Raw genomic sequence first — 72,089 nt, 5'->3', positions numbered from 1 at the left:
GGGTTTTTAATGGTAGTTTTCTGAGAAATCTTGCCCGAGGGGGCCATAGCTTTTTTTTATTTCTTTATAGGGTGCGTTATGAAGAAAAGTTTGGGAAACTCTGATTAAGATTAAAATTATTTTCAATTATTATTATCAATATAGGACTATTTTTTACCCTTTGAATAAAATAACTATCCTAAGTGATCAAAAACTGTCCTAAATGACCTTAAACTATTCTGATTCATCTTGAGCTTTTTAAAATTCTTAAAAGCATTTTGGATCTGGTACTAACAACTTATACCTGATGTTCACATCTTCTAAATAATAAAAAGAAAAGCGGTATATATATGCTTCTACATTTGATGCTTAAGTGAATAACATTATACAAAAGAACAAAATATCAAAACTGAATCTACTAAATCTAATTCAAGATCTTGAAAAATATGTTTCACTAGACTTTTTTTTCTTCTTAAAACTATATCTTGAGTCAGCCTGACTTAAAAAAACATAATATCTCAAGTTGTTTTTGAGTCATCCTGAGATTTTTAAATATTTCAAAATATCTTGAGTTATTTTGATAGTGTGGTAACCCTGATGTGTTATTGAAATTTATACATATCTAGTACATAAAATTTTATTTAAGACTTAGAATTTAATAACTTCTAGAAAAAATAAAATATATATATCTGTAAAAATTTGAAATAAAAATACTACTACAACTAAATTAACTTTAATCAAAATATAATTTGTTAATTAATAAGTAAGTTGTTTTGTTTGTTAGTAGCAATCACCTTTACTTGGTACAAGGTTACACAAAAGAAAAGCAGTCATTACTTAAAGTAGCATAAAACTTGAAAAAAAATCTTAATTATCAACTAGTATTTATGTTATAAATGCTATATAAAATTTGCCTTTTGGACACCATGATCTATTTTGCAATATTATTTATTATTTGAACACATTTTTGACAGAAGTTTATGCCTGTGACACAACTGCGATTTAAATATAGTTTAAATACCATAAATTTTCAATTTGTTTAAAGATCTACATATAGATCAAAAAGTTCAGAACTCATTGGACAGTCCAAAACCTAAATTGTAAAGACACTAGCCCAATAAACATAAACTGTACAAACAAAAATACAAAAGACACTATGTATTGTTACTGCAGTCAGAGATTACAAAAGTTTCTGCATATAAGTCTGTAATGAAAAGGTTTTGTCAAAAGAGTGGTTTTCAGGGTCTATCAACGGTTTAAAGAAAATCACCACAGCAGAATCAGTTTTTTTTCGACTGATCAGCAGGGGTTAGGGTTGCCACTTTACCTGGAAACTTGGAATTTGACAATTTAGGCTAAATAAACTTAGAAAAAACAGGAATTTGAGAAATTTTGAAAAAAACCTGGAATTTTTGAAGTTTGAGATTTGTTAATTTTTATAAAACATATAAAATTAAAATACTTATAGTTTTTATGACTTATGAATCTGTGCTTCTAGCTAACTTTGTTGTTATGGAAACAATAATACTGTAATATTAACTTTTTGTTGATATTGTTAGTGAGTGGAAGTCATTAGGAAAGAAATAAAAACATTACTTTGTACAGTAGACTGCCGCTTAAGTACGCAAATTGAACCCAACAAAAAAATGCAAACTTAGCACAGGTAGTCCGTAATTTTTGACGACATAGTATAAAATTAAATTTAGTTGTTTCTTTTCTTTCTTACAACTAGCCACTAAATAATTTTTCCAAATAATTAAGTCTTTTTATTTTAAATAACATTTAATATATAATTCTAATTTGCAAAGTATTTTTAATAGATTTTAAAATGATCTATACATTCTAAAAATAGTTTCTATATAATTAATACATAATTAACTGTAGAAAGTCAATGTCAGTAAATGATACAAAAAACGTTTCAGGACTGTTTTTGTAAGAAAGTTTATTTTGGCTTTATAAAATTAGTAACTAGTTTTGTGGTTTTCATCATTCAGTTAACACCAAACTAAAATTAAACGTACAATTTAAGTGCCAAGTCAACTGCCACTGTTCTAACTGGTGGACCCGGGACAACAAGATTGAGGTGAGGGTAGGAGACCATATCAAATGTGTTAACTGTTATTTAATGATGTTTATTGCATTTCAACTCTATTTTGGTGTTAACTGTCTGGTGAAAACCACAAAAAACTAGTTACAGTTTTCAATTAAAATGTTATGCTTGTTAAGTTTAATAAAAACAAGTAGATAACTCTTTAACAGATGTGTGAAGAATGTTTATTAAATAGAGTGCTATTTTGTCAACACTTAAAAAAAATAATCACGGTTATATATTTTATATTATGTCACATTTAAATTAGCCTTTCTATTGCAGATTTTTTAAAATTTTTTGAATAACAATAAATTTTTAATTTTTTTTTTGCCTTTCTAGAAAAGTGCGTACTTAAGGCGGGTTTGCGTACCAAAAAAGTGCGTACTTAAGCAGCAGGCTACTATACTTGTAACAAAATGTTACAATTTTTTTCAGAAAATATGAAGTGAACAAAAAAATTTTCAAATTAAAAAAAATATATATATAGTAAACCAAAAAATGCACATTTGTATGTTATCATTCTTCTATTTTAGCACAATATGAATTTAATATACTTAATATAATAATAAATTATTAATATAAAATTATTCAACTGGAGCAAAATATTAATGTAATGAGAAATAAAATAGCAGGAGAAAGTAAAACTGATGCAAGTATTTATCATGATGGGAGAAATAGTATGTATGAGTATGTTTTTTACATGTTGATCTTATTTTATGGAGTCTTTTCTAAGCTTAAAGATGCTTTTTATCGTTTTAAAAAATTTGAATAACTTTTTGAGATATGACCAGTCAAAGTCGGGCCGCATAACAGGTTCCTTAAGGGAAGAAAAAACTACAACAGCGAAAAAAGACTATTTCATTTAAAATCTATCTCCTCCTACATTTTTCAAGCAATCTTCTTCAAACTTTCACAGTCTAATCTTTATCCAATAACAAAAAAAAGCTACTTTGGAATTTAAAAAAAATTCTGTAAAAATATATTTTTTTGAAAAAAAAATACTTTTTTTTTTAATTTTTGCAATAAAATTTTTATTTTTCCAAATTACTACAATTCTAAAGTAACGTTTTTTCCTATTATTATAAGGAACGTTTCCTGAAAATTTGAAGAAGATTGCTTGAAAAATGAAAGAGGAGATAGATTTTTAGTGAATTTTTAAATTTCCAAGAAAATTGACCCCAAAAAATTTGCGGTCCATACATTTAGGAAAATTTTTACAAAAAATTAAATATCTCAAAAGTTAAATGATATTTTTGAGTTCTATAAAAACTGACTTGTAGTTTGTACTTAAAGCTTTTATATAAAAGCCAAAGTTAATTTTGTAAAAAAAAATGTTGGACCCCCCCTATGGCCTTAATAAAAGATAACACGTTCAAACTAATAAAAAAATTATGTAGACTTTTAGCTATTTTTATTAAACCAACATAAAGGCTTTTGAACAACCATCTTAGAAGAATTTAGTACAGGTTTGAACATAATAAAATAAATTGCAATACTTACAGTAACTCTAAAGTAATTTATTTCTATTGAACAGAAGTTTTTTTAACTAAATTATACCTAACTACTAAAAATTATCAAAAAAATATGTGCTTTCAAAATCCTAGAAGAAATTTAGAAAACATGGAAGAAATTTGGAAAACCTGGAAAAATTGTATAGAAAATGCAAAACTATATAGAAAATTCTTCTGCAGGCCACAAGTATTCAAAAAAATGTAGTAACCAATCAATAAAAACTACATTGATTTCACTAAAAGAGCAATGACAAAACTAGGGGTAGAGAATATTTAGGTGATATTTGCTGGACTTATGAGTCCATATGATTTGGATGTGTTTTTGCTTCAATAAGAAGAATCTGAAAAAAATAAAAAAATCATAAATAAAAAGTATGCTTGCAGCCCAAAAAACTAATTTCAACCTCAAAAATAACATACTTTTCAATTTCTTGACTTAAATAGTAATAAAACTTTTAAATATGCCTTAGACTTATAATTTTTGCCTTAAATGAAAGCTTCTACTTAATGACATATATTTATAGAGATATTAACTGTTTTTCAAGTATTAGGAGGTCATAACCATCCTAAACGTGCAAATTTGTCTGTAAAATGTAGGGGTAGGGAGTACAGCACGTTTTTTTTTTGGTCGTATTGTAAGACAAATAAGTAAATATGATTTGGATGTGTTTTTGCTTAGTTAAAATGAATCTAAAAAAAACTATAATTTTGCAAAAAAAAAAGTTGCTGCACAAAAATCAAAAAATATATTTTTGGGGTTGAAATCAATTTTTTGGGCAACAAATTTTTTATGCAAAGTTATAATTTTTTTTTGATTCTTTTTAACTAAGCAAAAGCACATCCAAATCATATTTACTTGTTTGAACTTTACAATATGAGCAAAAAAATGTGCTGTACTCCATACCCCTACATTTTACAGAGAAATTTTGCACATTTACGGTGATTATGACGTCATAATACATCAAAAGCAGTTGATATGTCTTTAAATGTATGTCAATAAGTATAAGCTTTCATTTAAGACATAAATTATAAGTATAGGACATGTATAAGTAATTTTATAAATTTAAATTATGTTTTGGGCTGCAAGCATACTTTTTTTTTTTGAATTTTTTTTCAGATTCTTCTTAATGAAGCAAAAACACATCCAAATCATATGGACTTGAATGAATATTAAAATATGATCAAAAAAATGTGCTGTACTCCCTACCCCTAATAAAACACTACCAATTTAATAATTACCAATTTTTCTTAACAATTTTTTCTAACACTTCTTTTAGTTGTTAAAAAATGTAGCTTAAAAGTACACTGATAGCAGCAGATTTATGTTTTGCAGACCATAGAATGCCAATCCATGGCTTAAATGTCTAAAAGAATACTTAACAATAAAACAAAAATGAAGCTAAAAAGAATTTTTACTGTTTTGTGAAATTTACTGAATGAATTAACTTTAACTGTTGAGGTGTTTTTTGAAAAGTTTTTGATTGTACATCAACAACTTTTCATAGTTATATGTGTAGTAGCTTTGCCAAAAAAAAGTCTTTATTTTGAAATATATTTTAAATGTTCTACATAGATCAAAACAACTAGAAAAACCAAAATAACTGTTCAGATATTTTATAAAGCTAAGTTTTATTGTAAACCTCTAGAAAAACTTCAAACTTCTGGAGAGTTTTATTTTAAATCTAAAAACATCTACTTACATAAAATTTTTTAACTAAAAAGTGCATGATTGAAGATACAATCTTGCAAACTTTATTTTTCAAAACACCATTTAACATTATATCTTAGAAGTGTTTGAAATTAAAATGTTAATGAAAAAATTATGCTTTTATAACTTATAATAATTTCAAATTGTATAAGATTTTCAAAAGCTTACATGAAAATATGTGTTTAGTCATATTAATGCTTTATTTTAATGTATAGTACAAAACAGTTTGCAAGTGTAATAATTAAAGTTAAAATAAATTATCTAAACTGTATTACAGTAAGCTAAAATAACTATGTAACACTAGGTTAATCCTTTTTATTTCTGCATATCTTTTGGCCATGGGTTTCAACCTTGTAACATTCAACTCAAAGAGTTTTCGAAACCATCATTAGGACGCTATCATCAGGACCCCTACACCATCAGGTCACACAATTTTTATTCTAAAGTTAAATGTTTTCATCATAAATCCTTATTTAAAATCACTAAGAATAACTATAATTGAGTTTTATAAAAACTAAGGCAAGTTTTAACTAGCCCAAGTGTGTGGCATCAAAAGAAAAGATGTGGTCAGTTTTGACCCTAATAGTGCTCAAAGTTTGAAAAAACTAAGTTCCTCTAAGTTTATTTCAATTCAGCAACAAATGTGATTGCAGACTTCTTTGGCTAAAGTAGACTAAAACTAAAACCTTAAAACATACTTTTCAAACTTTAATTCTATCTTGATTCTTGACTTCAGAAACCAGAACAGAACTTTATTAATTATTTTCAAAAAAAAAATTAGTGGAGTTTGTTGAACAAAAAGCGAAAAAAAAAACAAAAATTTTTGCTCAAAAATGTTTTGGTTCAATGACCTGGATAGCAAAAAGACCTCTCGGTCATCGAGTTGCATACCCAAACTTAATCAATATTATAATGAGCTAAAAATGAAAAAAATGAAAAATTTAAACTCTAAAACGAAAAGCTCTATAAAAAGAGACTCTATTAAACTTTACAACATTAAATATTTTTCTTAAGAAAAATAAATAGAAAAAAAAAAAGAATTTTCCAAAAAATTAAAGAATTTTTACACACTCATATATCTAACACTATATACACATAAATATATATCTAACTTTACGTTAAAAGGTTAAGTTTTTATCTGAAATTTCAATTTTAAAATTAATCCAGAACTTTGCAAATAAATTACCCTGTTATATAATTTAAAAAGAAAAAAAATATATATATATTAAGTTATTTCCTTTTTTTATGTGTGTTTAAGAATTTCGACTCTACTACCAACTTATTTTAACCTATCAAAAAGTAAGTAACAGTAAAATATAACTATAACATTGAAGAAAAAATAAATAAAAATAACGTAAAACTGCAATATTCAAACAAAGTAAAATAAAGCTGTATCCATAAAAAAATTGCTTAAACTAGATAAAAAGTATAGAATAAATATATCATTTTAATTAAGTATTTTGTGCTAAAAAGGTTTTTTTTTTCTTTTGATAATCTAAGTTGAAAATAAAAATATTTCACATTTGAATAGCTACATAAACTATTGTAAATTTTTTTTTTCTTTTATAGAATATTAAAGAAGTGATTTTTACAATAACTGAACTTAACTTTTATAAATAAAAACATGAAGATACGTTACAAAAAAAAAAAAAAAAAAAAACAATAATAATTTTAACAACAATGATATTAACAACAACAAATTTCTTTCCACTAAATCAATCAAAAAAAAAAAAAAAAAAAAAAAAACTCTTTTCTTTTTGAAAAACTTGTCTAAGTCTTAACTGAAATAATAGAAAGAAAACAACATTTGTAAACATAAAAAAGAATAATTTTACTTTGCTCAAAAAGAGATTTTTCTTCAATATAAATTTGCTTGAAACAGTTATCTCAGCTTGCTTTTTAAATACTTTATTTTCTGCTAAAATATAAACATCTATAACTATTCTTTTTACATTTTCATGCAATAAAAAATATAAAATAATAAAGTATATATTAAAAAAAGTATCTTAAGGAATAGTCTTAAAAATAACTGGACAGAATATGCTAAAATCTCAACTAAACCAATGTTAATGTAACCAAACAAATCTACTTTCCAACAAAAAATTAAAAAATAAACAAAAAATTGGATATTAAATGAATTACTAAATAGTTAACTTTAACTACAATCTTAGAAATAATTAGATAGAAAATGATAAAATCCAGTCTAAACCAATGTTACTGTGACCAAACAAACCAACTTTCGGACAAAAAAAAAAACTAAAATATAAAAAAATTATAAAAATTTGGATATTAAATGACAAGTACTATTAACTCCTTAAACAAAGTAAATAGGGAGTAGGAATGATCACTAATGACCTTGAGAATTACTATTTAAAAGATAACTTTAAAGTTCATGCTGGAACTTTCCAAAATGACTTATACTTTTTAAACTTAATGGCAACTTAGTCCACAACTTACTACCTTGGAAGGATAGTGATTTATGACCTATTTTGCTGTTGAATCTAGGTAGGAAAAAATTTGTTTCTGAAGACCTGGTATGATAATTATGTACATTTTTTACACTTTTATAGTAATTTTTAAAGTTATCTGGTAACAAATTGTTGTTAAACTTAAACATAAAAAGACCTAATTCATATAAATACAGACTCTCAACATTTAATATTTTTTTCTGAGATTTTAATTCTCTTACACTGTCATCATATTTCTTATAATGTATGCATCTAAGTGCTCTGTTTATGAGAACATTAATATCATTTATACATTTTTTATTTTGCTCTTAATTAAACAATTATTTAAGTACTAAAGTTTTTAGATTTTTATAATGTAAATAAATCACACAATCTATACAAAAACAAATGTGGTAAAATTAAGAAAATTCATTAACTTTAATCGGTGGTTATAAAAATGTAGACAAACGACATGCTTTTTATATTAAAGTCTAAAACTATTTTTAGATAAATATCTAAAATAAAAAATTTTAAACTAAAAATTATAGTCAATAAAAATGGCATTCAAATTATTGTTTTTTAGTTAAGTATTTTTACATTAAACATAGACTTGTTAATAAAAGTACGTAAGTTTATATTTTTTGATCAAGTGTTAAAACAATATTTATTTAAATACAATTCTAGTTTGTGAAGACCCGCCTAAAATAAAAACGGAAAGAAAAAATCAATATTACAGATATCTAACTGTAAATTGACTTTTTTGTAAGCAGTCTTAATTCAAAGTGAAAACTTCTGTTAAAAAAACCATTATTTTTTGGCTTTTATTTACAACCTAGTTTAATACTGAAAAGTTCCGCAGCAGCAGTACTTATAATATTAATTATTTTTTTTTTTTGAAAAGAGTAAGAGCTTATGTCTACATAATTAGTTATAATACACTCTAGCTAGTGTCTATTTTTTGCTTTAAATATAAACAACAAATTTCACTTTAAAAAAATTTTTTTTGAGTACTTTCATAATAAGGCTTATCAAAAATTGTATTTTGTTAAGTTAAACTGAAATAAAATTAAAACAATATTTTGGCCCAGTCAAGCAGAATTTAGGAGTCTTAACGGGTATGATGAAGCGTTTTACTAGGCTTTGTTCTCCTTGCTATCTTGAAGGCGAGTTGAAAACACTTCAAAATATTTTCCTTTCCCATGGTTATCAAGGTAACTTAGTTTCGAAAGTTATAACAAGATCTAGAAATTCAACAGCTTTGAAAATGATTGGCCCTCAAAAGTGTCCAGTGTACTTAAAACTTCCTTACCTTGAACATATTTCTGAGAGGTTTTCTAAGAAAATTTTTGAGTAAATAAACAAGGTTTTCAGCTCTGTTAATTTAAGAGAAATTTTGTATACTGATCGACCTCTAAGTGGAATTTACAGAGATGTTTCTCCCACCCAAGAAAAAAATTAATATCATCTATAAATTTAGTTGTCACTGTGGTAGTGACTACGTGGGAAAAACATCTCAAAGGTTTCACGTAAGAATCGATCAGCATGTTCCAAAAATCTTAAAAAGCTGGTTTGATGGTCATTCGGAAAAACCGACGAAAAAATACTTCTCGGCGATTGGGCAACATTTGTTAGGCAATCCTGAATGTGCTAAAAATTATAAAAAGGAGAATTTTTCAGTTTTAGTGAGAGCAGAGAACTCTTTTCAGCTACATATACTAGAAGCCTTTTAATGCAGTCAATCTTTAAGGCTCAGTTTATGTAAGCATAAAAAGTTCGTATATCGAATTTTCAAACTCTTATATTAAGTAATTTTAAATTAATTAGTTTCTCGTTAATTTTTTTATAGTGTAGTTTTATTTTCATTTTTATCGCTGGTTTATTTTAGTTTGATTTTAATCTAATGTGTTTTATAAGTACAGCAAAGCTCTACATTACAAGCATTTAGTTAGTTTTTACATTAATTACTACGTCATTTTATATTTTAAAACTTTAAACTGCAGTATAATTTTGTTTCAATTTCAATTCAGGTTAATTTAGTAAGGTACAATTTTTGAAAGCTTTACTATAAAAGTACTCAATTAATTAAAAAAAAATTATATGTGTTTTGTTATATTTTTTAAATAAGTTATGCACCAGAAAAAAGCTGTTCAATTAGTTTATTTTATAAAACTTCCTAGATATTTTCTAAAAATATTTATGTTATATTGGCATCAGTCATACTAATTTTTTTTTGTTCACTGAACTTTATTTTTAATATAAACTATCATGAAAATTTGTTTAAAATTCTATTTTGTTCCAACTAATTTCGTAATTAAATGCCTATCTCTTTAAGTGCGTACCTTATCAATGTCGGGTGCAGAACTATTTAAATTTTGACAATTCAGAGTTCAGACTCTTAAAAAATGTTTAAAGAGTCACAACTTGTCAAGCTCCAAAAGTTATCCATGTTTGAAAAAGTATAATATACGTATTTAGGTCTTTTAAATGCCTGTAAGGCATTTAAAAAAAAATAAATTCATATATGACAAAAAAATACTAAATATAAAGATTTTTAGTAGTTATTTAATATCTCAAAAGATATTTAATTTTTTTCAAAAAGAGAAAATAGCTTTTAGATAATAATAAGACACTCATACGTTTTTTTTTTAATTATATTTTACCTTTGAAATATGGTTTCTTAATTTTTTTTAAGAATTTGAACTTTCGGAACTTAAAATGTCATGGAATCGTCGATGTCCCTATTGTACTAAACTTGATAGTAAATTATAAAAGTATGTTTTTCAAAGACATCTGGTTTAAGTTTTAGTTCTTAGATAAGCATAAGACAGTATAAAAGTGTCTTTTAAAGGGAACAACAAGTTTTTCTGAAATTTCAGTCTATCGGACTAATTTTTTTTTCTAGTATTATTTTACGCATTTTACATATTATTCATGCTGATACAATATGATTTCTCAATTTTAAAAGGCTAACTTGTTAAAGAAAGCTTGTTGTGTTGTTTTTTGTCAATGATTCCTGTGAACTTTAGTTTTTTTTTTCTTGGAAACTTAAGAAAATAAAAAAGAGCATAAACCTCTATGTAAAGCTATGTATTTTTTTTAAACAATTTGTAGATTTACTTTTGAAATTAAACATTTTAAAAACAAACTACATATCATATCAAAAAAGTTTTTATTAAACCGTGGACAAAACTAAAAAAACTTTATAATTTGAAAAATATGTATTGACTTATAGCTTTAAAACTAAACTTAAAAAAAAATTCTAAAATAACTGTGTAATGAAATTAAATAATTAAAATCCTATGTTATTGTACGAACAAACTACAGTTTTATTTATGATTTTAAATGAAATTTACAAAGGAATTGTTTTAAAATAGACAAAACAGTAGTATTTCTAAAAGAATAAGTTCTAAGTCTTATGCTAATTAAAACTTTCTGTTTCAAAAGGAAAAAAAAATCAGAATGCACAAACTATTTGTTACAAATAACAAATTAGTTTAAGTTGAGTTTTTTTAATGTAATTATTAATAACTTATGCTTTAATACAAAATTTTTTAAACTTTTAGTTACTAAGAATTTGTTTAAAAAGAACAATAACAGCTGTGTTTAAAAGAAGTAGACACTTCAGTTAAAGATCTTAACTGTAACATTTACTTCAAGCAATAACTTCAACAAACGTATCAATTTGTGAAACTTACTTTTATATATTCATGACTCAATACTTTAAAGTACAAAGGTTTTGTAGCTGATTAAATCTAAGTAGTGATATATATTTTTTATTTTTGTAGGCTACTTAGTACTTAGGCATACTAAATGATAGTTTTGTAAACTTGAAATGAGATAAATTAGCTCCTTGAACTATCAAGTATGTATAATTAAAGTGACATCAAGGTTAAAAATTTAAGAATTGAATCTTAAAGTTACAAAAATTATTGAATCGAGTAAAACTTTTGTTGGTATGAATGTCAGGTTTAAGTGTAATCAAGGTGCAAACTTTCATCGAACAATGCAGAGTACTCTTGTCAAAAAGATGGAACTTGGAATATAGAAATCTTTAATCTTGAATGTTTGGAAAGTAACTTTAAACTAATAACAACATTAATTAATTATTTTTATTGAACGACAAAAAAATACGCTTAAATACTTGGTCCTAGGACCTGGTGCACGAAAAACCTTTCGGTTATTGAGTCACACACCACGGATACCTTTTAACGTCTTGTCCAGGACGACGGACCTAATTAATTATTAAAAGTTCTGAGTAATAGAATAAATTATAAACATAAACTTATAAATGGCTTTTAAGTAGTAGTGTTTTGGAGTAAAAATAAATTGAAGTGTGTAGTAAACAGTAGAGTACAAATTCGAAATCACTCAAACAAAATGAAGCATAGAGAATGTAAGAAAACAATGTAAAAAGATTGGAGGAGACTTAATAACAGTTAACGTGGGACAGAAAGGGATAAAATATCATAAGTTTTTTAAATATGTGATATTTTTTTTAGTAGTTGTTTTATAAGTATAATGATTCAAAAATAATGCATTATATGTGCTTTTGCTTTAAATGTTTTCAAAAGTTAAACTAGCGTTTATGTTTTGCAGTAAAATTCGCGATTTGGTCAAAACTAGCGGAAAGGACCTTAGTTTGGGAATAACTGATGATGAAATTATAAACGATTGGCAATTTGTTACTGACAACGGAAACACTTTGTACGCGTGGTACGAAGGAAAACCAAATAACAATATAACTAAAGGAAAAGATGAATGTTGGGCAATTATTTCGTACAGGTATTTAAAATTGAACGATGTTTATTGCAAAAACACGTACTTCGGTTTGTGCGAGATACCGAAATAAGTGTTTACATAGACAGATTAAATTAAGTAAATAATTTTTTTTTTATGATAAGGTATGACAATTATACTTAAAATTTTACACGGCGATTCAGATTTCGATAGTTCAAGTACTAAAATCTCTCGGTAATTTCGAACTTTATACCTCAATATTTTTTTCGAACTGTTTTAATATCCTAAACTTATTAATTTTAACTTCTACTTTTTTAACTTAATAAAGAAAATTTTTAAGATATGTCTTCTACAGATATGAATCATCTGAATTTAATTTCTAACATAACCCTTTTATAAGATCTTTAATGTAATTTTCACAATATGTTATTGTTTTGTAGCTGTACAATGCATTTACAATGTTAAAGTTTTTTATAATGATTATTTAATGTTTTCTAAAATATCTTTAGAGATATAAACATTATTTAAAATATTTAATAAAAGTTAAAAACGTGTTTATTTTAAGCACTGGTCAGAAAGTTGTTCTTAATACGTTAAATTATTTTTTTTTCTAATAATTCGTTTGTTTCATTGAGAAATACTTGACACAGTTTTTCTAAATGTACATACAGTTACCTTTTTACATTTTAAGTCCAAACTTAAACAAAAAAAATGTTTGTTATTCAAACAAATTTGAAGTTACTATTTTAAAAATTACTTGTCAATTCTAAAATATAACCATTCTTTAATAAATGTAGTTTCTTTAAAAAAAGCTCCATTAAAAAAATTGAACTTGCTAAATTAAAATTGATATTTAAGTATTCAGTAACAAAAAAACATACTTAAATCCATATTCAATTGCAAATAACTTGGAAAGCAGTACCAATTAAAGTCTAATAACTAACTATTTACATAAAACAGCTAAACACTTTTTAACATTAAAAAAAAAATAGTTAAACTTAGCATGAAATGTGTAAAAAAACTACAGATAACAATATCTAATACCAAAAATATTTAACTAAAACATGTGAAACTTTTTCAGAAATCAAAACACTTTTCGATACATAAAAAAGTCAAAGCTTAGTCAGAGTTTACAATATTTTTTTAGATTTTCTTGTTTTTGTTAACGCTCTTAAAATTGATAAAGTTAGTTTTATTACGGTATTTATATGATGACCGTTAAATAAGAAGAGAACAGCTTTTATTTACTTTATTTAACATGTTTTTCCCTTCAAGAACTTTTAGTTTACTTTGTTTTTTTCTGTGAAAACTAAAAGATATAGAAATTAGTTGTTTTCTATTTCAATTAATGTAGCTAGTTCAAACTAAAATTTGATTTATTTACTTTACTGTAAAATGAATAAGTAAAGACTAAGAGGTTTAACATTTAATACTGTTTAATCATGTTACAAAACTAAAAAAAATAAATTCGATCAATCAAAAATTAAATGCTTTATATTACTGTGGCCTTAAACATTTTCAAAAGCTGTGCGTAATGAATTATGTGCATCCTAGACTATAATGTATAAAAAACTACAAAAATTTGCTTTTTATGTTTAGACACTTCTAAATAATAAATAACAAATTAAAGCTGTTAGTTAATGTTATAACTTTTAAAATATATGTCAATTAGCAAATTAGTTTTACCTTACTTAAGTTTTTATCTACCGTTAAGACCACTGACTTATTATACATGTTCCAGAACAATTTGTAATTGATGCAACAATTATAATTACCGTTTTAATTTTTTTTAAATCTTGATTTCTACAAATTTTTGTGTATGTTTCGGCTGCTATTGTTATTCGTAAGGCAATAAGAAAATTTTGAAAACCTGCTTGACATTTTTATTAAAAACACATAAATTTTATTCACTAATAAGAATTGTTTTTTTTGAAGTACTGACAACCCTGCCGGCGGCTGACAAACTCAATCATACAGGAGCTTTAAAACCTTTTTGTACTTAAGAATAATCTTATCTAAAACATAAAACTAGTATTAGTCAGAGTTGCTGTAAACTTTGGGTGGAATTAAGTTTTCATTACATTTTATAACTTAAGATACTAATAAAAGGTCGGCAAGTTGCGGCCCGCTTAGTATAAATCTACTTTTTAGCTAAAAACAAGACCTTTTAAAGTTCAAAAAAAAAAAGTTTTTGTAATATAAACTTAAGTGAGGCTTTTAATCTGATACTTACTCTTGCTTTATTATTGCTTTTTCTATCATATTTTTAGTTTAGAATAGTATTTTTTTTATCGGTTACCAAAGTTATTAAAAAAGTTGCGGCCCGTAAGTAACTTATTTTAAATTGGGCTCGTGATTCAAAAAAGCTGCTGACCCCTGATACAAATCATTATCTCAACTAAGTTTTAGTTCATAATTTCAGGCTAAAATTTTAAATTATCATGATTGTGATTTAATAAACATTAATTACTTCTCGCTAGAAAGCTATAACTTAAATTTCATAAAGTTTTAAAGTAACGTAATAAGATAAAAAGCATTACATCGAGACAAGTAGCAAGTTTTACTTTGAAAAACACTTAACTTAAAAAAAAAAAAAAATTAGTAGTTATAGTTAACAAATTAAACTATAGAACGCAGATAATCTTTTAAAGTTTTTGTTATTAATCAATTACAATCTAACCGTTTGTGATGTGTTAATCTTTGTGCATCGTAAAATAAAGATATTAAGGTTCAATAAAAGAAAACAGGAATTAAATGTCAAACTTTAGTTTGTTTAAAAGGACAAAATATTGTAAAAATTAAAGAAATTTTATTTTATAGTTCGCTAAAAGTTCTATTTCATATAGTTAAAGATTTAAATGAATTTAAAACTTATCATTCATTAAGGTTTGACTTAAATCATAAACATTAAGATCTCTAGTTATTTCATATTAAAGTTCTATTTAAAATACTGCAAAAATAAATTTTAACTCTTATAACTTCATTATTGTATGTACTAAGTATAAATTGTTTGTAGCATTTTATAATTTTGTTTTGGTAAAAGCTTACCTATTAAATAAAAAAAAGTTTATTTAAAAAAGCATATGTATAAAAAAAGTCACAGACCACACCCAAACATATGTGAGTTGGCAATTTTGGTGAAAAGATTGTATTAAGTAATATTTAGGCAAAATGATTAAGTAAAGTTTTGTTTAAGAAAGTCATAATGACTTTAAACCATTGATATGTTAAATGAAAAAAAAAACTTAGACAACTTAAGTAAAAAGCTTTAAAAAAAATGTCAACAGAATTAAACTTTTTTATAATAACCTAACAAGAAAAAAGTTCAAATCGCAAGGTCCATTGTTTAAAATGTGATAGAAGAGTGATTCTGAAATATCTTGCACTAACTGGTTTTGGGAGCATATTAATATGAGGTGTGTTTCCGTTTTGATTTCCATGAAATATCTACAAAATCGTTACTTTAATAACCATATATAAATTATTAATTTCAAACAACTGATTTTTAAAGTACATGTATTAAGCATTTGTAAAAAACTTAACTAAAAATTAAAAAAAATTCTTATGTCATTAGTTTAAGCAAAACGGGATTATTGACCAAATTTCGTATTTATAACAAACTTGTTTTCACTTTGTAGTAAAAAATGTTGCATAGAGCTAGGAATATAAATGATTAAATTTTAGCTAAAGTAAAGTAATTTATAAAAACCAACGTTACTTTTTGGGGCATTTTTACTAGGTTAATTACCATATATATGTATATTAAAAAGTTAAAAGTTTAGAATACTTTTAATGATAATATTCATTTATCATAAAACAAAGTCTCCTTTAAAGCACTTAATTAAAATAAATTTAAGTTAGTAAAGTAGTTGAAACTATTTAAAAAGGTTCTGGAGCTCTTTTAATAAAACTTTTAATAACGTTTAAAAAACTTTTAGTTTGGTTAGCAGAAATCAAAAACTTCAAAAAAGTTTAAACTACATAAAAAGAAACAATTAGAAGTATATGACCGTTTTAAACTTACAACAATTTCTCCATCGTCGTCAACTACATCTTTGAATTCGTCGTCAAAGTTGACTTTATAATGACAAGAATAAGAAGTTGTACGTCCATCATCATGTCTTTCAATTCCTTGCGTTGCAATTTTGTGGATCATATTTTCTGACAGAAGATCTACTTGAATCCATTTTTCTTTAAGAATTGTTTCATTCAATGAAAAATGTATTAAAATATCATTAGTAATTGATAAAAGCAGTGTTTAGTCTAAAAAATTCAAAACAAGACTGATATCATGTTTTATAGTTTATTTGTTTCCAATTTCAAAGACAAAAAACTATTATACATTTTTCAAAGTTAAACAGCTTTTATCGAAGATAATTTAGTTTCGATTGTTTATATTTTGAATAATACCCAAACTGTATGTCGATATTTAACAAACTTTCTTAAAACATAAGCAGCCGTGAAATTAATACTTTTTCAATCGACTTAATACCCATGTATGAAAACCGAAAATCCGAATGAACTAGAAAAATTTATTAACCTGAAACTCGGTGAAAAACAAGCCAAGCTCCAAAGCCAACATTTTGGAACAACCGAGCATTTTGAGGGCCATATCTGCAGTCAGAGTGGTTTGCTAGTAAACAGGGGTCATCGTCGTCGTGTGCATAAGCGCTTGCACTCAGTTGGCTGTCCTCGATAGCGCCGCTGTTCATTCCCAAACCGCATTTTTCAACTGTTAATGTTGGTTTAAGTTCAGCTAAACTTATTCAATGCAGAAAACACCGTAACTGCTTGTTTTTTATAGTTTTGTTTTGTTTTTATCGTAGCTTTTAAGCTGCATAGATTATGAGGGTATGACAAGAAGTTTTTTTTTTCATAACTCGTTTTAATCAGTCGAATCAAAGTGGCTTGTTGTAAAAAATTAAAAGCATATAACATCAATTTTTTTTTTGTTTTAAACATAGCTTAAGAGGAATTTATGTTTATAATATTAAATCTTTGTTTACAAGTTAAAATGCAAATTTTCATTCATATAAAACGACTTAAACATTTTTCAAAGCTAAACTACATAAGTTTTCAAGTTACTTATAACAAATATCAAAAGTATTGATGTTATAAATTCTTACTTGATAAAGATATTTTCAAACCTAAAAAAATAACCAACCTTCTTTCTGTATGGCGGTTTCATTACACACCGGACCGTCTTCCCAATGTCCATCGAGTCCACATTCCAAAGTTCTGCTGCTCGATGAGTCTTTGTCGCAAAACTGCGAATCTTCGCAAACATAGTCAAGCTTCTCCGTGCTCACGTACTTGCTTTCTACCACATCAGGATCTTTTGGTGTAAGACTGTCTTTGTCTAGGCACAAAGAGTATCGCAAGTCTCCAAGACATTCTGTTTCGTTAAGTTTCAGTACACATGAGTTGTCTAAACGGACATGCAAAAATGAGTTAGATACTAGTGTATAAGTAATGTAAAAATAAACATGCATATGTTAAATACATATACAATAAAGGACAATAAACTCAAAAACGAATTGTATTTTATGCCTTGTTCTTAATTGATTGCGTCCCTTTTATTTATTGTATTACTATTTATAATCTGACTATTTATAATCTGACAAAAAAAGTTTTGTTTTATGTACGTTGAAAACCATATGCAAACAAAAAATATACCAGCTTAATTTATCAATAATTTAAGTAGAAACAAAAGTTTATGTTTTCAAACCTTTTACACATTTAGGGGCCTCAGTACTGCTCCATACTCCATTATGGTCACAAGTAATTATATTTGATGAGCCCGGCAACACGACTAAGCCATTTTTACAGGTGTACTCAACTTTAGTACCGGTCAGCATCGTTGCACTGTCCATACTACTAGAGTTGGTGATCCATTCAGTATCATCGTTTTCTGGTAAACTTTCGCATTCTGTTTAGTTACACGTTGATAAGAGCAATTACATATTTTTCGAATTCTGTTTTAAATGTCACTTTTAGTTCCAAAATCATGTAAAATTTGTATTTCTTCTGCTTTAAAGTATGTATATGGTTTAAAAAATAATGGGTAACTTTTATGAGCAACAGAAAAGAAAATTTATAAGCTTATCAAAATAAAAGATATACTTTTCTTAAGTTCAACCATAGCTTTAATATAAGACAAATGTAAGTTTTTAACTTTTTTAATGTATTTAGCGAGAAAGTTTAAAGTCTTTATAACAAAAAATTTTAAAGATAATGAAATAAAACTTTTATTTGTTTTTTTTATTCTACTAAACTATAAAATAAAACTCAGCTTTGATTAACAAGTCTAAAAAAGTCGTGTTTATAAAACTTGCGACATAATAATGACCATAACAAATTTTTTAGTCATCCGTTTATCACAGAAACAGAAATTTTATTGTCGTTTTTGTATGTAACGCTGTACCTCGAATAACCGCTTAAAGGTGGGTCGGGACAAGCTGTGTAGGGTAGAAGGAAAACAGGGTTTTTATTGTAACAATTATGTGTGTAAGTTTAAATCTAAGAACAATAACTACTTGAAAAAATTTATTTTGATTTAAACAATCTATTTAACTTAGCAAAGGTCGTTCTTACTTAAAAAAATATGACTCACGCTTAACACAAGTAGCAAGAGGAGAGTAACTGCCGTTCTCCAAACACTCGGTTGATAATCTATCAGAAAACTCTCCAGCAGCCACGTAAGTATCGTTACAGGTGAAATTGAAAACCGATCCAACTATCGCACGCCTCGTTTCATCTATTCCCACACCGCGCACGCCGTTTTCAATCATAGGGGGAGGTGGACATGCTGCGAAATAAAATGTTACAAATGTGACGTAACAAAAACAGATGTTACTCACATTTGAGGCACGATGGAGTTCTGGACCAACCGCTTTCTGTACAATCAATAGTTTTACCGTAAGGATCTGGAATTCTATCTTCGGCGCACCTGAAAGTTACTACCTGACCTGCCGAATAAGCCTTCGATAACTCTTTTTCATATGTTACAAAGTCTACAAGTTCTGGGGACGAGCAATCTAAAATTAAATACAAGTTAAGGAGCAAAGTAAGTTTGTCATTGAAAACTGTTTGATATAGAAACGGACCAGAAGGAAGACACTGAGCAAGTTCATCAGCACTTCGGCTGTAATTTCCATTACTCAAACATTCTGTTTCTAAATTCGCAGCGTTTGGTCCCGATGCAAAAAACCCATCGTTGCAGGTGTACGTGATAACATCTGAGAGTAACGGACGTTCCGAACCTGACCGGTTTGCATTTAATATCATCGGAGGCTCCAAACAAACTGTAATAAAAAATCACGTAAAAAATACAGCTTAAATTCAAAGCTGTTAGTAGCTACGCAAAATAAATAAAAATGAGCAGATTTTTTTATTGACAATCTACAAACACGTTTCACCTTTTCCACAAACTGCATCTTGAATCCAACCATCAGATCCACACTTTATGACATAGTCATCAATATTAGGAAGAAAACCAGGTTCACAATAAAAATCTACTGTGTCATGTTCGTGGTAGGTTTCGCGCAGTGAAGGGGAATAAGCTCCTTTAGTTATTGCTTTTGGTGTCGTACAATCTGAAAATTAAATAAGTGAAAAGTAATTTAAATAAAAGTAAGTGCAATTTACTATTCGTACCATAGTTAAAAAAATAAATTTGTTTGTTTCTCATAAACACAACTAAAAACTAAAGCTAGCTGACCAATTGAAACGCACTGAAGCAGTTGTTCCGAGTCTAAAGTGTAAGTTCGGTTACTTAAGCAGGTAGTTTGAGTATTATCAGCATTTGGTCCGTAAGCAAAGTAGCCTTCATTGCAAGCGTAGTACGTAGTAGAATCGGGGACGGGACGGGTTTCGCCAAAAAACTTTGCGTTGGTTATCTTTGGAGGTTCCCAACAGACTGTGTTTTTTTTTAATTATTTTAATAAGCTTCATATAGTATTTAAGCATGTTAAAATTTTATCAAAAACGAGTACTATACTTGAAACTACATCTATAAACTAGCATGTTGTTTTACCTAACTTGCAAACTACATTTTGAAGCCATCCGTCTGACCCGCATTCAATAAAACCGCTGGAAGGAATAGGTAAAAAGCCTGAGTCGCAATGAAAATTAACAACCTGACCTTCTTGGTAGCTTTCTGCAAGAGTCTCATTGTATTTTCCATCAGGTATTACCGGTGGAGCGGTGCAATCTAAACAGTTACAAAAGAATTTAATTTTTTATTTAAATTGTTTGGTTTAAGTTTAATGTTCTACATACTAAAACTAAATACAAAAATGTTATGCATTAGACATATGCTTTATAACACTTAATTATCAAAGAAAAAGTAAAAGTATTTTAGTAAACTTTTTATTTTTAGTTTCATCACAAAACCTAGTTAACAAATGTTTAAACAAATAAACCTATAGAATTGCACGTAGCCAGCTCTTCTGTGCCTCTACTATAAGTTCGGTTACTTAAGCACTTTGTTTGTAAATTTTCAGAGTTCGGTCCAGAAGCAAAAAATCCTTCATTGCAAATATAACTTACAATAGTACCGGAAACCGGTTTCGTCTCACCTGCCAAGCTTCTTCCGTTCAGTATAACAGGAGGATCCGAACAAACTATTTGATATTTACTTTAGGTCGATTTAAAAAAACAAACAAATAGATAGTTGTAGAAGTATATTTTCAGTAGAATAAAAAACACAATTTTTAAATTAAAACCAGTAGAACCATGCTTAGCTCAAGAGTACTCGTTTTGTTATACCTGGTCTGCAGTTTGGAGTTCCAACCCACCCGTCTGCTCCGCATTCAACTAAACCGTTTGCAGGCTCGGCGGTGAAATTTAAGTTGCAAGTAAACGAAATCGTTTGACCTTCCGCATAATACTCTGACATCTTTTCATCGAAGTTTCCATTCAACAGCGCACTTAAACTTCTACAGGCTAAAAAAAATGGTAAGTAAGCTAAAAGGCTAGTTGAAACTAACTTAAATAAAAAGGTCAAACTGTTCTAATATAATTGACCGACCGATGGGAACACATTTAGCCAGCTGATCCTTGTTTAAAGAGTAGCTTCGGTCTTCCGTGCACTCAGTTTGTAAGTTTTCGGAGTTTGGGCCAAAAGCAAAATACCCTTCGTTACAGGTGTAGGTTATAAAAGTATTTGGAAGCGGACTTTTTGAACCGGAGTGTCTTCCATTCACCATAACCGGTGGTGGCCGGCAAACTGTATCGAAAGCAGTAGTTGAAAAAAGCAAAATTATATATGAAATGAAAAACGGATAAGTAGACATAATAAAATATTATATATACAATAATAATAAAAAAATCACCTAATTTACAACTAGGATCTTCGAGCCAACCGTTCAGCCCACATTTAAGAACACCGTCAGACGGAAAAGGAGAAAAACCCGGATCGCAATGAAAACCGTTGATAGTTTGACCTTCGTAATAATTTTCAACCACAGTTTCATTAAATATTACGTTGGATAGACGGGGAAACATTTTACAACCTATGAAATTAAACAAAAAGTTCAATTAAACTTAAGTTTACACATCATTTCAGCAGTTTGTCAAGTAAAATTTTTTTTAAATAAAAAATATTTGTTTTTAAATTTTAAATTAGTATTTTTTCTACGTTCAACTAGTTTATGGCATTTACGACTTTGTTTACTTAACCGAGATCTTCAGCCGAATATTAATTTAAAAGATATCTTATATCATTGTTTAATAATTTTTCATAACAATATAAAATTGATAAGTTTAGTTGAAATTCTAACTAATGAGATAGCAAGAAGCTAGATCTTTTGAGTACTTTGTGTATGTTTGATTTTCCAAGCATTCTGTTTCGAAAACATCATGATTTTTTCCATAGGAAAAGAATCCTTCCTTGCATGCATAGCGAACTACTGATCCAATAGGAGGGCTTGTAGGTCCATAAAAAGTTCCGTTAGCCATTTCTGGTGGTGGTCCGCAAGCTGTGTAGATTTTATCATAGTTTTTGAAGCTTACTTGCTTTAACTAGAAGCAGCAATAAAATAATTTCAGCAGTTGTTTAAACTACATTCAACAGCAGCATTTTTTAAAGTATACTGTATTAAACTAAATAAGTGATTGCAGTACAAAATAAACGTACTGTTAAAAATATTAATTTCTTTAATTTACCTCTAGCATCAACTTGTTAAGGTTTCTTACATAGTTTTTAAATGCAAGTAACCAAACCTTTTACACACGAAACAGGTACACTTTCGAGGTCTGGGCTCAAGTTGTTGTCGATGCACTTTCTTACTAGGACATCTGTCACTGCACCAAAACCATCAGCACAAGTTGCCCTCCACTCTGCGTCATTCTCAACTCGGTCTAGTCTTTTTTGATGTTTAAAATAAGGGACCGGGCAGCCTAAAGAAAAATTACACTTAAATTAGTCAGGGAAAAAACAACTTTCAGCCAATCGTTATCCAAAAAAATTAATGTTTTAATTGAAATTAATAAAAGGTTTGTAGTTACTTTTGAAATAGAAAAGTTTTATGTTATTAACAAAAATGGGTAGGTGTCAAATATGCACGGAGGGACACTTTTGCACAAAGAAACTTTTGTACAAAGATACTTTTGCATGGACTAATTTTTTTTTTAATTTACCTTACTTTTTTATTAATTTTAATGATGTACTTATATTATTTTTACTATCAACATTACCCCTAATCCTTACTCTCGGTCGGTAACTTTTTTTGTTCTTTTTTGATTTCTTTATTAATTTATTTATTTTTATATTTTCTTGTTTTTTTTTTTCATTAAAAATTTTTATTAGTTGTTTTTTATTTTGACTTTTCTGTTACCCCTAACCAATACATAACTTTTTTTAAACTAATTTAGTTTTTATTATATTTTTTCTTGTTTATTTTTTATAGTTTTTATTTGTTTTTTTAAACTTCCACTATTAACCCTAATCCATACCCTCGGTCGGTAACTTTTTTTTTTAATTTATATTATGTTTTTTTTTTGTTGTTTTTTAACAGTTTTATTTATTTTTTTATTCTTGTGCAAAAGTGACCCTTCGTGCATACTTGACCCGTTCCCAATAGAAACACCTTTATTTAAAATTCAAATTTTTCACTACCAAAGCTTAAAGTACGAAAAAATTTCTACTTTTTGAACTTAGAGGTGTCTAAGAATTTATAAAAACTTCAAACATCATTTACTGTATTAGAGCTCTAAATAAAAATAAAAATTTAGTTCTTTTATAGTCTTAAACTTTTGTTTAAAATTTATTTAAGCTCAAACAAGCTGTTAAGATAAGGAATTTTCAGTTTTTAAATATGTTTGAAGCGTCTTTATTAAAGTGTGTCTTTTATAATTCCATATTGCTATGTTAATATAGTTAAAAACCTTGTAAAGTAACATAAACTGTGAATTTTATTTGCTTACAAATAATTTGCATTTGTTTAATATTCTTTCCAAGAAACTTACTGTAGAAGTTTTACTTCTAGCTTTTTAAAAAATAAAACTTGCTTCTAATATTGAAACTCAAAATATAGGTTACATGACAATTCAAATACCGACAATTCAAACTACGACAACTCAAATTCTTAAAAAAATGTTTAGTGGGCCATATCTCTAAATGTATTAAGTATTTTTTCAAATTAAAAAAGTGGTTATAAATCTATTATACAAATTTATGACATTGAAAAATAAACTGAAAATAAAAACTATTAAATTAGAAATTTAAAATTTACTAAAAATAAGTATATTTAATAAATTATTTTAGCCATATCTCTACAAATATTCAAAACTTTGAAAATAAAAAAATGGTGAGTAGATATCAATAATACCTACATACGTTTTATTCACTTTTATTAAATGAATTTTATTTTATAAGTTGTGACCATTTACGAAAAATTTTAAGAATTTGAACTGTCAGAATATGAATTTTCAGAATTTGAATAGTCGTGCACCCCAAAGTCTAATACGTAGAGCTAAAAACATTTGTTAGAGAACCAAATTCAAAAATTCAACCTAAAAAATTTCAATTAGTTATGCATAATTGTACTCTCTTAAAAACACCAACGTACTATATTTCAGAAAAAACTACAAGTCTCATGATTTTCCAAAAACCTGTTATGCACTCCGCTGGACTCGTTTCAAAGTCAGGTACTAAAGTCGAATTTATGCATCTTCTTTCAGCATCTTTGGTGTGTACAACATACCCTTGTTTGCATGCTAACGTTAGTTTATCGTTATCTGCTATTGAAGCATTTGGTGCAGCACTATTTTCAAAATAGGGCACTTCGCAGGCTAAAAAAACATTCTATTGTTATATCATGAGTTTTCTAATTCTATGTATTTATTAAAGTGTGCAAAACACAAGTATAATTATAGATGCATAGAAAAGTATTTGTCAACATTGAATACTAAAGTAGAGCTTGAAAATATTTCTTATGTCAAATTTTTTAATTTCTTTTTTTTTTAATTTATAGTCTTTGATAACAATGTAAAAGAAAATGATATTGAACAAAATATTACAATATTCATAGTTATCCTACATAAAACTACGGTTAAAATAAAACATTGCATAAAAATACGTTAACTATTTTTTAAAGTTTTAGCATGCATAAATGAAAACTTTGTTTTACAGAGAAAGTTTTTAAACAAACTTTAGTTATAAATGCAGCTTATTTTTTTACTTTTTTGTCAGTTTTTAACAGATTTAAAAATTCTATAGAGTCACAAAAAACTACATAAAACTCTTACTTCAAACTAATTATGCTTTTTAATAAAAGGTGTAGACTTTTTACAGCTTTACAAAGTTAAATACGTGTTATAGTTCGTTTAAACTTATAGGAATAACTTATTAAAAATATTATAAATGGTTATAAATCACTTACCATCCCCCTTTAGTGCTAAAAGTATAGGAGGAACAGATGATCCAGTAATCACGAGCAAGCTCAGTAAAAGAATCACTGGCCATTTACAAATTAAATTTTTGAATTTTTTTCCAAACTTTACTTCAGCATAGTCTTTGCTACCACCGTAGCTACTACTGTAGCTGCTATAACTTAAAGAGCTCTTAGAGCCCTTTGAGCTCTTTGACTTCTCACTGACTTTTGACTTTGACTCCAAGAGAGAATTTTCTTTCATTTGACTTTCTAAAGTTGATAAGTACTTCATAGCTTAATAAAATTCAAAACTTAATTGCTTACTTATTACGTAATAATTCGCAAACTTTATTGTACAGTTAAGATTGACATTTATAATTATACTACCTGAGGTCTTAAAAATGATGAAATGACATAAGTTTTAAACTCAAAAAATGGGGCTTGAAAGTTTTACAAACTTATATTGAGTTAAAATTGCGTATAACTGATAAGGCTTAAGAAAAAATATATGTATATCACTTAAACTTACTAAATAAATTGGTTTTTAACTATAGTACTTGTGGCTCTTTCAACACTTTTAAGTTTATCTTGGAAAAACATTGAAGCAAAAGCTCTTGTATACGTTTTTCAGGCAAAAATATGATTTCTGTACTGAACAGCTTTTTATAGCTAGTTTATAATTTAAACTGTGTTTACAGAGAAGTTGTCTGCAGAATCACTAATAATCTCCAGCTAATTCAAATATTAGAAGTATAAACAGATTGAAAGTTTAACTAGATGGGCTTTTTTGTTACTTTTTGTGGTATCTAATATGGTAATAATATAATTGGTAAAAATTTCTGATTTAAGTAACTTAAGTAAAAGTAAAACTTTCGCTATAATTTATTTCATAGTTAAAGTTTATTATATACGAAAAACTGTACTTCAAAAAAAAAACGACAAAGCTTTTATTTCAAACTCATTATAATTGATTGAAGTACTTTCAAAATCGTCGTCAGCGAATAATTAAAATATAAAAATCACAAGTAACAGTTGATATACCAGGAGGAAGATTTGAGAATCCTTAAACATTATAGTTCTGTTACTGTTCATAGTTAAAGAAAATACAACCAAAACAGAGAAGTAAAAATACATAAGCTAAATTAATCTGTAACTATAATATTTTATTACATACCAAACTGAGCTTTTAAGTTAAAAAGTTTTAGTCTACAAAGCATTTACAAAAAATTTAAAAGTTAAGGAGTATGACAAAAAGATCTCATAACTATTTGAAAGTTTTCCATTAAGTTATATAAGCTAAATGATAAACAGAACATTTTACATTAAATTTGCAGTTTATATATACATTTTAAAATTTTAAAATTTTTATTTGTAATGATAATACTGTTAAAATATTTTTTAGTGAAAAAATTTGTTTCAAATTATATAAAAATTTAAATTTATAAAACCATTTTTTAGTAAAATACATTCCATAATTTTGTTTAGCTTTTAAAGTATCTGATTTTTTTTCTTAAACTATTTATAAACTTATAAACTTTATTAACTCAACGAGATTATCAAAGTCAACTGTTGTAATGTAAGCGTTAATGGCGCTTACTAATAGTCAAAAGTGCAATAACTTAATAATTTTTAATACCGGAAAGTTTACGTTCTACTTTATTTCTTTTAGAATCAGGAATATTCAAGTTTATTACAGTTCTAGAAGTATAGTCTTTAAAAAGAAATATAGCAGTTAATTTAATTGAATGTAGTTTTTGATATAAATTTTGAAGTTTGTTGTTGTTAATATTATTCATTACTATTTTTTTCTTATTAAAAGGATAAATTTTACAGTACTTATCTTTATATTTTCATAAATAAAAGTTAAGTTCAGTTATGGTAGAATTCACTTCTTTAAAACTATTAAGAAATTATAGAATAGTATATTTGTCTATTCAAATATAAAATTATTAAGTAATAAATAAGTACACTTTTACCAGAAATACTGATAAAATTTTACGTAAAAATATGTCAGCGTATTACATTTTACCTCTTAAAGAAGTTGTAACCTATCGTTTAAGTAATCACATGTTTGCCATTAGTATTGTTTATCTCCTTTTATAAGGTTATTTAAAGTTATGTATGTATTTTTTTAGTTCTTATGTTACTAGATAAGTTTTAAAATACATTTTTAAACAAAAAATTCAGTTAATTTTCGTTTAGTTATTTTTGGTACATTTCTTTTTATTGATTGTTTTATTACTAAATATTAAAATAATAAAAAGAATAATGTGTAATAGCTCGTAAGAAACTTTATAAGCATGTGGTGTACGACTCGATAATCGAAAGGTTCCTTTGTACACCAGGTCCTTAGACCAAACTTTTTAAACGCTTTTTTATCGTTCAATAAACAATATATAATAGGTTAATACAATTTAGGTAATATAAAAATATGATACTACATAAAAATGCATTTGCTTTAAAATGTTTAACATTTTTATTTCAAAACTAACTTCATTTTACAATAGACGATAACCAAGTTTATTATTGATAGGTATGCTTAATCTTAATAAAACTTAAGCTAGTCGACAAGCATAACAAAAGTAATTTAAAAATTTGCTTAGTCAATTACTTTTCTAAGCTTTAGTGCACTACATTACTAATTATGAATTCACATAACTATTTTATTAGTGAAAATAAGTTATTTTAAGTTTAAGATGAAATATGCCAGCTCCAATTGTAAAACTATTGTTTAAGATTAATAAATTAACTGAACTTATGTTATATTGTCATTTTTTAATACTTTTCAAGGACAGCTAAAAATGTAACTATTTGTAATAGTAAAAAAATCTAATTTATTATAGTAGTACATAATATGTTTTATATTAAGCTTGAACGCAAACTTTAAAATCACTGGTTTAAAACGTTATTAAATTTATTTTCTTATTAAAAATAACATTTTAATTGCTTTATAATTTATTTAAACGGTTATGTCGAAATTATTTAAAGAAGTAATATTATTTTATATACAGACAAAACATGATTGGAAAAGTTCAGTACAGTAAAAAAGCACGAAGAAAACTGTATTTAGTTTACAATATTGAAAAATTTTTATTTATGCTTAGTGTACAACTGTTTTCTAAAGTTTACCAGCATGTTTATTAAGAGAGCTGTTTTAAAACTATTAACCTGGTTAAAAATGACTTGAAAGCTTTTAGAATGAGAAAATGACTATTTTAATTTAAGTTTAGTGCTATTTGTATAATTTTTTCAAAGCGTTAACCTAAAATACTAAGTACTAAAGTTAATTTAAGTGTATTAAGCTTTTGATAGTTATTACACTTAAAAGTAGACTTACATATAACATAATATATGATTTCTAAATGGATAAAACTTAAAAGCTTAACTTATCACAAAAACTATGCAAAAAGTTATTTTACAATAAAAAAATTAAACATAATATCCTAACTATTTACTTACGTGATTTGTTGTTTAAAGATACAAAATTTAATTACCAACGATAGTCAATAGTTTTCCGCTTGAAATTTTATGAGTTGAGATCAGGGCTTTCCAAACTTATTTTTATAAACGCCCCCAATGGCGGAAGTTTAAAAACTAATCGCCCGAATTTATTAGTGCACCTTAACTAGTTATTTACCTACTTAACTTTTCACCGCCTTACTTATTAACGCCCCCTGACAGTCAAAATCGCCCCTAAAGACTCTAAAATAATGATCACTTTTGAAAACCCCATTTTAGATACATTTATTATTAAAGACTAAGTTTTAAAGAAAGAGACGACTGTGAAATTTATCAGGTGTTTTTAATTTGTTCTTTTAGTGCAGCAAAAAATTATGATGCAAAAGAAAAAAATGAGAAGCTGTTTTATTAGATTATAAATTCTTTAATTATTTTGCTAAGAAGAAAAATTTAATCAGTAACTTTTGTAAACGTTTCTTTAACTGAACATTTTGCAATTTGAGGTATGTAAAAAAATAATTTTTTTTTATTTTTCTGGTATAAACATTTTGTTTAGTATACAAATAAAAAAACGCTCAAAAATTTGGCTCAAGGACTGGAGTACGAAAAAACCTTTCAGTTACCGAGTCATACACCAGGATACAGTTTAATGTCATGTCCAGGACAATACATACATATGTATTCCAAAAAGAAGCTAGTCAAGATATTAAATTTAAAAATAACGCTTTTATTTAAAAAATATGTATCGTGCTTAAAATTTATTAAATCTACTGTAAGCAGTTTAAAAACACTTCGAAATCTTTTACAAATTTAACCAGATGAAAAATAACTAATTAAAATATTTAGTTTAGCTTATTTAGTTTTTAGGTTTTTTGTAGTACATGTTAATCTTACAGTTTAATCTTAAAAAAATAGTAGTTACTAGATACATATATATGTTGTAACTTATACAATAGTTTTTTTATTTAAACTTACTAAATCAAAAAGTATACTCTACAAAGTACAAAGTAACAAACCAGTTCACGCTTTTTCAGGAACTTGATAAATAAAAGGTAATTAGTCAAAAACTAAAACATAGTTTGCACGTTTTTTTTCAATTTAAAAAAAAACTTTACAATTACAACATGGCAAGGTAGACAATGATGATTTATGGTTTGAAAATTAATTGACACCGTTTCAATCGTGTTTTTTCTTCCTTAACACTTCAAAAAGTACTGAAAAAGAAAGTATATATATTTTGACAGTTCTCATGAAAAATACTTATCGTCATCAGATTAGCAGTTATGTTGAGCGACATCAGAAAAGCGTTTCAGATTTAAAAAAAAAAATTTTAATTAAATTTTTGTTTCCCTCAGCGTCAAAATGCGCAAACCTTGCCCACGGACAAAGTTATGACTAACATACAAATAACTCGAAGTGTTAAATTTTAAAATCTCTGTGGTCTGCCCTCTGTCCTCGAGATAGTTGAAAAATATAGTACATGCACAACACACTCGTTAAACGTGATGCGTGCGATTTGAAATTATATTAACAGTATGAACTTCCTGTCTTTTTCAACGACAAAAATAAACCTTATTTATTTTTAGAAAAGTATAGAGGGTATTAACGAGGCAAATTAAACAGGTGGTAAAAGTTTGCAGTCGTTTTGACCTACTGTTTTGTATTTTGAAAAAAGTAAAGACAGCTGTAAACAAGTAAAATAAACTGCAAAGTGTAAAATACTTTTAGAGCCAAACTAAGTTGTTATTAACATTTAGGAGTTATAAATAGAGTATAACGCAATAGTTTTCAGCTTTAATATCGGCTTTACATTTGACTTGGCCAATTGAGTATATTTTTGATACATGGGTTTGGTAAACTTAAAATTTTCAAAGAATTAGTATTTTGTTTAAAAATATCAATGGTTAAGTCTCTTTGTATGTTTTTTAATTGATTTGTATATTAGAACAAGCATTTTTAAATACCTTTTAAAAACAAAAAAGCGAACTTTTTGGTTAAAGTTTAGCCTAAAAATATCAGATTTGTTGAAAAATCTTTTCATGTAGCATTCAACAAATATCATTTCAAAAAATAGCTATGGTCTTTATAAGAAATAAGAATAGTTATACTTAACGTCTAAAAACATTATACGTTAATAATCAATGACTAAAACATAAATATGTTAAACTTTATAAAAAAAATTGTACAAGCGTCAATTATTCAGTAAAAAGTATTTTAAGCTTACTGACAGCCTCCAGCTTATTTAAATTGTCATCAATGTCAAGTTCAATCAAATTGTCACTAAGATCAATTTCAATTAAACTTTCTTTAAACTAAAATTCAGTTTGATTTTGTTTAAATGATACTGCTGCATTTGGTATTAACTTTTCTTTATTTAAAACAATTTATAAAAAATAATAAAAAAAGAATAATTAAAAGAAGTTATTTTTAATCTAAATACGTTAGCTAAAATAAAAATTTTTGACAGCTCTCACAAGTAGTTACTTTTACTGTTTTTGTTATACTTTTTGTCAACAAAGTTTTGACTTTCCTACAAAAACTAGATAGCTAATCTAAAAAATAACGTAGTAATGAATGATAATATAATATATTTGAAGTTACACTTAAAAATTAAATGCAAGCATGAAATGTTTAAATAAACATTCAAAAAGTCTCTATTTTAAGAGCTGCTAAAAATTAAGAAGTCATTTTTTTTTTCTTTTATTATAGTATTATGAGTAATGACGATTATTGAAAACATTAAAAGAACTTAACACTTTGCTTATTTTCTTTTTATTTAAACACAAATCACTCATTTTTTAAAAGTTCGGAAGTTTTTTGATTAATTTCAACAATTGTCAGAATAAGGTTGCTAAATAAGGTTGCTTTTTGTACTGTTGATAATTAAACAAAATAAATCAACAATAAATTATTAAGTGTTGCAATTAAATATTATGCGTGTATTATAGTTATTCAGATCGTTGTTTTATTGTAAGATTCAAATAATGTATATTATAATAAAACGTAAGTCTGTATAGATTTAATTTTATTCTGACCACTAAATACTAGAAAAGAAAATATCTTATACAACTTGAAAAACAAAATGATACCTTTTTAGTAAAAAAGACTACTCTGTCAATTTTTTTTATCTCCCTTAAAATACGAATAAAGACGTTTAAGAGGATTTTTCTAAATAATAACTAAAGTTTTATAATTTAAAACAATAATTGAAGAGATTATTTTAAACTAAGGTATGTATAGCAGAAATTTGTTGGAAGTTTATCTAAAATTAATAGTAAGTAAAACAATCTTTTTATATAAGTTTTTAACTTTGAATTTTTTTTTATTGAAATAAGTAGTTTTTAATTGTATGACAAATTTTTGTTTTTCGGTTGTTTGTACTTTTTCTATAATTTTTTTAATGAAGCAGCATGTTGTTTTAAATTTAAGCTAAGGTAAGTTCCTTTTATTACCTTTTTAAAATAGTTTCTTAAACAACAATGTTAAGTTTGCTATTGGAATATAAACTATAAATACTTTTGCAATTGAGGTTATCGAGTCGCACACTACGGATACCTTTTAAAGTCTTGTCTAGGACATGTTTTCTTGTTATCTGTGTTGGTAAATGTAATTGTCAATTTGTAACTATTATTTTACTTTGTTTGCTTTGGAATTCTCAGAGTTATAACGAGTACTTTAATAAAACTAAAATATATATAGAACAAGGCTACTACTACAACAACTTTATAGTTTAATTAGAAGAAAGAAAAAATACAGACTGTTTTGTTTTTTTATAAAAAATCATAACAATATAGTTTTAAATTTACTACGAAATTTAAGTTAACATTAATTAAAAACAGCATTGTAGCTTATATTGGAATTTTTAAGACCTTTAGACATAAAAGCTGTTCTTATAAAATTAAAATTAAATACTTAAAAATATATTAAATAAGTTTTGATTACTCTATAGAATTTCTACGCTTTAAAGTATAAGTGGGCAACTTTTTCAGTCGATGGACCTGAGTTACGTGAAAAAAATATTTTGCTAGCCCGACTTGTTAAATATTTTGAATTTTTTGAAAAAAATAATACGAAAACTGTTAAAAAAAATTTAAAGGTAAGACTTCAATAAAATAATCACTTATTAGCACTACTGTGCAATAAAAACAGAATTTAGTGCACATTTTGATTTGATTCTTATTAAAATAAATTTTAATTTTATAGTATGTTTTAAAAATACATCGTGGCCCAAAGATTTCTGTTAGCGGACCGTACGTTTCTACTCAGTATGTTTACAAGAAAATTTACTTCAATTTATTTTCAACTATTTGAAAAATATTAAAATAAATTTGTAAATTATTATTTGTTTAGTAACGACCCGGATAATTATTTTTAAGTACTATGAAAAAAAAAAGATTTTAAAGATAACTGTAGATATAAAAGCACCGTAAACGTATTTTAAAAATTGATATTTTTTATTAGATAGGATTACAAAAATAATTAATATAAGTTGTTTAATAGCAATGTTATGATATGTATTTATAGACTTTAGTTATTGAAAGTACTTAAAGTTATTATATTTTAGTACTTACCGTTGGGATTATTATTTTATTTTTTTGATGAATTATATCTTATAAGTACTAAAAATTTCTTAAATTTAGTATTAAAAGTAAAGTTTGTGAAGATAGAAAATTATAACTTCAGTATAAAATAAATGTAAAACTTATTTAGTACAAGATGTATGGCCAAGTTTATTGACCAGTCTAGAAGTAGTAAAATCAATCAAGTTAAGTTTACTGCTATTAAAAATTATGCCTTAGAATTTAGTAAATGAGCTTTTTGTAAAAATTTTTTTAAATAAAGTATTTTTTGTTAAATGTACATTGATGTTAGTCCACGAAGTTAATAACTTTGCAACAGTTATTATAAAAGGATTAAAACAAACTTTAGTTGTAAAAATTTAAAGTAACATAAATTAATTCAAATAGCTTTAAGTTGTACCAATTTTGAGTAACATTGATAACATTTTTGTCTAAATTTGTATTAAATTATTAAAAAAAAAATTAAATCCTAGATTGTTGTACTTAGTGTAAAACATATCTATGTCAGACCAAGCTTTCAAACAGTTCAGCACTCTGTATGTTGGTGATTTGTGCAAAGATGTTACAGAAGAACAACTTCAAGGCATGTTTTCTACGCATGGAAGAGTTCACTCTGTGCGTATTATTAAGCAGAGCCTCTTGAAGCTTTTCAATTACGCATTTGTTAACTTTTTTGATTCTCATGATGGTAAGTTGTGTAAAAATTAAAACAATTTTTAAGTCTACCTAGGTTTGCTATTCAGCACATTATCATATAGTAATGTCTCTAATACCAATAAAACAGTTTTGATTTACAATAGTTTTACATCTACTTTATGTTAGCTTTTATTATAGTAGAAATTGGTTTTCATCTTAAAATAAAACTAATAGTTATGTTGTAAATTTAGTTATGAATTTAGAAAGTTTTTAAAAAGCTTCTTAAATGTTGCAGCTCTATTAGCAAAAAACAGAATGAATAGTCAAGTGGTAAATGGAAGTCCTATTAGAGTGTCGTGGCAACAGTACAATTTAAGTTTATTGAAATCTGGATGCGCAAACATTTGTGTTTCTAACTTATGCAGTTGGATAGATCCTGAAATTTTGTTTGACATGTTTTCAAAGTTCGGCAAAATCATGTCTTGCAAAGTAATTATTCATAACTTTTACATACAAAAGTACCTGTTTTAAATTGGGTTCAAACGTTTTAGACAAGATAACCATTTTTATGTAGTATAATCAGACTAAAGACTTTCTAAAACATATTGTGTTTGTTAAAAACAGTTAAAATATTTAAAATCTGAATACTAAATTTGCTAATGTTTCATCATTTATAATTAAAATTGTAGGTTGCTTACATGACATTGAGCCCACAATCGGCTCCGGTATCTCGATGTTACGGTTATGTTCAGTACGAGAGCGAGTGGTCAGCTGAAGCAGCTATTGCACATATAAACGGGAAGGAGTTTTGGAAGAAAAAGGTTGTATTAGTTGTTAATGTGCCTTACAAGAAGGAAATATTAAGAATTCTATCAAACATACTACGTGGTAATCTAAACAGTAAAAATTATAGATAATAAATATTTGCTGGAAATACGTTTTTTTTAATGTTATCTCAGAAGTTAAAATATTAAAATTAATCAACTGTTTTTTCAATGGTAACTAAGATAAACTAGTAAGACCTGGATTCATATATTACTATCAAATTAATTAAAACAAAACAGTTGCATGTTGCGAAATGTCTTTCTGCAGCCGAACCTCAACTCCCCAGAAGCAGTTGTTACAAGCATTACAATGAAGCTGCAAAATCCAACATGACCAATGTTCACGTTAACAGCAAAAGCTATCCGATGATGGATTCATGTTTGCAACCAGTGTGTTGCTATCAGTGTGTGGACAAATTTAAAGTTAGTTTAAACATTTTAAATAATTTCATGCTTAAAGCGTACAATAACTCAAATAAAAACCTTTTTTAAATAATAATTTACGTTACAGGAGCTCTTCTTAAAATCGATTGTAGAAAATAGAAAAAAAAAATGTTTTGTTTCAGTATTCTGATTGAATTAAATAATTTTATTGCAGGCTGTTGGAAAGGGAATGGTTGGAGTTACCAGGTCAGATCCGGGTTCAATCCCTAACAATATTTTCTACTGAATGTTATTTATAAACAGTTGAATTGCATACGTTTTATGTTCTGTACTAAAGGTTTTAGTTATGTATAGTTTATCACTTTAGTTGCGTTAAGTCTTTACATCGTTCAATAAACTTAAATTATAAAAAATTATTATTTTTTTTAGATTAGTTTTGTAGTTAATTGGTTTAAGATTGTTTATGACATTAACTTACATGAATAACAAAATTCTGTAATGGTAGAGGTTTGAAATTAGAAATGGATGTTTTATATCGATTGAATAACCTTAACCTCTTTATATTAAAGTTGATGAAATTATAATACAGTGATATAAACTGGATAAATGCAAAAAACAATTTTTATTAGTTTCAAAAGATGTCTGTTATATATTCTTCAAAAAAATTTTTGACAAACTTTAAATAATGACTTTTTAACACAATTTTCAAGTTACTATGCAGATAAAAAGGTTAAATATTTTTTAGAAACTTAATAACTTTACATTTTAATATTTTATTTTATTACAAGAACATTTTAGTTTCAAGAAAAGATTTTATGTTGGTTTAAAATTTATACCGATTATTAAGTCAATTATTATATAGTTAAAAAAATAAAGTTAATTACAGTGTTTTAGTTTAGAAATACAAATTGATTTTATGTATAAAAATTATAATTAGTAGAATTAATTAAAACTTTTTCAATTTAGATTTGATGTCTGTTTATATTCTACCTATTTTAATTCATTTTTGGTAGTTATTATATTGAACTAATCTATAAGAGTTCTTAAATGTTTCTTTATTAAAGAAATTTATGTAAACTATTTCTTAACTTAGTTACAAATATATATATTTTTGTATTAAATTAAACCATCTTAATTTTACAGCTTAATTTTTTTACCAAAACCAAACTTTCTTCCACACTAGTTAGTCTACATCAATTCACTGTTCATTTAAACAAGATGAAAAGATAGTTTGTACGTAATAATACTTATATGAACCCTTTAATAAAATAGACAATTACTTGTAGTATTATTAGAAACAAACGATTTTTTTTCAAGAGGACCCCATTAAAAAATTAAAGCTATGACCTCTGGCCTTCTCTTTCAAAAAACTAATGTTAAATATGCCTAAGACGTTTTTTGTGCTCTTTATCATCAACTCCAGAGTATCTAGTATATGCTTCAATTTATGGCCTTGTCCCTAAACTTTTTAAATTGCCCATTTTTGGAAGCCCTGTTCTATTACAAGTTTTAAAGCTACCCTTTAATACGCCTTAAAACCTTTTTTATACTCTTCACCAACAATTTCAGAAAATGTAGGGCAAGTTTTTAATTGTCACCTCATTACCCCCTAAGGCCCTTTTACTACTCACGGCCTCTTCTTGGACCCTTTGCAGCTTATGATCACCTAAATTTATAAAATAGCCCCTTTTTAGGAAACTGACTTGGTTTGTTATTGACAGTTAAGAAACAAGGAAGTAGCTAGTTTAATGCGCGCAATTGCTAAGTCTGCTAAATTTGAAGTTATTTCTAAACTTATGTTTATATAGAACTTAACTACATTTTATTTTTTTCTATTACATGTAAATTATTAAAAGTAATAAGTAAATGATTTTAAACATTTTAGTTTTACTAATGACTGATACACTGGTTTGTAAACTGTTATTTTTAAATATTATAAATGATTACTTCAAATTAAGTTTTAACAATTTAACTAAATGAACTTAACTTAAGTACGTTTACAGCTGTGACATAGACGAATAAAAAATTGTTACTTTATCAAATTAAAGCAGTTTCAGTAGCAATAAGCGAAATATTTTAGTTTTAGAAGTTGTTAGAACTATTTTTTAGTATACCATTTTTTTTATTAAAAATGATTGTCTAAAAATCACTTATTTCTTGTTAAACATGTTATAATTAAGCATACCGACCACTGAAATAAACTTACTCACAAAAAACTCAGTGTATGATCAATTTTTTTATAACTAAACAGAAAACAAAAGAAAAAACATAAAAATCAGCAAAAAATGTTTTTAGTTTTCAACTTAAAGAAGTACAAAACACAGTGTTAACCAACGTCTCCCTTTCCACCTGAAAATGTTCACAACAACTTCTGCGTTCTTACATTGGGGGTTTCCCTTATTTTTTTCTGTCATGAAATCAATCAAACACAGGTCTTTGTTGCCAGGACCGTGAAACAGGGTTGAAATATAAGAAAATTTGATATCAAGATTAAAATGAAAATTTTTAAACAACAAAAAGGTCCATGAATAAAAACTTTTTATAAAGACAGTAGAAAAAATATTTTTTTAATCACAATCATTATTTTGATCAAAAAGAAAAACTTGCTTATAGTATTAACTATTTTTTTATAATCAAACATTAATCACCATTAAAAGCAAATGAAGCTGTACAACATAGAGTTAAAAACACAGCCGTTGAAGGTGTTTAAGTACAATAATGTTATGCTTACTTAAACATTACAATTGCTGTAAGAATTTTATAAATAAAGAAGCGCATCATATGGATTTATAATGAAACAATAATTTGGAGCTTATTTACTTGAAGTTACTGGCATCTTAGTAAAAATTCCGGCATAGCGGGATATCAAGTTCAGGAAATCCTTTCAAAATTGTAGGAAGCTACAATTGTATTGAGTCAGGAGTTGAATCTTTGCAGAACTGATCAATTGTTCTCTAGTTATCTTCCCACCCGTAGATCCTATGGAAAATCCTCACTGAAGAGCAGATCTGGAGTATCTGAATATATACTTGAAGTTTAAAAAAATTAAAATAGTTTTTAATCGACATAGCTAAAAAAAAGGCTTTTTTACAGGTATAAAAACTATAAAACTTTGTAATCTTTTTTATGTTGTGTTAAATTACGTTGAAAAGAATGAGTCTTTATATTGATAAACTTTTGAAAGCTAAACAACTTAATTGTAGATTCCTTGTTTGTTTTAAGTAACAATATTTAAGCAAAAGTTTAAATTATACTAGAAAGACTATAAGTCTAATGACTACCTTCTTAAGTTGCTGATGTGGGATCTGAAGTGTAAATTTGGACTTTGCAGTTAGCCAAGAAAGTTTCATCCTCCGGTTGACCCAATCCCAAAGTGTTCAGACTTTTTACGACGTTTATCTATTAAAATTTGCAGGCATAAGTTAACTAAGCAAACAAAAGTAAAAAAAAAATCATTACAACATAGAACCAGCACTTGAAACAAGTTTAAAAATTTTACAATTTAATTTCTCAGAAACATTTAAAATAACTAAAAATTGTAATATACACTATCACGGATTAGACTAATTTAGATGTATTTTTTTTGAAAATAACTACTATTTAGATGTGTAGAAACAGTTTTTTTTAAAAGACTATGAATTTATACAATGAATGTTTTTCTTAATACGTATATTTTTTATTGAGCAACAAAAACAAAAGCGCTCAAAATAATGGCCCTAGGACCTAGTGCACGAAGCAACCTTTCGGTTATCGAGTCGTACACCTTGTTGGATACCTTTTAACGTTATGTCTAGGAATACTTAAAAAAAATCATTATCAAAATGTATCTAAACTAACAAGAAATTTTTGGAAAATAGGAAATATAAGAAGCTTACAGGTCCTTTTTGATTTCTAAGCAACAAATTATTCTAAGTTAATTTCTTAAGTTACTACAAGATCTGTAAACCTATGTATAGTTGAATACAATCATTTGACTTCAATAAATCAACTTTAGTTAAATAGCATACAAACTGTAATAGTAGAACACGGTAATGTTAAAACTTCCTAGTTGAAACTTAAAGATCTTTTGTTATAAAAATAAATTATCTCCTTGTTTTAAACGTTAAATGTAACAAACTTTGACAATAACATTGTTTTATAAAAACAATTTATTTAAATTAAATGATGTTTTAGTTTTAATCCAATTTAGTTAAAAAAATGTTCAGTATTTTGCTTTAGTTAGTTATAAATAGAGTTATATAGCAGTTTAATATCTTAAAATTTCAGCTGTAGCAGTTGTTTAAGCGACTTTATTTTTCTGTCATAATGATCTTACCGTACTATTCTGAAGCGTTAGAAAATATGAGTATTATTTGGCAAGTAAACTTAAGTACAGTTTGATTTGCCTATTTGCTAAATCAGCAAAAAAAGTTTTTTTTTCATTTTATTTTTAATTTAATTATTTAAACTCTGTTTTTTGATTAACTTTTAGTATTTTGGGGTAAGGTGTGGTAGGAAAAAGGGTATAAATTAAAAAAATAAAAATGCCTTAAAAAAATTCGAAATTTAATCAAATTTGAAAATCAGACTGAACTATAAGTATACTTTCTGTATTTTACTAACTACTATAATTATGTTAAACATCAATCATAAATTTTTTTTTAATATAATTTATAATTTATATAAAAATCTAGTTTTATCTAATTTTTACTATGTGAGTCAAATGTTTTTATATTAAGTAACCTTTTATAAAAAAAATAATTACTCAACTTAACAACAGTTTCTATTAAGTAAACTATACTTAACTTGTAACTACCAAATTAGTAAAACTTAAGTTTTTTAAAAATTGTATATAGTACAAAGTTTTTGCGCACGAGGTATACAAAATTATACTATACAAGTAAATTTTAATAAGGTTATTAAGGAAATATAAGTAAAAACAAAAGTAAAATACCAAATTTAAAAATTACAACTCTTGAGAAAGACGCCTATCCGTATAAGCTTTTAGACTAATTTTAAATGTTTTTTATATGATAACTCATCGACAAATAATTTTGAAGTCGAAAAATGAATTTTTAAGACGTCACTTTATAAGAAAGTATCAAATGTTAATTACTGATTAGCAAACTTACAGACCTTAAAGAAGACGCCAATGACATTTTTCAGGACTAGATTTGACTCTATACAAAAGAGTTCTATGACTAAAGGTTAATAGACATTTTTTTAATATTATTATTTGAAACAAGCAAGTTATTTGAATACAAACCTTTAGAAGGACGTCAATACTATCTTTTAGAATCAAGTTTGACACCTTCGAAGATAACTTTCCGACAAAGGATTTCGCTAAATTCTTAGTCCTAGCAAATTGTATAAATTCATGATTTTTCAGTGTTTTGATATTTACTTAAAAAGTCCCTATTAAAAAACAAAAAAAAAAGCTTAGTACCTCATGCAAACAGTTTGTATTAGTAAAAGTAAATAGTTGACTTGAAGTAGAAAGAAGAATAAAATATGATTGATGAAGAGTTTTTGTGGGGTGAGATGGAAGAACAAGTTGAAACTCCTTTAACTAGGCAAATGTTAGATCTAAAAATTCCGAAAGCTTATGTAGTTAGTTTGAATTTAAATTTTTTTCATGTTTGATTTTGATTGTTATTTAAGTATTTTATTACAGGTAAGTTTTTGTACTTATCTTTTCAATTCATTTCAGTTTTGTTAATATATTAGAATGAAAATAGTTTTAAGAATTAATATTATTACTTTCCTTTGACTTTTGATTATTTAAGCTGGCGTAAATAAATTTAAGGCAGTAAAATAGGGTTGCAAAATATTTTGGCTCTTTTAAATTTTTTACAAAATCAGAGAAAAGTTTGATTATTTTTTATGATACCAAGATTAGTTTAAAGATTTGTCAAATTTTTAGTTTAGCTTCAATGAGGCTAAGACTTTTTTTTTCAAATCCAGATTTACCACACACACTATTAAGATAACACAGGCTGATTTGAACTTTTTTTTTAAATTAAGTAGTTTTATTATGTTTTTATGAATCACAGGCTAGTTTTTTTAAAGTACCAACATAAAATTCTAATTTTAACAAGCATATTTTAAAATCAACAAGATTATATGCGGTAAAGTACTTTCATTACATGTTAATTATTTTTGATCTTTAACTTGACTAGTAGCTGATTTTTTATACCATTAAAATAAAACTAGCTTTTGAGATATAAGAGTACAAAGTTGGAGAGTTTAAGTAGGTTCATTATAAAAGACCAAATTTAAAAGGCAAAAAAATCAATAAAATACATGTTATCATATAGTTTTTGTGTAAATGTCCTCAAACTTTTAAAGTCTAATATAACAATAATTATATTGTGGAGACTTTTAGTTTTTGCTATGAGTACCCATTTGCTTAAAAAATTATAGTAATACATTTGTTTTTTTTTACTTTTGGTTGTAATGTGTTTTTATTTTATTTTATATCTTAAAATGTTGCAATAGGTATATTTTTGAAATGCTAGAATTACTTATATAAGACTTAAAATTAATTGCTTGGAAAGTAAATGAGAAATAGGTTTTAGGAAATTTTTAAACCTTTAGAAAATTAGCCATGAAAAATGTATTTTCCATACCTTTAAATTGGAAACTTTTTATCAAACTAGCTTTATCTCATATGTTAGATAACATGTGACTCAATAACCATATGTTAGATAATGTCGATAGAAATCATATGTTTTTATGTTTTATAAAAAATATCTTTGCCAAAAGGTTGTTTGAAATTATTTATACAAAATTTAACATTTGCTCTTATTGAAGGGTAAAATTTTATACTATGAGGACATACTTTTCAGAAAAAAAAAGTTTGAGATAAAGTCAGTTGTGTGAAAAGTTTCTGATGCATATGTATAGAGCAGAAATTTCTAGTAGCTGATTTTGTCTTATATGTGAAAAAATTGCTTAAATCTATTTTCTCCTTAGTTTTCAACCAATAAACCAGAATTTTTTTTGAAACATTCCATACATTAATCAGGGTTGCCACACAATCAATGTACACAGGATAATCAGGATAACTCAGGATGTTTTGAAGTTTTTTAAAATATCAAGACGGCTCAGGACAGCTCAGGATAACTCAGGATATTCTGGATATTTAAATTTTATTTCTAAATTCAGCCTGCATCAGAATAGTTTGTTTTTTAATAAAAAACAGAGGATGGTTTAAGGTTTTTAACAATCTCAAGACAAATCTTTTCTAGATTTTAAATAAGATTTAGTTGATTTAGTTTTAATATTTTGCTGTTTTATAACCAGTTTAATATAGAGCTTCTTTTTTATTATGAAAAATTATTTGTTTTTAGATTTGAAATAACTTTAGATGACTCAAGACAGTTTATGGTCACTCAAGATATTTTTTTTAACTCAAAGAGTGGCTGCACTGATTAATAAAAAAACATCTTACTTTAAGGATTTTAAAAAGATTGAAAACACAAAGTGTTATGACCAAAAAAAATCAATCCTACTTTATTAAGTTGCAATTAATTTGAGAAAATTTCAAAATAATTGCCAGGGTTGCTAAAAATAGTATGGAATTTAACAATTTAGGTAAACAAAGCCTGGGAAATTAGGTATTTAAGAAATTAAAAATAAATAAAAAAAACCTTGAATTTTGAACTAAGTTCACTAAAAAACATAAAAAACCAGGAATTTTAAACAGTTTTTCCATGAAAAATAATAAAATTCAGATAGGATACCAAAATTCTATCATACTCATTTTTTTGTTTTATTTTTAATATCAATTATTTTAAAATACCTACAAAGTAGCTCTACAGTATTTTTGAATATTATGTCCTATTTAATGCAGTTTTTGCTTTAGATACTTTTAAACTGAAAATGATCTAAAAACTTGTACTTTCAAAAACCTGGAAGAAATTCAGAAAATCTGGTAAATTTTTTAAAATAAATATTGGCAATCCTGGACTGTTTGAAAACTTTTGGAGAAGATATACTTTTAATGAAGTAGTCTTTTTTTTGCCTTTATACCTTAAACCTTCAATAAGCAACCTATTGAACGCTCTGACTTATTACCCTTATATCTCAAAAACTATTTTGAGTTTTACAAAATGATAAAGCGCAACTGTCAGCTAGGTTAGAAATCTTTGAAATAAATCAACATTTAAAAAAATTGTGTATTACCCACTCTTTGGCCTTAGTTTGAGTTTTAAAATAAATGCTAATTTTAATGTTTGTAAAAAACCTCTGAAGTTTCATATGAGTTTAGTGTTCTATAATTTTAATTTTTTAATGAAATAGTATTTTTTTTGGTTTTTTACCTTTAACATACAATAACCAACCTATTGAAATTTTCATTGTTAACTATATCTCTTTTTTAAACTGAAAAAAATATAATCGTTTTAGTAAGTTTTCAGCTTTCTTTACTATTAGCTGTACAGTTTTATCTCATCAAAATAATTATCACATTGTATAGTAATACACATAGAGTTATATTAAAAAAAGATACTGACTTTTTTTTTACTTCCTTTTTTATTTAAATTTGATAAGTTTTTAGTTTTTAAATCCAAATTAGTAGTTTAACTTAAATCTAGAATATTTAGTACTTAAGTAAACAATATTTCCAGTTTCCAGAAAACACTTCTGAACCAAGATGTTTGTCATATGTTCCTAGCAAACTAGTTGAAGTGGAGAAATGCCCCTACACAGAACATTCAATTTATTTGCAGAATTTCATCAATGATGTTAGATTTTTTGGTTTTTTATTTGAATCTGTTTGTTTCAATTGAAAAGTCCATATTATAGAACTGTTTTTAGTTTTTTTTACAAATAGCAATTTCTATTCAACTTTGATTTAGAAAATTTATGGAAGATAAGGACGGACATGTCATAAAATTTCAAACTGTTTAGTTAATCATGTAAAGTTTAATAAAATGTTATTATGCAAAACTTTAAATAAGTTGATTTGTTTTACTGCATATAGCAAACTAATTTTTAAAAGTTGAAATATTGAAATTTTTCTTTTATTGTTGAATATCTTCAAATAAAAACTCATTTGAAATGATATCCTTTTTAAATTATCTTTTTGATATTTTCAGTTCAAAGTTTAAATGGGAACAAAACTTTAAGGCCAAGGAGGAAAGTCAATTTTTTAATACATTAGCTCTTAAATGAATGTTTTAAGAATGAAGTTTAGTTTGGTTCTTATAATATAATAATGTTATTTAACTATTGAGGTAAATAAAGTTTTCTGAAAATTATCCAATACAAACAGTTTTAAGATCTTAATTTTTTCATTGTTAATGTTCTCAGAAAACTAATGATTTTTTTTCTTTTTTAAATAACAAACAATCTGAACAGAGATTTTTTTAGATATTACAAAATAAATTACAGCTTAAAAAAAAATATGTTTTTTTTTTTTAACTTTATTTTTTATCCTTTAAGCTGTAATTTCTTTTGTAATATGTAAAAAAAATCTTTCTGTGCAGATTGTTTGTTATTTGAAAAATAAAAATTTAATTAAGTAAAAATTAAAAAGTCAAATTTTTCTGTTTTTTTTTAGAAAAAAAAGGATATACTTTTATTATTATTAATTATTTCATTATAATTATTATTTTTTATTATATTAGAAAACAGTTTTTAAAAAGTTAAAGGAGAATAAATTTTTTTAATGAAATAGTCTTTTTTGCCTTCTCAGTCTACATCTCCTTTAAAGAAACTGTAAAACTCTTAAATTGCTTATATTTTTAAACCTACTTTGTATTCTATAGATTTGTAAAATGCTTAATTATAGATATTATAGGGTTGCCACGGGTCGGGCAGATTTTTTTTGGGTCAGAATGACCAAAAGCCAGTTTTTTAGGTTAAAATGGCAAAAAGTCAGTTTTTTTAGGTCAAAATGGAGTTTGACAATTTTAAATAACAAAATTCCTTTATATTCAAAGCCTTAAAATGGTAAAAAATTAAGAAGAAATCCTTTAAAGTCAAACTAAAATTACAAAATTTTCCTAGAAATTTACTTACAAAATTATTAAATTCCAAAGCCTTCTTGGAAATGGTAACATTATATGGTAAAATTTTAAATAGAAAATTAAATAAAAGAATCATTTATAAAGTCAGAATAAAATTGCAAAATTTTCCAAAAAACATGTTAAACTATTATCCTAAATGAACAAGTAGTTGTTGTATGTAATCTTTTTAGTATTGATGATTTGTGGCAAGGAAACTTCCATAGTGAAACTTTGATATATACATGAAAGTCTATTTTGCAAAAATTTAGAACCAGACTGTTTTTTGTTTAAGTAAGTTATTAAGATCTTTATAATTAAGCACTTAATATAGTATATTATGTAACAAGTTTATGTGTATGGTTTACCTATTTATATAATTTTTTCAGAGTTATTTAAATTTCAAAAATAAATAAAAGCAGATTATGTTAAATATTTTTGTATTTTAAAGATTTCATATCAAATGATAGGAGGAAGTATTTAATAAAACAGATGTATGGTTTACTTAATTATAGTTATTATTTAATTTGTAAAGTAAGTAAAGGTAGAAGAGTATTTATTTAACTTTCATTTAAAAGGTTTATTATAAATTATATGAGAAAATATTTAATTTATAGACATTAAAAGGTATTCAAGTGGTGTGCAACTTGTTAACTGAAAGGTTTTTTTATGCACCAGGTTCAAGGCTAAATATTTTGAGCACTTTTTTGTCGCTCAATAAACTATATATAACAGAACATGGCTAAGTTTACTTATTTGTAATATTTTGTAAAGTTACTTAAAGTTTTTAAAATAAATAAGAGTAGATTTCTTTGTTACAAATTTTTAAAATCAAAGGTTTTGTATTTAATGATAAGAGGAAATATTTTATATAATATAAATAGTTTACTTTTTTATCTTTTTTTTTACAGTTACTTAACTCTGTAAAACTAATCATAGTAAATTATTTTCTAATTGGAGTAATTTTATTTATATTAAATGGTACTAGGTAGTATTTTATATGACATATATGCAATAAATTTAAGTTCTTAAAATATTTTTTTGAATTACTTTAGTTTGTACAATTAGTAAGAGTAGATTTTTAGTAATAATTTTTCTTAAGATTTCATAGGAAGTATTAAAAAGGTAATATTTTATATAATAGAACTTACTTATAACAGAACAGAAACACTTACGCTTGTTTATAAATTATAGTTACTATTTCATTACATGTATTGTTTTTTTTTATTTTCGTTTGTGTTTGTAAGGTTTATTTAAATATTTATGTACAATTGTGACTAATTTTTTAGTACACATCATGATCTAATATTTTTTTAAGTTTTAATGAAGTTAATTACATATGTTTAAATTTTAATACCATTTTTCGTTTTGCAGAATTAGTTATGATTTAGTTTGAATATTTTAATTAAAAATTCTTTGCTAGTAGTTTACTTCACATTGGTGACATTTATTATTTTCAAAGAGGCAAGCAGTGAGAAAAAAGTATACCTAGTTCAGTGCAAAAATTTTTATAATTAAGTTTATATTAATTACCTTTACTTTCCAATAACTTATTATTACAGTTAAATTTCGCTGAATTACACGTTCTTAACACAGCAGCTACTCAATAGAAAATTTGTAGCTAAGAATTACTAGTCTAAATAAATAAGAAACTTGACAGAAAGTTTTAATTTGGTTCAAAAATGTGTACTGAATAAGAAGTGTGTACGAAAATACATACTTATTATAGTGTGTATACTCTTAAGGCGTGTTTAGCAAGAAGTGTGTACTTAAAACTCGTACCTACGAGGAAGGTAAAAGTTAGACTAAATTCTTCAAAAAATTTGTCAAAATCTTTAAAAGTCAGGCTAAGTTTACAAAATATTGCGTGGCAACCCTGATATTACCAAAAGGTACTTATCCTTAATATGGCTTCAGTATGTTACTTCAGCCATTACTATTTTTTCTAACGAAAAAGACACACACAATAATGAATGTTAACAAATTTTAAATTATTTATTTTACTCACAGTTCTGTGTTGTTTAAACTAACAAAAATGTATTACTTACTATTACATTGACTTCAGCCATAGTTCCAACCATAAGTTGCCATTGGTAAATAGAGTATTGTAATAAGTTTTTATTTATCATTATAAGTTCTAACAATATCTAAATAAAATTTTCCTATATCAGATATCAGCAGCTTTTAAAACTAAGAAGGAAACTTTCTTGATAAAAGTTGTTTGCTGGCTGCACAGTATAAAAAAAAGTTTATCTGCTGGCTGCAGTTATTTTATTGTAGTAAATAAAAAACATTATTATTTACTAATTTTTAAGCCTTTAGTTTTGTTTAAGACTTTAGCACAACAACACAACTGTTTTTGTCTATTTAGAAAACTTTTTTTTTAGCTGAAAAGTTAATTGTTGGTTTCAGATTTTTCTTTTGCTGGTCACATTTGGCCAGCAGGCTGCACTTTGCTTACTTTATCTTAATGTTCCTAGACATTAAAATATATTATTATCCATAAATCATATTTTTTTACATAATTGACTTTAATTCCAAAGTTCGTTTAACTTATACGTATGATAAATATATATATATATTTAATCTAATTAATTAAGATTTAATTATAGACAGAAAATTGTGATAAAAGAAGAAAAAGTAATAAGGATTTAAATTTGAAATCTTCACTAGATCAGTGTGGCTTAAAATTGATATCGAAAGAAAGTGAAAAACCAGTAGTTAAACCTAAAAAAATAAAAAAGTAAGTATCAGTAATAAAGTTTTGTAAAAGTTAGCAAAATTTTTTAAGTTAAACTGTTCTATTATTACCACTTTATTTTTACTTTATTTATTAACCATCCTAAAAACTTACAAGCTATTAACTTAAAGTTTTTTTTTCACTTAAAAATATATTTCTCCTAGTTCACTTGTAGCATAGAACAACTAGGTTTACATGTGAAATATATTTTTTTATTAGTAAGTAGTTAGATTCGTATTTTTAACTCAAGTATGTTTGACATAACAAAAAAATAATGAAAAATGAAGACTGCTATGAAGAATTAAGTTTTATCTATACAGTTAGCATTAAATAAAAAGTGTTGTATTCCTTAAACTATTTTTTTTCTTGTTTAAATGTTTAGCAGAATTAAACTTACTAGTTTAAACATTTTTCCATATTAGTTTTTCTTAAAAATATTAAGTTCTAAAATAGTTGATCTCTAAAAGAATGCACGCTTTTATTACTTTTATTTCTAGATTAAAAATTAAATGTTAACATTTTGTTGTTAAGGTTGATTTTATTGTTTTATAAAATGCTTTGATGTTTCGTAGATGATGTTGATGTTGATCAAAATAATTTTAAGAAAACTTAGCATTAGAGTGACAAATAAATGTACATATAAATATGTTATACCAAAACTTTAAAAAATAAATATTAATTTATACCTGAAAAAACTTATGTTTTTACTAAAATAATAAGAAAAAACAGTAAATAGTTGAAAAAAGTAATTTGTTTTAAATGACAAAAATTTATTTCACAAAACTTCTGTTTATGGATTAAACACTCTAGCAAGGGAGCGTTATAATGTTACAAAGGAGTAGGGCAACATAAACTACCTTAATTATAGTCTTTTCTAAAATGTTTTATTTTAGCTTTTCTGTAGTTTTATTTTAACTGCTTGGTTTAGTTTAAATAAAGATATTTTTTAAGTTTAAGTTTTCCGCACAACTTTTAAAACATCATGCTTGCCATAGCTAAACTAAAATTAAAAAAAAAAAAATGCCAAAGTAAACACTAAAACAAAACAACAAATCAGAAAAAAATAGAGGTTTTACTTTTCTCAATTGAAGATTTTTTTAATATTAAATAATTACCAACAAAAACTTAAACATAAATGTACTTATACATATATTTTATATATATATATAAATAGTTATCGTTTTAAAGTAAACTAGTTATATTTCTTAATTTTAATAATTTGAAGTAGAAAATGTGCAAAAAAATTTTATTTTAAAAGTAAACTTAAACCCACAAAAGTAAACTTTAAATTTATGGTAAAGGAAATTCAATGGTATGTATTAACCAACAGCTATAATACAGGGTTGCCAAAAACCTGGAATTTGACAATTCAGGCAAGAAAAAATCTAGAATTTGAAAAGTTTTGAAAATAAAAACCTAAAGTTCCGAACAAAAATCACTAAAAAACCTGGAAAAACATAGAGTTCTAATATTTTTTTACATGTAAAATCATAAATTTTGATTATGTATGAAAAATATATCACAATTATAAAATTTTATTTAAAATAGTGTTCTATTATTTAAAAGACAAAAAGTAGCATGATACACTATACTTAAATTTTTAAATTTCATTTCGTAGGTTAAAAATATTTTTTGTTTAATATATGGTTTTTAGTTTCAAATTTATTTGACATCAGTTATTTGTAACTTTTAAAGCTTTTATGTTTCTAACTTAACAAAAAGTATCAAATAAATATGTAAAACAGTTTATTTTATTGCTAATAAAATGTGGTTATAAAACTTGATAACATGTCTATTCAAGTTCTTAAAAAACTTTAAAAATGTTTAAAGGGCCTAAACTCAAAAATTAATATAACTTTTTGGTACTGTCAATTTTAAACAAAGACTTAAGACACAACTTATCCAAAAACTTGCACATTTTTTATTTTATTTACTGTTTATATGTTTTATTTTTGTACGTATGCATATCTTATAATTTATTTCAGAATGTATCATGTAATTATAAATAGTTAATCTATCTCTATTTAACTTTGCTTATTTTTTCTTATTTTACTAATTGTGCAGTTTTTGTTATAACTTAAAACTGTTTACTTGCTCTAATTTTATTTTTAAAATTAATTGCTAACATTAGTGATTGAAAAGGTTTAGCCGAAATATATCTTACACTTGTTTTCTCAATAAAATATGAGTTGTGTCTCAAGATTTTGTTTAAAATAAGTAATATATATTTGTAAAAAAAAATGGGTATGTAATTATAAATAATTAACTACGATTTCAAAAAAAAAAGAAAAAAATTGTTTAATGAGAACTTAGAAAGTTACTAATAAATACTATATTTTAAAACTTATTGTAGCCATATATCCAAAAATATTTAAAAGTCCTGCATAATAAAAAAGTCTTTTGTAGATATTAATTGGACCTACGTACGCATTTGTTGTTATTTTAAAATATGTATTACTTTTTGAGTTGTGGCCTTTTTTTTTTTTTTTTTGAATTTTCGGAATTTACAATCCCAAAAACTTCAATCTAATATAAGTTTTTTAAGTCAAAATGTGTAAAGGTATTTTCACAGAAAAGTTAAAATATTTCTTATTTTAAAGTTATTCAGTTACTTAGTGGTTTAATAGAAACTTAAAAGTATTTTTAGAAAATTTAAAATAAAAACGATTTTAATTTTCCAAAATGTTTGAAAGGATCTTTTGCTATAGCTGATATTGAATTTTTTTGAAAGATACCATAAAACATACTTAAAAATCATAATATTTCTGAACAATAAAGTAGTTTTTTTTTAATTAAAAATAGTTTAAATAAAAAAGTTATTCAACATTTACTGATGATAGTTTAACTAGATTCATATAGATAGATAAATACTTTTCAACTTGTTATCAAAACTGTCTTTTATAAATTCAAAAAAATTAAAATTAACAATAAGTTTTAAAGATATATAAAGTTGTGGTAAAATTCATAATTATTTGTTAATTCAGTCCGTCACAATTGTACAATATGGATGACCCGAACGCAGTTGACAATTTGCTGAAGAAAGCTGTTGTGGACAACTGCCTCGCATTGGGTTTCGAAACTGCCGACGAAAGCGGCCTCGACATTCTCACGGATGTTCTGAAAACGCATTTGACGGATTTGAGCCGCTGTTTGAAGTTGATTGTTGACAATGAAGCTTTATCTGGTCTGTTTTTATTTAAATTTAATTTCAAATATGTTTATAAATAATTTGAAATTGTTTTTGGTGAGCTAGAGTTAGAATAATACTATGTTTTATTAATTTTATAGGTAAAAGTAATTAGTCAGGGTTGCCACTTTACCTGGAATCCTGGAAAACCTATATTTAGACGATTTATGCAAAAATAACCTGGAAAAACCTTGAATTTTGATCAAAAAACCTGTAATTTTTATAATTTTAGTATTTCAGTAGTAAAGTTTCGATTGGACACAAAAAATTATTATATAAATAAGATTTTTTTGTCATCATCAAAAAATATCTTTATTTAAAAACACATTTAAAATAACTTTACAGTATTGTTTCAATGTTTTTATACTATTTAACACAGTTTCTTTTATAGATTTTGACTTAAAACTAAAAAATGTCCCAAAAATGTGTACTTTTAAAAACCTGGAACAAATTTGGAAAACCTGGAAAAAATTACAAAAAAAACGAGTGGCAACCCTGTTTAAGTGCGCCAACTTGATATTCAAACTATGAGAATGTTTCAAATTTTTGTATGAAAATTTAAGAGTTTTAATTCTTTTTAAGGGAATTTTAATTAACTATTTTAAAGTTACAATAAAAGTGTTTTTGATATTTTTTATACTACATTAAGTACAATATTGGGTTAAAAATGTTTTTTATTTGGTATTTTAAAATATTAAGTACTTTTCAGTTTCTTACTTATAGTTTTGTACGTAGACTTATTTATTTGTAAAGTTTATCAGCTAAACCTTTAGATGAGGAAACTATTCATAACTCTACTAACTTAATTATTTTTTGCAACATAAATTAATACTAAATATAAACAACGCTTCTACTTATTCAAGTTAAAAATAAAACTTTTTTTACTAGACCAGGGTTTTCCTAAATTATTTCCTAAGTCCCCCTTTAAAAAAATTAAAAAAGCTATGGTCCCCTCCGATAAGATTTCTCAAAAAAAAAACCTTTGATACGCCTAAGAACTTTTTTTTTTGATTTTTATCATCAACTCCACGATATCTAGTTAAGCTTATAACTATGGCATGGTTGCTCCCCCTTTTACAGTTTATGGTCCCCTAACTTTCTAAAGTTTACCCAAAATATCTAGTATAAGTTTCAGAACCACCCTTAAATACACCTATTGGCTTTTTTCTCTTCACTATCAACTCCAGATTATCTAGTGTAAGTTTTAAACTATGGCCTCATTGTTCCCCTATGGCAATTTTACTACTCACGCTCCCCTTTTGACCCCTTTGCAGCTTATGGCCCCCTAAATTTCTGAAATTGTCCACAAGAGGGCCATATTGCCCACTTTGTGAAACCCTGTTCTAGACAAAGCTTGTATAAATTAACATTTTGTTCTTGTTATTTACAAGTTTTTATGTGTCTAAAAAGAGCACTTATGCATAGATTGAATTTTCTGAACAATTAAGATTATATATTTTACTTATGTTCAACAGGATCAACAGGATTTTATGACAGCATTGATCAGTTGTTGCATGACAACGGCATAAGTGGCTTGCAGCACATCAATGAGTTTTACAAAACTAGAGTCGTTGGTCTCCACAGCTTTCTTTTGAATAAAGCTTTAAAAAAAGAAAAGCAACAAAAAAGTGAGCTTTCTAAAATGGTTTTTTTTTTAAGATAATTTGAACTTTATTTATATAGAATACTTAAAAAAATAATCGAAAAACAGTTTTGAAAAAAGTAATTTTTAGCTTTTGTCGTGCATTTTTTGTTTCTTAATATATACATATATCAGGGTTGTCAAAAAAACCTGGAATCCTGGAAAAAACTTGGAATTTCAAAATGTAGGTAAAAAAACTGAAGTTTTAAAGAACTTTTAAGTGTAAATCAATGGAATTTCGATTATATGCAAAAAATCATCATATAGAGATAAATAATTAATTTTTTTTGTTAAAATCGCTTTAAAATAGGTTTACAGTTTCTTTTCAATGATGACTATTAAGGCATTTTTTTTCTTACAATTAATTTTATGCAAAAATGGACCAAAAAACTTGTGCTTTAAAGAATCTGGAAGATATTTAAAAACAAAACTTTAGCAACCCTTACATATAAAATATATATGTAACATATTTACAAAAGATATGTATGTTTTTTTAAGTTTAATATAGTTTAATTCCATATTCATCGACTTTTAGCTTAGTATACTTTTGTAGTTGAAATTTGAACGCTGAGTCAAAATAAACGATTTTGCTTATTAGTTTTAGACTGTATTTGATGACATATTACATACAAGTCTTGTATATTTAAGTACTTGAAGCGTAATCAGAATTTACTTTGGTCAAACGTAGTAAAGTTTTTTTTATTACCGTGTAAATTGAAACTCAAGATATTTTCAAGTTTTGCATCCAAAACGTTATTTCGAATAGTTTCATTTAAATATGAATTTTGTTTTGATTGCTCAAAATATTAACATTTTCATTGTAAAATACTCAAAAAAATGCATTCTTTTTGTTATCAACTACTTTTCTTAAACGCTAGTATACACTATTTAATAAATTTAAGTTGAATTTGTTTTTTTTAACCAGTTTGAATTTTCTTAGTTCATTTTTTTTCATTTAGACGGAATAGAATCATCAAGCATAAAATCTGATGATGTGTATAACCCTAGCGATATCAACAGCTCAAAGTGAGTTTTTTATTATACTTTAATTGTTTAACTATATATTATGTTTTGCTTAAATGATTTCATAAAAAAAAAATATATAATAAAATTAAAGTGCAGTTCACAGTTATTCTAAATCTTGAAATCTGACACTATTTTTTGTCTTAGTTTGTAAAAATTTAGTTTGATACTCTATTTTAAACACTACAGTCGTGTAAATTAATAAAAACTTCACAGCCAAAGTACACACAAAGTTCCTAGCAACCAACAAGCCGTCCATGGTAGGCAGCCGAAACGAAACCACTATCAGTTCATAAACACGTTCCACCACGTTTCAGAACCCAGTCCTAAAAAATCCAAATCTGAACAAGACAGTTATAATTATTGAGCATGGTTTGATTGATATTAACACACTCTTAAAAAATTTGATGTTTAGTTTTAGAAATATTATGTTTTAGGATCATAACGTTACTGTTTAATTTCTACTGAGTTGTAGTTTCTATTTTTTATAATATTTTTTACTTAAAATTTTTTTTGTTTATTATACGCTATAAATACTTTTAAAAGGTTTATAATTGAAGGTTTTTAGAACAACTAGCTTTCCAATCCAAAGTCTATTTTGATTTGGTTTTTAATAATAAAAAAATTGTTGTTGTTTAGTGATATAGACTTGATTTGTTATTGCACTTTTTACAGTATTTTGTCAAGTTTTCGCAAAAATCCTTTTTTAATAGAGACATAAGAATTTTATTTATCGTATAATATCTTGTTTTTATTTAGAAGACAAATTTAATTACTAGTATGTTGTTGGAAATTGTTTTCAATGATTAAAAGTGTAAATATATAAGTGGAATTAACTAGTAATATAACTAGCTATAAAGTTAAAATTAAGGTTTATAATGTTAATTAGATTTATAATAAATGTTAAGATTTACTCATTGTTCACCATAAAGACAAGTAAACTTGTTTATTTAAAACTTATCTTTGTTGAGGGTAAGTGTCAAATTTGCACCAGCGTACAAAATTGCACGAGTGGACGAAATTGCACGAGTGCACAAAATTGCATGAGGGAACTAAATTGCACGAAGACACCTTTGCACGAGCAGATAATTTTTCGCGGAGACACTTTTGCACGAGTTGAATTTTTTATTTTTATTTATTTTTCTTCAATTTAATTTTTTTATTTTACTATCACTGTTACCCTTATACCTTACCCTCGGTCAATAACTTTTTTATTTTATTTTTAATTAGTATATTTTTATTTATTCATTTTTCTTGTTTTTTTTAGGGTTGCCACAAGATCAGGAAAAGTCCGGAGAAAATGGGATTAAAAAAAAAAGTCAGGATATTTGACAAAGTTTAATAAAAGTCAGATTTTGTCGGTTTAAATTTACTAAATTCCTAAAATTTTAAAGCCTTCAGATGGTAAAAGATTAATTAAAAATCCTTTAAAGTCACCTAAAATTGCAAAATTTTTGCAAGAAATTTACATAACTATTTAGTTTTCAATACCTTCATCTGGTATAAATAAATAAAATGTCCTTTATAAAACTGAAATTAACATATTGAACAACTACCCTACTTGAACAAGCAATTTTTGTAATCTTTTTAGTATTGGTGATCAGTAGCAAGGACACTTCCATAGTGGAACTATGATATATACACAAAATGTTATCTAGCATAATTTTAGAATCCAAGTGTTTTTTGTTTAAGTAAATAATTGAGTTTTTTATAATTAAGCAGTTAGTTTAGTGTTTTATGTAATAAGTTGTATACTTTATCTCTTTATAGTTTTTCAAAGTTGTTAAAGTTTGTAAAATAAGTTATAAGAGAGAGGGGACCAGATAAAAGAAACCATATCTTCATTAGATGAATAGGTTAAAGTGCTAATAAAGAAACGGAGAAAATAAATTTTAGTACAGAGCTTCTGAACCTTTTTCTAGTGGCTGAACCCTTTTCTAAAGTTCAACTTTTCCGCGGAACCCCTAATTTTAATTTCACATAAAATGTTTTATTAAATATATGTTCTTTTTTAAATTTCGAAAGGCTTCGCGGAACCCTAGGGTTCCGCGGAACCCCATTTCAGAAGCACTGTTTTAGTACATATAGTAAAAAAACTGTGTTTGATTAAGTTCTTTATTGTTTTAATTTTAAAAGTTCGTTGTTGTTTTAAGGATTTAGTTGTGAAAGTTTGTTAGTGATTTAAGGTTTTTATTATAGAAGTTCCTTATATGTCGTATTGTTTATTTAGATACATTTATGTTAGGAAATGCTAAAAAATTGTGTCTTTTTTCAGACAAGCTGTGTTTATAAGGTAATACAGTAACCTCTCGCTTATTTACGCACATTGTGTCCACAGAAAAATGCGCAAAGATACGAGAGGTACCAAATATACTTACTCTAATGGCTGTTTTTTGATATTGCTTCTAGGTAAAAGCAGATGGGGACTTTCTAACTCTAACAATTGGTTACTTTATTTATAAATATGAAAACAAAAGATAAAACTAGACATTAAAAAAAAAAGATTTAAATTTATATAAAATAATATTACTTGTAGAAAAATGTTACTTATGTTAACAATAAGTAGATTTTGTATATTCTATTTAGCAAATTCAATTGATAATTAAGCACTTGTTTACAATTAAGAAGTGGTGTGTTGTCTATATATAAACTTGTTTCTATAGCCTTTTACAAAAATATGCTTTTGGTGCTGTAATTGATTTCTTCTTTTGAACAAAAATATATGCAGGGTTGCCACTCTTTGAGCCAAAAAATCTTCCCTGAGTGACCAAAAATTTCCCTGAGTAACCTTAAAATTCCCTGAGTTTCCCTGAGTATTTTTCAAATCTTAAAAAAAAAAATTTCTCTTCTAACACAAATTATTAATACCTCATTCTCATTTTCTTCTTTAATAATAAAAGGAAGGTTGTATGTGTATGCTTCTGCATTAAATTTATGAAAAAAAACTGTTTTCAAAAACTCAATTTTAAAATGTTTAAACCAATTAAAAATTAAAAACTAAATTTTTGCACAACTTTGTGTAAACTTGTTAGTTAACTTTCTACATAAAAGAATAAAGTTTAATTTGTTTGACATTTTAATTGACAAAATTTAATTATACTACAGTAATAATTTCACATGAAGAACTCACTTAAATGCATACATAATAACTTCATTATTTTACTTAAGTAAATATAAATTTAAAACTTAAAAAAACTACAATGTTAATACTAAGAATATTGAAGAGCTAGCCGCAAGGCTAAAAAAATTCTAAATAACCACTTAAATAATAAAAATTACTACTTTTGAACAAAATATTGAAACTGGATTAACTAAACCTCATTCTAGATCTAGAAAAAAATTTCCCTGATATTTTCAAAAACTTCCCTGAAATTTAGAGAACAAATCAAAACTTCCCTGAGTTTCCCAGAGTTAAAAGAAAAATGCCAAAATTCCCTGAGTTTCCCTGAGTTTCCCTGAGATTTTCTACAGTTTGAAAATTCCCTGAGATTCCCTGAGAGTGTGGCAACCCTGTATATGAAAATTTTTTAATAAAAATTATATATGTTACTACAACTTTTTCATAATTTACTCTCTTATTGTTAACAAAATTTCTGATAAACTGAAGTATAAATGCTTATCAATTAGTCAAGGAACATAAGTTTACAAAGTCTAAAGATATAGAGAAGTGAGTTAGCATTTAAAAACATATTTTAAATTAAAAGTATACACTAAACCTAATTTGTGCATCATTAAGAAAAAAAAAAAATTTAGAATTCTAAAATGCGTAACTAAACTAGAGTGCGTAACGTCACGAGTGCGTAAAGATACGAGTGGTTACTGTAATACAAGTATTTTGATCATAGATCTGTACTGTAATACAAGTATTTTGATCATAGATCTGTTTATTGCAAATACATCAATCGTACACAGATGGTTCAAGTGATGTAATGGAAGTTTTATGATTGAATTCAGCAAAAAATAACTGTTGTTTTAACCTGTATTGAAATTAGATTGAAAGCTTCGTATAATTTCGAGTGTTAGATTATGTATTTAAGAAAAAGTTTAAATTAAGAGTTTATTTTAGAAAAGTCAGGAAAATTTTAGTAAAAAGTCAGGAATTTTTTCTCAGCTTAATCTGTGGCAACCCTGTTTTTTTTCTGTTATTTATATATATTTTTTTTTACTCTCGTGCAAAATTTACTCTCCGTGCAAATTTGACCCTTGGTGCAAAAGTATCTTCATGCAATTTTGTCTTCTAGCAATTTAGTTACTCGTGCAATTTTGACCCGTTCCCTTTTGGTAAATAGTACACGCCAAACAATATTTGTTTTAAGAAATAATTACTTCTCTAGGTTTTTAGAAACTGAGATCACAGTAACTCACTAAACAAAAAGTTCTGTGCACCTATCTATAGAAAAACTATCAAAAAATATTTTTCAAATGATTTATACATACAACACGATTATTTAGTAATTTTATAACTATATAATTATTTTTATCTAATAAAAGAAGGAAACTGTATGAATTATTAATATTATATACTCCAGTGAACTTGTTTCGCCAGGATCTTTTGTTGACAAACGCTTTAATTTATATTTTGAATAGTTATAACTAAATATAAATTTTCAGTGCATAATGATATAATTCCTATGCACGTTTATAAGTTTCAGAAATAGTAGTTTAAATACTACTTAATTAAAATCAAGCTTAATTGTACATGAAAAGTTAAACTAATGTAGTAACAGGTCAGATTAACTAAATATATAAGGTATTGAGTTGGTAAACTTATTTTTTGGTACTACTCATCATAATTAAATTCATTACTAGATGTTACTTTATACAAACTGTCTGTTTCATTTTTATAAAGTAGCATCTGTTAATTATAGAATAGTAATTAAATAAGATACAATTTAATTGTGATGAGCAGCACCAATAAATTAAGTGTACTAACATCCATACCGTATATTGCGTGCTTTAAAAATGAAAACAATCTTTCAAAAAACAGTTTAATAAAACAAAGGTAGATAAAAACAAGCTACATACCATTTCTAAAGAAAATAGACTATACACCATTCTTAAAGATACTAAACTACACACTATTTTTAATGACAATACAAAAATGACAAAACACAACATTAACGACAGTACCCCACATGAACTCAAAGCAATTAAATTCAACAAGCCTTAAAAGATAATTGTAAAAAAATTGGTATAGGGGCTAATATTAGACAAAAGGCCTTGGAATTTAATTTAAGTCTTAAAGACATAAGGGGTCAGTAAAATCAATATAGTTTCAAAAGCAATCCCAAACATAAAAGTACTACACCCATAGCAGATTCAGAGCACAAAACTAAACAAAAGCTACAAAACTAGTTACATAAAAAGAAAACACTGGTAGTCTTCAATAAAAAAATTTAGCAGATTGAATTTGATATGTTAGAAGTTCCTAGTCCCAAGTTATGAAGTCCCTATGCAGCAGGATTTTCCAGAACATGTTGGGGAAATACCTAATAATAATATAGAGTAAATAAAAAACCCGGGTGCGCATCAGAAACTTTAAATAATCTTATTTTCCACATACAAATAGATATTAGTAGAGGGTTCATGGTCAATAGTAGAATTTTAAAACTTAAATCTGTTATAAAGAAAGATATAGATGGTAACCAAAGAGATAAAATAACTTATCTTTAGGATATGAATCGCAGTCTTGAAATATTTGACCAACAAGTAAGGTTCCAGGTTCTTATTTTAGTCTGGCCACATAAGGACTTAACAAATTTCTATACATCAGTTAACTATGAAAAGAGAGACCATCAAAGTCTAATAGATTATCTTTCAAACAGAGATGGCCACCTAGGAAGAGCTTTTTGCCTAAACCTGAATTTTATTCTTTAAATGGAAAAACCTTATAACTAGAAGTAAAAAAATGGTAAGCTGAAATGAGAGACAGTGAGACCCTATAATATTTTGGTAAATATACCTTGCTCCTGACCACTTGAAGGAGAAAATGAGAGAAATTCTTAGCTTAGTTATCAATAATTTTAAACACCGCTGCAGAAATACTTGTTATGTAGATCAACAGCTCACAGGAGAAGAAGTAAGAAACATGAGTTGTTATGGTTTCAGATTAACAAAAAAATGCCTAAATCAAGGTACTTTTTTAACAACAAAGGACATGTTGATCAAAATGGTGAGTACAACAGCTATACTAAATATGACAACCATCAAGTAAATGATGGTCAGGGTCAAGACCAAAATGCTTCTGTACATGTTGATAATGATAAAGCAGTAAAGCACTATTCCTTTACAACTACTTAAACTCCATCTGTTAAGAAGGTCAAAAAGTCACAGAGGCCAATCAAAAAGCTTCTGTCAACAGGAAAAATTCAGCATCCGGAATAACTGGTCGAGTGGTGTGTGGTTAAATGTTTGTAAGGGATATGGTTTTATTCATCATGACGATAAGAGCATTGAAGTTTTTATTCACCACCCTGATATTATTAAAAATAACCCTAAAAGTTTGATTAGGACACTTGCACAAGGTGAGGTTGTTCAGTTTGATGTACTAATAAGTGTAAAAATTATGTCACAGGAAATTATGGAAAAATTATGTCACGCGAACGTGACAGGTCCAATGGGTAGATCAGTTCAGGGTCCAAATATACCCAATACAGGTGGATAAGCTATAACTAGAGGCTAAACAGGCGGCAGAAGCCTCAACAAAACACTTGTTTGGTCAACGATTATTCAAATTAAGAAACAATCAACAGCAGAATATGACAAGCAAAAATTTTCATAACCATTTCCGATAACAATTAAATTTTGAATAACTTATATTTTAAAATCAATGTTAGTATGTATCAGTGTTGTTAATCAAATTAAAGTTTTATCATCAAAAAAATGCAAGCTTTATATTTAAATGATTATCATTACGTTTATTTTTATAGTAAATATTTTAAAAATAAACTAAAACATGGCTCTTAAAGAGTTTTTAGTTGTACCCAGTGTTTTTTCAAATTGTAAATATCTAATATAGGGCCCACGTATGCCGTTTTTTTAATACCTGAATGTTTACTTGATAAATACCCATAAAAAGCTTAAAAGTGCTTATTTTTAAATCTACTTATTCTGAAGAAAATAGATTAAAAAATTGGTTGTTACCAATTACACTTAATAAATAAAGTAGTCGTTAAACAAAAAAAATCAATTTATGTTCTTTATTTTTTAATGTTTTTTCTTTCATGGTTAATTTTCTATTAATCTTTAAAACAAAAACTCTTAAAACACCCTCAAAACTTTAGTTGTGATTTAATTTTATTTAATTTTCAAAATTCCAAGAATCTTGCCTTTTTTACCACTAACTTAAGAAAAAATAAATAGTAATTTTTTTACTTTTTTCCAAATGCTGGTAGTAGATTGTGTAAAAATTAAACAAAGCAAAAACTTGCATTTCAAAATAAAGTGAACCGCACGAACATCAAAAACAGTCCATGTGACATTATGCGATTTATTTCTATACTACTAATGTTCATTAGTATATAATTAAAAAAAAAAAACTAGACAAAACTTCATATCCAGGCAGCTGTTATTGAAAAGTTTCAAATGATATTTTGTCAACATTTTTATTCAATCATTTATAATATTATTGTCAATGTAAAATAACTTTTGTTTATCAATATCTTGGTCACTTAAACTGAAAGACACGTAAGAAAGAGACGAAAAAGAAAAAATAACATAAAAAATACAAATTGTAAAAAATCACAGAAAACAACTTAATTATACGCTAGGATCATACTGTGTACTGTACAGGGCTTTTGACTCTGAAAGTGAATTTTGTATTTAGATAAAATATTTATTTTCGTTGATAAATGCAACAAGTTTTAGTAGTCAAGTAAAAAAGACTTTAAAAAAAAAATATTTGTTTTTATTTAGTAGTTATTTAGTAGTTTAAAAAACATTAAATTGCTTAATAAAAAGCTATTCAAATTCTAAAAACAGCATAAAAATGAAAGAAATCTTAGTTATTGTACCTTTAATATACACACTTAGCAATCAGTTATAAAAACAACGTACAAGGGTTGGTTTAGAATAAAAACAATCTAAAAAAACTTTTTTTTTTATAATTTGCTGTAAAAAACCGAAAACTCACATTAACTTTTAAAAAATTATTAAAAAAATTTATACAAAGCAAAGAAAAAACTAATCTACAGTTAAATGATTACTTATTATGGTAAAAAATCACTTGATTAAGGTAAGTAGACGTGTCTTTTTAAAATTCTACAATACCTTACACGTAGTCGAGAGATTTTCTCCCGCGGCTTTTCTGCCTCAATATTCTGTCACGCCCTTCCATAAACTCACTGCTATCCGTTTCTCTTCCGCGACTCTGCTCTCTAGTTTTTCTGTCGCGCCGTTTCATATATTTGATGTCGCTGCTGTCATCCATTTTTTTTTCGCGGTCGTTTTTCCTGCTTTTTCCTGGCTCTTGCGACGAGTTGAACGATGAGCTGCTAGATGTCGCTAGAGGCACCATTCGTATGTCGTTGGTTCTTCTGTTCGGGGCTTCTTCGGTGAATGCTGGGCTGTAGGTTGTAATATATTAGTTTTTTTAAATACAACTGTTGTAAGCACTAGAGAAAAGCACTTACTTGTCTCGACCGTCGACTAAAACCTCCTGTAATTCGTTGTCAATTTCCGTATCTAGTCTGTATTTTTTTGAAATAATATAAACCTTTTACAAAAAAACTATTTCATTATTTTCAAATAATTATTCTCATATTATCTAGTTTGTCAGTTCATTTTGAAAATAGTTAGCATGTAAATAAAAATAATTGAAACGTAATTTTTAAACTGTTTTATAATGAAAATATCAATGCTAACTTCAAAGTGTAACTTTAAAAACATAGTGTACACTTTTTTATTGTAAGCAGTATAAGTTATAATTATTTTATAAAAAAATTTTTTTTTTGGCAATTTGGAAAAATAGTCTTTTGTTTTTTTTTTACACAAACTGTATTTTTTTTTTATCCTAAAATTTTTATTAACACAGCTAGAATGATACGTTCATCAAACAAAAATATTTAAATTATCTTTTAAGACGTATAGAAAATTAAATGGAAAATGTTTTGTAATTTCAGTTCTAAAAAATACTTCTTGTATCGTAATTTTTTGTCAATTAACAATAAAATGTCTTTAATGCATTAAAATAGCTATTACACTTAGTATATATATTAATACTTTGAAAATTAAAATTAAAATTTTATTTCTAAATAGTAGATTTAAAAATCTCCAACTCAGTTAATTGTTTTTTAATAAAGATTCAGTCTAATTAACTACGAAAAAATACTAATTTTTTGTTATAAGTTATACTCACTTTTCTCGTTTCGTTTTCATTTGAGCTTTAAATATTTTATATATAATTAGGAAGATCTCAACGACCGTGATGAGCAAACAAGCTAAAGACAATATGTTCATATACCTGAGAAGGTACGTCTTTTCCTGTAATAAATGATTTAAATATGTTTCATGACACCATGATTTATATCATTTTTAACTATTGAGATTAGTTCATTACTAAAAATCAATTTATTTAGTTACTTATTAGTTTTTTTTAATATGTTTTAAATATTTTTCATACTTTTAGCTTCAGTTAATACTGAGCCACAAACGCTTTTACTTGATGTAATATTTTTTAACATTTGCAATAAATTAAGAAGCTTATACCTAACGTTAACTAATCATGACCGGTTAAGGAACAGGCTAGAAAAATAAAAAAAAGATTAACAAAAAAGTAAAAAACAAAGTGCAAACTTAGGCACGCTTACAGCAAGTTATCAATAAAATTGTACTTTTGTTAGACATTTTTTTTGTACCTACACGTGTATAACTCTTGAAAAAGCTCATACTTGTAAATGAGAAAACATTTAAAGCTCACCGTGGGTCTCGACACGTAGCACATCACTTTCATGGTGTGGGAGTCTTCATCGTAGTCTCCGTAGCAAGCATCTACGAGAGATTTACTTTCAACGTTGGAGCAGTGGAAAACTCCCGGAACTTTCATCCACAAGAAGTTGATCAGCGCGCTCGATGTCGATACTTCCGTAACTATTTTGTTGTTCTTTGCAAAAAACATAGATTTAGATGTTTTACAGGTAGCTTCCATAGTTTTTAAATACATATATACTGTTGATATTTCCGGCTTAAAACTTATAAAAAGTTATTTATATTAATATATTTTTCAAGTTGAAAAAACTGCTAAATTTGTTTAATAGATAGCATTTGAAAACTTATTAAAAATTATATTTTAAACTGTAAACGATTTTATTTTTCTTGAATTTAAAAAAAGTTAAGTAATTAACTTTGAAACTGAATTTTATCTAAGATTTAAAATAAGAAATATTCTAAACAGTAAACTCATGTTATCTATTCTTATGTGTTAAAATAAAAAAACTTTTCTTAATTTTTTTTTTCGTGAAAGTAACTTAATTATGTACTTAAAATTATAGCTTTTTAAAGCATGTTTAGCAAATTATGTTGGATTGTTAAAATTTTCTTTATAAATAGTATTTATTCAAGACTTTTTATTATAACAGAGTCAAAATCAGTTTTTCCGAGTTGATATCTTGTATTTTCTTTATAATTTCTTTAACAACTTTATTTTACATAGATAATCCAAAATGTTTTCATGAAAATGATATAGTTATTATATTTTCAACTAAAAATGCAAAAAACGTACAGTTTTCAAATTACATGGTTCAAACATACTTAAAAGCTCTATTTCTAATGTATTTACTAAAATTGATATAATGTGAATAAACTTGATAAAAAAAAAAATTTGTATTAAACGGTTTAAAAAATGTTTAAGTAAAACCTACTTGTATGTGAAAAAGACCCATTCCATACATAATTCCAAGAATTTCAAAAGCTAGTCTAAAACCCAAACAGATTATATATGCAATATAAATTTTCAGCGTAAGAGGAATCTGTTAAGAGTTTAATTTGTATTCAAATAACTGCCTTTTAATACAAAAAACTAACGGAAAAACATAAAAACTAATTTGATTTTGTTTAATCAATTGATTCTGGTAAATTCAATTAAGATGCTTTTGTTTCAAAAAAATTAACTTTTTGCATATTATTTACTCAGAGAAAATATTAAACAAAAGTTTTTATAAAAGTTTTTATAAAAGTTAGCTTTCAAGTTGTAGTTTCTTTAACGATACAAATAACGCTCAAAATATTTGGTCTTTGGACCTGATGCACGAAAAAACCTTTCGGTTATAGAGTCGCACACCACGGATACCTTTTAACGCATTTTCCAGGACAGGTTTAACAAAACTAATTAAGAATATTTGTGGAACTTTCACTAACAGATTCAATTTTATCTCCAGTGACCAATTCTCTTTCTTTCACAACTGTTCCTACCTTAGTTTTTCTTTTTCTTAGCTTACGTAGAGCTCTTTTCATCTATATAATTTTATAAACTTTGATAAAGTCTAATTTTAAGTCTTTTCATCTATATAATAATGATCTTTAAACCTGAATAGCTTAAAAATGTCATCATTTTCTTATTTTATAAACTTTTATATTTTATTTACTCATTATCAAATTTATTAAACGAAATAAAAAATCAATTGAAAATAAATATACTAGTGTAAACCAAATATAGCATTTCGTAGACAAAATAATTTCAACAACTGACAACCTATTTAAAAGTATTAAATTGCTTTAATTAAATACTTTACAATCAAACATTAACGTTTAAGTATTCTAATGGTTATGTTGTAACCTAAAATCAATCAATAATCAAAAGCAAATAACTCACTACTATTGATTTTTCACCTTGTTTAATGTTATCTATTGCTGCCTCAGCTTTTTTGACTTTTGTATACTCTCCCGATACGTAGAGACAATAAAAGTGGAAAAAAACAGTAGGTTTGATTACAGCAAGCAACTGTAATTTAAGTTTAATGTAAAAAATGACTGTTGATATTTGTTAAGTTATTAATTATAAATCAAAAGTATTCTAGCAACAAAATTATATTCAATAAAATTTAAGCTAAGATAATTAGAATAAACAATAAACTTTTTTAAAGTTTAGTTCTCAATAACTTTTGTATGTTTCTTGAACTAGTCCTTCTAACCTTTTTAATGATGTACTCGTTCTATTTAAAGAGCTTCAATTAAAAATTTAAAGAAAAGTTTAGTTATTGAGTTGTCTTTACTTCGATGTTAATTTTGTACTAAGTACAAACACTAACGTGAAAAGCCCAGTATCTTATGTGTGAAATCGGAGCAAAATCGTTGTAGCACTGGTTTTCGCATCCAGCCCCAGTATCAGTGATACACTGGAACATGCTCTGCTCGTCATTGTATACTGTGACGTCATAATTACTTAATTTTTGCTATTTATTTCAACTAAGTTTCCAGTAATAAAAAATTTTAATGTATACGTTTATAACTGTATTATAAACCAATACGCAAGTAATAAAAACTTTAATTTATTTAAATCAAATTTCGAAAGCTTGAAAAGTATAAACATTTATTTTGATTGAAAAAGTAAATTTATGAAATTTAAAAATGTTAACTTAAGCTCTAAGAAATTCTCAGTTTTGTAGTACATTTTTTTAACAAAATCGTGTAGTATATATTTTGTATTGTCAAAGAGTAATTTCAAAAACATTGAAGTACTATTAATATTGTCAATTAATTTATTTTACAAAAAAATGTTCAAATTATTTTATGCATGTAGCTATATATTATTGATAATTAAAATATGTTTAAAAATAAAAACTAAAATTATATATTAGGAAATACTCAAATTTTAAAATAATTTAAAATCAAACCTGGACCGCCGATTGAAACTACTACAGCTAGGCGAAAAATGAAAACAAGAATGTACCAAAGCTTTCCAAATGTAGTCGTGTACTTGTTTACCTTTAAAATTGTTACAGTTAAATTGTAATAGTTTTATATCAGTATATATTTTTTTAAGATATACTGTAGTATCTAAGTTAGGTAAAAAGTTAGTCTCTTGATATTTATGTTGAACACATAGAAACTTAACTACAAGGTTTAGCAGGTGATCTAAAATAATAAAAATAATTGTCTCTTTTGATAAATGTATTTCGGTTTTTATAATTTGATATAAAATTAATATATTTTTAAAGTTTTGTAATCTTTATTTTTAAAGTTTTAAATTGGTTTTGATAATATAATTAATTTAGCTGTTAAATTTAAATGAAGTTATAAAATCTTTAAGTTAGAGTTTTAATTAATGTACATTTCTTTATGCATATGTGGTCTGTTATATATTGTCTTAGGTTATTTAAAACTGCTTGATATTTATCTTGATTGTTTGAGTAATCCAAAATAAATACTGCACTATATAAAACAGACTAAAAAAAAAAACTTTTGTCTATCAAGAAAAATCAACATCGTTAACTTATTAAAATACCTTAAAAAATATGCTTAATATAATTTTTAATATAATGAAACATAATAAACTATGAGAATTTTGTAGATAATTACCTTTTTTAGGTTTTGGATTTAGCACAATAAATAAAAATTATACAGATGAATGTTAGTTGTGGTAACTTTATAGCACTTTTATTGTACATTGTTTTATAAGTTTGAATAAACTTTTATTTAAAATATTAAATATTTACCGAATCTGTTATTTTGTCTAAAGCTGACCACATGATCTGTTCCAGAAATTTCCGGAACGTTTCTTCTAAGTAAGTTTAAGCTTATAACTAAATCTATAAAATGAATTAGTTAAAACTAATTTAATAAAACTAAAATTAATGGCAAGATACTTAACTTAAAAAAAAATTAAAATAGACTTTGAATATTAGACTAAGTAGTATGTTAAAGTTAAGGAAGTAAGTTAAAATGTTTTTTAAGCTGTATTATACTTTTACAGATAAGGATTTAAAATTAAAATTTATTTTAACGAATAGAATTTTAACGTTTCATTTAACAATAATCAACAAAAAAGTTTTGATAATATTGAACTAGTTTGACCAGTTCAAAAAAAATTATAGTCGGCGGGCCAGATTCGTTGTAAAAAGTTTATTGCCGGCAGGATTTGTTTAAAAACGTTTTAGCTAATAGAGCAGTTTTAAAAAGCTAGACCAGAAAATTAAAAAAAAGTATTACAACTTGATTAAGTTCTACTGAATATTCAGACTTATTTAAAAGCCCATTTTAAATCATTTGATACTAAAAAACTTAATTTTAACTTGTTAGAACAACTTTTTATCAAGTTAAAATGTACGTCGCTGATCAGAGACTTCTGTTGGTAGGCTGGATCCGGCCCGCAGACCGTACTTATCCGCCCCTAACTAACTTGTGTATCTTAGACTATTTCAGTATAACATTTTTCAATTGGAAATATATATTTTAGTAAAACTTAACATGGTTAGATCGTCAAAAGACTAACTAGTGTGTTGTAAATCGTAGAAAACCTAAAAAAGTTTGTTTTTATTAAACTACCCAAGACCTTTTACAGTCTAGAAACATGAACAAAACCGTTAGTTTTACAAAATCTACGAAAAAACTGATATAAAAAAGGTTAAAACTAATTACTTAAAACCAAAAATTGTTTTCCGTGCAGTTTTTAATTTTTATACTCAAACTTTCTAAAATAACACAACTTTTAAAATCTAAAAAATATTAAGTGGAAAATTAAATATAATACAAATCTGTAATAATTCAAATGTTGTAGGCTGTAAAAAGGTGCGTATCATAACATATATTATTATTTATTTAAATAGCATAAAATTTTAAATGAATAGATAATAGAAATACTTCTTTTTATTTTAACTAAAACTTCTTTGTTTACATTACCACTATACTGATGGAATTAGTATTACTGTCAACGAATCGTTTAAAGTATGAAAAAAGACTCTTGATTTTTTATTTAAAATAAATAACTGTTTAGTATTTTGTTATAGTAATTACAAACTGCTTGCCATAAATCGTTGTTGTTCATTTTGAAACAATTTTAATCTCAAAAAGTTAAAGATAGTTCGGTTATATACTACATATTTAAATAAAAGAAGAATATTCTCAAAGTAAGCAATCCTAACTCAAAGAGAAACAATTATTGTTTGATATTATAATTTATTTTCTTAGATTTGAGAATCTCTACTTTCGTTTGATAAAATGCTCTCTATTGAAACGTTGTTACTTGAATTAAGTCTAAACAGAGCTTATTGTACACATACATATAGTATTAACAAAAAAAAAAACTTGGAAAAAATATCATCAGGTAATACAATCAAAATTAATACTTTATTGAAACAAAAGAAAGTTGATTTTAATGACACTAAGTTTTTTTACATAGCAGTTGTTTTCTAATTCAAAATTTGAAAAAAGCTTTTAACATTACCGACTGCGCACTGAAAGGAGTTTATTTAAATTATTTTGGCTAGGAAACTTATTCGTTAAAATGTTGGCAAAACGAAATAAAGCTAAATACATCACAAGAGTAGTATTTAAATGAAGACAATAAAATGACAAAATAATTGATAAAACAGTGCTGTCTAAAACTTTAAAATTTAAATAGAGTTAGATTGAGTAATTAATGAATTTCTTGGTCTAAAATTTGAGTATATTTAAACTATAAAAAAATTAAAATGTTCTAGTTCAATTAATAAAATTAGTAAAACTTCAATAAAAAAAGCAATACTTCCAACTTGCAAATTAAAAACTAGTTAACTTCTTTAAAATAAAGCAGTTTTATATTTAGAGCTAAAATTTCTAGTACGGTAAAAATAAATTTGTACTGTTTATACTTACTGGGTTTAAGGTTCATATATACAGCGCTTTTACCATTTATGTACAAAAGACTCTGCTCTTATCACAAAATATAATCTTTATACTTAAAGTTATAGATCTTAAAATCAAAATTTTTAACAAAACAAAAGTCATTTAATGTAACAGCAACAACTTAAAACAAGTTTACTTAAATCATGAAAGCACAAGACAACTAAAGGAATAAAGTTAGCTTTGTTATTGTATGTTAAATGTTACTAATTAGCTGAGTACATTATAATTCTTTTACAACCACTCAAAAGTTTATTGTTACTGTACTATCAATTACTTCAAGTGTAATTAAGAAAATTATTTTAAGTTATACTTATTTTTACACATTATACTACACAACTTTAGCCATAAAGTTAAATATTCAATTTATTTCAAACAATTAGCTAAAACGATTTAAAACACTCTATTCAAGACCTTATCTTTTTTGAATAATCTTAATTAATTATCTTTGTCTGTGTATAGGTAACTAAAAGTGCCAGCTATCATTAGACTTATTTAAAAAATATTAGTATACAACACTATATTAAACCAAAAATAAGTCAATTAAACTGTACTTATTAATTAAACAAAATTACTATAATTGAAGGTTATTGTCCTGGATAAGTATCTAAGGTGTGCGACTCAATAACCAAAAGGTTCTTCGTGCACCAGGACCAAATGTTTTGAGTGTTATTCTTTGTTGTTCAAAAAAAAAAAAAATAATAATTTTTTTTTTGTATATTTAAACAATCCGACTTTCAAAGTGTTTTGAAAAGTCTTATCAAAAATTTTAAGCTTTTTATACTTTCATAAAAATTATTTTTTAACAACAAAAGGACTTCAAATGTAGTCTATTTTAAACTGCAATAACTTAGCAGTAACGTTTATTTAACAAATCAGTTTTATTAATTGTATATATTTTAAACGCACAATATTTTATTGTTTTTTGTTTTTAACACAAATATTAGTCAAAAAGTCTAAATTCAAAAACTCTGTTTTATCTAACAGAAGCTTAGTTTAATTTAAGCACAAAATTCTACTTTAAAAACCTACTTTAGAATAATCTTAGTCAATTCGTCATATAAAATAAAACAATAAAACATATATTTTTATTAAAAGAAAAAGTACTAATTAAAGTTTATCAAAAAAGATAACATTTAAACTATTTATTTTTATTTTAGTCAAGTATTTACTTCGTTTTCTACTTTTATTGCACTTTTGCTGTTCTAATATTTTGGTCTTAATTTTTAACTATAGAATTATATTTTTTATTAGGTTCAGCAGTGTAAGTTTTGTATTTGTAAAAAAATATTTTTAAAGATATTAAAATATTTGTAGTAAGTATATCATATTTAAAACTAAAATACTTATTCAAGCTAAAGATAAACTAAAACTTTAATTTCTTCGCTTCTTTATTTCAAAAATAAAACTACTCGATTTAATAAAAGTTTAAAAAACCATTGAGTTTTAATGAAAGATGTTTTTATTAGACCACCTATTACTTTTTACAATTTAGATTATATAATGTGCTATTGTCATAGTAAGAAGTATGACTTTGAACTTAACGTAGAAAAAGTTAATAGTTTATTATTTTTGTTTCTGTCAGCCTGATAAATCCTAAAGGTGGTCACAAAATTTTTAATGAATTGCTGTTGATGATTAATGCGATGCAGTTGCTAATTGTAAAAAAACATTGCTGCTTTGCCGTATAACAAAAAAAAAAAATATTAGGAAAACTATAATTGATAAAGTCAAAACAAACGTCATCTTTAAACTCACGTTTTAACTGAAAAAATCGAAGAATACGCTGATTTGTTATAATTTAGTATTGCCACCTTTCCTGACTGATCAGCAAACGAACTTTTAAGTACGAAAAGAGCAAACAAAATTTTTATTGACTGGAGTTGTTTGTTATGAATACTCTGTGGTCTGCATGATGAGCTATAATAAGGACGAAACTTGTTTTTGTACTTTTTGATAAGTTGACAGTTTAGTCATTTAAAAGAATTATAGTTAAATTGATATAGTTGACTTATTTGACAAAATAAAAAATAGTTACAAAAAGACTAGCAAAAAATAAATTAAGTTGAACAATTGAAAAAAATTGTAACAAACTATGTAAACTTTAAAATAATGTTAGGTTGTTTTTTTAAAATTACACCATTTAGTTTAGTTTTTGAGTAGAAAAGAACAACTAACTTTTTTTTTCTTTAGATTTTTAATTTATTTTAACCTTAAGTCCTTGATTTATTATTTTTGAAGAGGAACATAAACTATTAGTGGTTTTAAGACCAAAATAAACATTTAAAAAATGTTGTTTGCAATAAAAAATGTTAAACCAAGCAAATTAGGTATAAATTAGCTTTTTTTTCTCTAAAGTATACACAAATGAATTATAAAAAATTTAACGACAAAAAACATCTGTTTTCGCTAAACTGTTAAAAATTTTCTTTTTTAGTCATTTTGTCTAATGAATTTTCCTATACT

At 25.7% G+C, this 72,089-nt stretch overlaps 3 protein-coding genes across 3 annotated transcripts; 2 read left to right on the top strand and 1 right to left on the bottom strand.

Moving 5' to 3' along the window:
• Positions 1 to 14,095: 14,095 nt before the first annotated feature.
• LOC145828484 (sushi, von Willebrand factor type A, EGF and pentraxin domain-containing protein 1-like) lies at positions 14,096 to 25,608 on the bottom strand. Its single transcript, XM_082936238.1, has 18 exons — positions 25,356 to 25,608; positions 24,586 to 24,765; positions 22,696 to 22,872; positions 22,254 to 22,451; positions 21,807 to 21,986; positions 21,503 to 21,700; positions 21,241 to 21,417; positions 20,507 to 20,683; positions 20,192 to 20,389; positions 19,881 to 20,066; positions 19,578 to 19,775; positions 19,332 to 19,508; positions 19,085 to 19,279; positions 18,200 to 18,400; positions 17,636 to 17,866; positions 17,012 to 17,203; positions 16,496 to 16,662; positions 14,096 to 14,101 (listed from the first exon to the last, which is right to left on the bottom strand). The coding sequence occupies exons 1-18, from the start codon at positions 25,606 to 25,608 to the stop codon at positions 14,096 to 14,098; spliced, it is 3,291 nt and encodes a 1,096-aa protein (XP_082792364.1).
• Positions 25,609 to 33,886: 8,278 nt separating this feature from the next.
• Positions 33,887 to 35,515, top strand: LOC145828483 (polyadenylate-binding protein 1-like 2). Its single transcript, XM_082936237.1, has 5 exons — positions 33,887 to 34,073; positions 34,317 to 34,510; positions 34,711 to 34,842; positions 35,086 to 35,268; positions 35,444 to 35,515. Exons 1-5 carry the CDS (start codon positions 33,887 to 33,889, stop codon positions 35,513 to 35,515), a joined length of 768 nt encoding a protein of 255 aa, XP_082792363.1.
• Positions 35,516 to 40,681: 5,166 nt separating this feature from the next.
• Positions 40,682 to 54,378, top strand: LOC145829868 (uncharacterized). Its single transcript, XM_082937744.1, has 7 exons — positions 40,682 to 40,818; positions 43,839 to 43,955; positions 47,831 to 47,961; positions 50,943 to 51,142; positions 52,621 to 52,773; positions 53,747 to 53,813; positions 54,027 to 54,378. Exons 1-7 carry the CDS (start codon positions 40,720 to 40,722, stop codon positions 54,175 to 54,177), a joined length of 918 nt encoding a protein of 305 aa, XP_082793870.1. The 5' UTR covers positions 40,682 to 40,719; the 3' UTR covers positions 54,178 to 54,378.
• Positions 54,379 to 72,089: the final 17,711 nt, after the last annotated feature.

The sequence above is a fragment of the Thalia democratica genome, chromosome 2 (assembly GCF_965202585.1).
Source record: "Thalia democratica chromosome 2, ktThaDemo2.hap1.1, whole genome shotgun sequence".
NCBI lineage: Eukaryota > Metazoa > Chordata > Thaliacea > Salpida > Salpidae > Thalia > Thalia democratica.
This window is presented reverse-complemented; position numbering and strand designations above follow the sequence as displayed.

Excerpts from the sequence above, each read along its gene's own strand:
- LOC145828483 (XM_082936237.1), top strand. The coding sequence starts at position 33,887 with ATGTCAGACCAAGCTTTCAAACAGTTCAGCACTCTGTATGTTGGTGAT. Across the intron at positions 34,074-34,316 it reads CTTTTTTGATTCTCATGATG|CTCTATTAGCAAAAAACAGA; the intron begins GTAAGTTGTGTA and ends TAAATGTTGCAG. Across the intron at positions 35,269-35,443 it reads AGTGTGTGGACAAATTTAAA|GCTGTTGGAAAGGGAATGGT; the intron begins GTTAGTTTAAAC and ends ATTTTATTGCAG.
- LOC145828484 (XM_082936238.1), bottom strand. The coding sequence starts at position 25,608 with ATGAAAGAAAATTCTCTCTTGGAGTCAAAGTCAAAAGTCAGTGAGAAG. Across the intron at positions 22,873-24,585 it reads TCCAGCGGAGTGCATAACAG|GCTGCCCGGTCCCTTATTTT; the intron begins GTTTTTGGAAAA and ends ATTTTTCTTTAG. Across the intron at positions 21,701-21,806 it reads AGATCCTAGTTGTAAATTAG|TTTGCCGGCCACCACCGGTT; the intron begins GTGATTTTTTTA and ends CTTTCGATACAG.
- LOC145829868 (XM_082937744.1), top strand. The coding sequence starts at position 40,720 with ATGATTGATGAAGAGTTTTTGTGGGGTGAGATGGAAGAACAAGTTGAA. Across the intron at positions 51,143-52,620 it reads TGACAATGAAGCTTTATCTG|GATCAACAGGATTTTATGAC; the intron begins GTCTGTTTTTAT and ends TATGTTCAACAG. Across the intron at positions 53,814-54,026 it reads AGCGATATCAACAGCTCAAA|CCAAAGTACACACAAAGTTC; the intron begins GTGAGTTTTTTA and ends AAAACTTCACAG.